The sequence below is a fragment of the Oncorhynchus masou genome, chromosome 31, assembly GCF_036934945.1.
Source record: "Oncorhynchus masou masou isolate Uvic2021 chromosome 31, UVic_Omas_1.1, whole genome shotgun sequence".
Taxonomy (NCBI): domain Eukaryota; kingdom Metazoa; phylum Chordata; class Actinopteri; order Salmoniformes; family Salmonidae; genus Oncorhynchus; species Oncorhynchus masou.
In genome coordinates, this window is record NC_088242.1 from 33,319,712 (window position 1) to 33,391,358 (window position 71,647).

General features: G+C 41.6%; 4 protein-coding genes across 8 annotated transcripts in view; 2 read left to right on the forward strand and 2 right to left on the reverse strand.

Moving 5' to 3' along the window:
- Positions 1–6,283: 6,283 nt before the first annotated feature.
- LOC135523832 (APOBEC1 complementation factor-like) lies at positions 6,284–15,743 on the forward strand. 4 transcript variants are annotated; one of them, XM_064950774.1, is made up of 12 exons: positions 6,284–6,397; positions 8,938–9,081; positions 9,582–9,716; positions 9,808–9,938; positions 10,157–10,395; positions 10,630–10,794; positions 10,914–11,011; positions 11,269–11,548; positions 12,267–12,484; positions 12,678–12,814; positions 13,738–13,874; positions 14,398–15,743. In XM_064950774.1, exons 2-12 carry the CDS (start codon positions 8,983–8,985, stop codon positions 14,547–14,549), a joined length of 1,791 nt encoding a protein of 596 aa, XP_064806846.1. In that variant the 5' UTR covers positions 6,284–6,397; positions 8,938–8,982; the 3' UTR covers positions 14,550–15,743. The 4 variants fall into 4 exon arrangements, with proteins under 4 accessions (XP_064806846.1, XP_064806848.1, XP_064806849.1 ...); XM_064950776.1 differs by having other exon boundaries at positions 12,291–12,484; XM_064950775.1 differs by lacking the exon at positions 6,284–6,397 and adding an exon at positions 6,437–6,587.
- Positions 15,744–16,062: 319 nt separating this feature from the next.
- Positions 16,063–36,114, reverse strand: asah2 (N-acylsphingosine amidohydrolase 2). Of its 2 annotated transcripts, XM_064950772.1 has the most exons (21): positions 35,973–36,114; positions 35,326–35,467; positions 34,986–35,092; positions 34,521–34,664; positions 34,069–34,245; positions 31,638–31,765; positions 31,418–31,495; positions 31,118–31,238; positions 28,617–28,742; positions 28,342–28,431; positions 27,883–27,987; positions 25,587–25,668; positions 24,986–25,101; positions 24,703–24,797; positions 24,364–24,403; positions 18,270–18,368; positions 18,093–18,188; positions 17,844–17,996; positions 17,666–17,722; positions 17,470–17,558; positions 16,063–16,430 (listed from the first exon to the last, which is right to left on the reverse strand). In XM_064950772.1, the coding sequence occupies exons 2-21, from the start codon at positions 35,456–35,458 to the stop codon at positions 16,241–16,243; spliced, it is 2,226 nt and encodes a 741-aa protein (XP_064806844.1). In that variant the 5' UTR covers positions 35,459–35,467; positions 35,973–36,114; the 3' UTR covers positions 16,063–16,240. The 2 variants fall into 2 exon arrangements, with proteins under 2 accessions (XP_064806844.1, XP_064806845.1); XM_064950773.1 differs by lacking the exon at positions 17,666–17,722.
- A 251-nt stretch (positions 36,115–36,365) lies between these two features.
- On the reverse strand, positions 36,366–49,084 carry sgms1b (sphingomyelin synthase 1b). The gene is made up of 5 exons (XM_064950778.1): positions 48,257–49,084; positions 46,197–46,314; positions 39,250–39,403; positions 38,899–39,065; positions 36,366–38,768 (listed from the first exon to the last, which is right to left on the reverse strand). Exons 1-5 carry the CDS (start codon positions 48,865–48,867, stop codon positions 38,589–38,591), a joined length of 1,230 nt encoding a protein of 409 aa, XP_064806850.1. The 5' UTR covers positions 48,868–49,084; the 3' UTR covers positions 36,366–38,588.
- Positions 49,085–66,617: 17,533 nt separating this feature from the next.
- The window catches only part of LOC135523834 (multiple inositol polyphosphate phosphatase 1-like), a 6,493-nt gene continuing 1,463 nt past the window's right edge, over positions 66,618–71,647 (forward strand). The window contains exons 1-4 of the mRNA XM_064950779.1: positions 66,618–67,537; positions 69,953–70,147; positions 71,283–71,380; positions 71,502–71,632. Coding sequence (XP_064806851.1) covers positions 66,946–67,537; positions 69,953–70,147; positions 71,283–71,380; positions 71,502–71,632 — 1,016 coding nt within the window. The 5' untranslated portion in view covers positions 66,618–66,945. The remainder of the gene's footprint in view (positions 67,538–69,952; positions 70,148–71,282; positions 71,381–71,501; positions 71,633–71,647) is intronic.

The window sequence follows — 71,647 nt, forward strand, 5'->3', positions numbered from 1 at the left end:
CAGTGTTCAGTCAGGCAGAGCTCAATAATGGTGCCACCCTGTCTTGCCTTCCTATAATACACTCGCCACACATTGAGAGGAAGGGCTGGGCGGCCTGCCATGTGATCTATTCGACTACGGCCCATTCAACAGTGCTGCAGCTACATTGAAGTCATTAGGACCCTACTCAGCCTACAATTGACTTTTTGTCTGAGAAGTGCATCAAGAAAGAACAACCCCATAGTTTGTACTTTAAGGCTTTTTGAGGAGAGATGCTCAACACTTTTTCCATACTACTTATAGGCTACTACCTTGCTTTCTATATTTTTGATCATGCTGCTTTTTTCAGTCTGCTTTTGAGTCATTAGTTTTTTCGTTATTGGTTTTAACTGCACTGATAGGTCTTCAGCACAAAATGTTAGTGTTTGTAGATAATATCTTATGATTAGATAATATCTCATGTTTATGTCTGCGTAGAGCTCTCTACCAGTAGGTATGATAATATCAATAGAGTTAGACAGATTTCCAAGCACACGGTTTGTCTCACCCCTGTCAAAGAACCATTATAGGATAAGTAGCAGCCAGCCATTATGTCATGTATAATTTATTTACTTAAATGACAGCCCTTCTGGTGTGCAATGTACTCACACACTATCACCTATGACCCATTAATACTCATGTTGTTTTACTGCAGTAATTGAGAACCAGACTTCTGGTGCAATTAGCCACCATCCCCTCCTCTACCACTGCTTCAGCTGCTCACCAGTGAGATACTGCCTAAGGCAGCAAACACATTTCATCATCCTCCTATTTCACTGACTCACTCTGAGAGGCAGGCATAGGATATGAAGTTTCCTTTGGCAGATTCACCCCAATAAATCAAAAGAGTTGTTTTGTAGCTTACAGTATGCTTGTCTCCTCTTTCTCAGAGGACAGGGATGACAGAGAGAGAGAGGAGAACACATCACTACAGGGTCCTCCTCCAGTCAATAAACATCAGATAATAGACCAGCCTTCCTCTCACTGCCTTTTCAGAAGAGCACATTAATATTCAGAGATGCCTCAAGGTGCAGAAATCGAAAGATGCAGAGGAAGATCAATACAGGGAAGCTACCTCAGTGTCCCTATATTGCTGCGCACAGCGGGGGACTGATTGGTTGCTGATACTTTTAGACAAGTTGTTGTGACATTTGATGCCTTGAACCTACGCTCGAAGCACTGTACCAAGCATGGCACTCTGTTACATTTTGAATAGAATTCTAGATGTTTTGTAGGCATTATCTAGCATAAATAGGTAGCAAGATTATAACGCATGTCCGTGAGATTGAAACCTTGAAAACTGAAATAAGTGTAAGTCTTGATTACGTCTGCCCTGTACAGACACTCGCATACACACACAAACGCTAGTACACGCACGCTACACCCACGTACATTGTAATATTGTTGTATATTGACATTACACATGTTGTATTGTAGATATGTAGTGGTGTAATAATGTTATACGATGTGCTGTTTTTTGCTTTTGTTTTATGTGTGATGTACTGTAAGTACCTTAATGTGTTTGGACCCCAGGAAGAGTAGCTGCTGCCTTGGTAGCAGCTAATGGTTATCCCTAATAAATACACATTTCCTCTACCTTTGAGTTCAAACGGATGTAATTGTCTCAAACTAGCCTCATTATTTTACCAAATTACAACAAAGATGCTCCACCACATCATAACAAATGTTCATCCTGAGTTATTTAATCCCGTCGGTCTGCTTTCTGACCCAAAATCATCAGTATGTTCCACACAGCATGGGCTTGGCTTTAAAAACCTCATTTAACGAGCGGTCTTGGCCAAAGAGGATAGAGCTGACTGAGAGAATGTGGCAAATTGCTCCATTCGGCCATGGTGGATTTCTCCATGTCAGTGTTTTAGTGCGAGGTTGTCCTTCCAGCTATCACCCAGAGCAGCTGAGACCAGTCGAGGGACACCCTACAACAACCCTCTCAGACTGGACACCACAAATGGTTGACCTTGTGAATGCAAACTGTCAAAATGCATTTAACTGTCGCACAAAGTGCAACAACACAGCAGTGCTTTATGTTACGAGATAAGTGATGAATGAAAGTTAAAAATAAAAAATCTAAGGTCTGAGCACATGCTGGACGAACAAACTTTATTAAATACACCTTACCCTTGTTTGTCTCAGAGTTTCCTCTCAGGTTGATTAATGTGACCTGGGTTCCTCACGCCCTAAATCAGATAACAGTGATTAAGGGTCCATCAGATAAGTGATTGGCTATCACTGCCAGAGAGTCACACTGCAAGCCAATCCGGTTTCTTATCTATAATGTTCATATGCAGGACAACATTTTCCAAGGTAGAGACATTCTGGAATGACTGATTTGTTTCTTTAGCATTTTCCATGTGTCAGAGCCGAGATGCCCAGTAGATTTTCTTTACTGGGACATACAGACGCGAAGTGTTCTGATGTATTGTGACAGGCCAGGAGGGAACCATTATAGCCATCTGTCACACAGTACCTTAATAAACAGGAAGCTGTCATCAAACATCCTGTTGACTTCCTCCCATGCCACTTCCTTTTGATATCAGCTCTGCCCTGTGATGGATGGCTCCATTTTGGTATATATCGTTTGGTGACATCAAACAAAATATGGATGAAACACACATGGTCTTTTATTCTGAGGACTTTAACAATTACTGAATGCAGAATTCATAGTAGCTCAATGTCAATGTTTTCCTGAGTGTCTGAAATGTTGAGATGTACACCGCATTCGTGGATGTTATATGTCTAACTACACGGTTGAGTTGATAAACAACGCCTGGTCAGGGATGTCCTTGTGGTGGCTTTCTGTTTGAATGAGCATGGTGCCAGAGGAGGTCACCGAGAATAATAATACCAAAACCCTACAGAGACAAATGCTCAGTAACACCAAGTGGAAAACAACAGACACTCCAAAGAACAGATGGGATCTGGGATCTACAGAAGGGGCCGAATTTCTCGCACGGCTTCCTCATTATTACGTCATTCAGATTAATGAGGTAATGCTGAGGACATTTTTAAGGCAGTTTTCTCACTTTTTGGTTCAAGTGAGCCACCAGTAAAGGTACCTCCACTCACTACTTATGGGCGTATCTGTTCAGCCGCACGGGGGCGCTAGAGCGTCAATAAGACGTGACAGACTGCTGGAGGTCTGGACAAACAATGTGACATAACAATGTTTTTCCATGTCTACAGGATAACACTGACATGCACAATTTATTGAATGCATCAGTAATGGAATGAGTGGCACACAGCCTTGGGAGACACAAACCAATTATTTGTGCGGAAATGAAAAAATTGAAAAATGTCTGCCAGTGGAAAGAAATAGGCAAAAGCAATTATGCACAAAACATAGATCAAAGACACTGCCAATGTTTCATTATATTCACAATTGTTGAGGCCAAATATGGATACCAATGTTTGGCACAAATAATAGGTTTCTTATAATTACATATTGTTTACCAAAACCTGGGTTATGTGACATGATATTTGGGGAGACGGGTTGGTTGCAATACAATCTTTGTCAATTCCTCAGAGATTGTTTGAGCAACTTCATTCAAAATGTGATAGGAACAACTTCCATCTGTCTGCTACAAATTGGTGTTGGTATTATCACTAAATCCAACAGACAAGGTGTGACTTTGTCTCAAATGCAAGGAGAGTTCAATTGTAACAGGGCTTGGGGTGAAATGTAACGCTTTGAAAAAATGCTTGAATCATGACATGCAACAAGATATTGAAAGCCTTTATTGAGAACATAAGAACAACATTGCCATGTTAAACATTTTGTGTGGCAGAAATAATCATTTGAGCTGTTCAAACTTTAGCATTGCTAACTTACACCAAATACTGTATATCTACACAAACTGGTTATATACCTGAAATAAGTTTAGTGAATTTAACTACAAAGCAGGTGATGCCATCACACACAAAAAAGACTTTGTTACTTCAAAATGTTATTTTTGTCAATCAAATTTGCAGAGTTTATCACAGGGTATTGCTTCGTCACATGAGGGTTGCGGACTAAACTGAGCATGTGCAGTGAGTCACATGATTTTAGCTTGTTACTGACTGGAGATTTTGAGAGTGTTACAACTATCCCGTGTTACAGTCATCCCCGGTCTCACCTACCTCTTATTCATCCCAGCTAGGAGGCCAACTCTGATTAGGGGTGTGGATGTGAACACCTAGACAGAGAAACACCTGGTTAAACCCTGAGAGGGTAAAAGCGTACTACGCAGGGAGACCCTGCCTATGTAATCTAGGTGATATGTCACTCAAACAAACAAGACGAAACATCAAACATTGTGGCACGACAACACGGCAGTTCAGTAGCTTGTTTACCTGCAGTCTATCACACTACGACTTTGGTGTTATTATTGTTGCTGAATAGGACAACAGAATATATAGCTCTCGCTATCAAAGTACTACACAGTAATTTAATTTACTTTATACCCATGTAATTGTGGCCCTATCTCTTAAACAGAAAAACACATACATTACCAGTCAACAGTTTGGACACCTACTCATTCAACGGTTTTTCTTTATTAAAAAAAACTATTTTCTACATTGTAGAATATTAGTGAAGACATCAAAACTATGAAATAACAGATATTATGGAATCATGTCAGAACAAAAAAAGTTTTAAACAAATCAAAATATATTTTATATTTGAGATTCTTCAAAGTAGCCACCCTTTGCCTTGATGACAGCTTTGCACACTCTTGGCATTCTCTCAACCAGCTTCATGAGGTAGTCACCTGGAATGCATTTCAATTAACAGGTGTGCTTTGTTAAAAGCTCATTTGTGGAATGTCTTTCCTTGTTATTGCGTTTGAGCCAATAAGTTGTGCTGTGACAAGGTAAGGGTGGTATACAGAAGATAGCCCTATTTGGTAAAAGACCAAGTCGATATTATCTCAACAGCTCAAATAAGCTAAGAGAATTGACAGTCCATCATTACTTTAAAACATGGTCAGTCAATACGGGAAAAAATAACTTTGAATGTTTCTTCAAATGTAGTCACAAAACCATCAAGCGCTATGATGAAACTGGCTTTCATAAGGACCGCCACAGGAAAGGAAGACCCAAGTTCATTAGCGTGACCAGCATCAGAAATAAGTTCAAGTAACAGACACATCACAACATCAACTGTTTAGAGGAGACTGCGTGAATCAGGCCTTCATGGTTGAAATGCTGCAAAGAAACCACTACTAAAGGACACCAATAAGAAGAAGAGACTTTCTTGGGCCAAGAAACACGAGCAATGGACATTAGACCAGTGAAAATCTGTCCTTTGGTCTGATTAGTCCAAATTTGAGATTTTTGATTCCAACCGACGTGTCTTTGTGAGATCTCTGTATGTGTGGTTCCCACCATGAAGCATGGAGGAGGAGGTGTGATGGAGCTTTGCTGGTGACACTGTCAGTGATTTATTGAGAATTCAAGGCACACTTAACCAGCATGACTACCACAGCATTCTGTAATGATATACCATCCCATCTGGTTTGCACCTTTTGGGACTATCATTTGTTTTTCAACATGACAATGACCCAGCACACCTCCAGCCTATGTAAGGGCTATTTGACAAAGAAGGAGAGTGATGGAGTGCTACATCAGATGACCTGTTCTCCACAATCACCCAACTTTAACCCAATTGAGATGGTTTGGGATGAGTTGGACCGCAGAGTGAAGAAAAAGCAGCCAACAAGTGCTCAGCATATGTGGGAACTCCTTCAAGACTGTTGGAAAAGCATTCCAGGTGAAGCTGGTTGAGAGAATGCCAAGAGTGTGCAAAGTTGTCATCAAGGCAAAGGGTGACTACTTTGAAGAATCTCAAATGTAAAATATATTTGGATTTGTTTAAATGTTTTTTGGCTATTAAATGATTCCATAATATATGTTATTTCATAATTTAGATGTCTTCACTAGTATTATACAATGTAGAAAATAGTACAAATAAAATAAAACCTTTGAATGAGTAGGCGTGTCCAAACTTTTGACTGCTACTGCATTCTTGAGTCAAAAGTTATGGTTAATACCGTGATTTAATATGACTAAAAATAGTCATGTTGACTTGAGAGTATATAATGTGGTGTTTTAGTTAAGTGAGCAGTGAGTCTGTATCTGTCTGAGAGCACCATGATCTTGTTGTCCCTGGTCAAAGGGCTCCTCTCTCTGCAGGCAAAGAGGCAGAGAGAGAGATAGGGCTGGTTAAAGTTTAACCCTGCAGGCTCATAAAGCAGCTGGGGGACAGTGAACCTTTGGAGTTTGATATGATGTGATGACAGAATCACCCCAGTGACACGTTGCTAAATTCCCCAGAATGAAGGACTGAGTCTTCCGGGTGTTGATCTCTGGAAATGCTCAGGTAAGCTTAGCTCCCTAACTCTTCCTGGTTGTGTGTCTGCTGCTTTGGAGTCGTGTAAAAAAAGAAAAAGCTCCACTTGGAGATCTGCTCTCTTAGCACTGAGGATATTTTTCATGTGACAGATCTAACTGATCAACTGTGGTCAAATGTTGTGTTGGGTGACTCGTATGGTTCTGAGGACACGGTCGAGGTAAGAAAGCAGGAGGCAGGCATGGTTAGATGGTTTCATGTAGATGTTTGGAAACAACTTTGATTCAACCAGTGGGGTGTCATTTTCTGTTAATCTTATTGATGTTGAAGGTGTCACATGTGTGACATGCCTGGCGGGGAAAAGCCACGTTTGAAATAGTCATTTTAATTCAGTCGTTTATACTTTCGTAGCCGGTCTACCATTTTTATTTGTCAATTGATTCTAGGACAGGAAGGGCATAGTATTCACAGTAGGGCACATACAGTTTCAGGTGAGACAAACGGATTAACAGTAGCTCTTTCAACTGAAATGTAATCCTATTAAATACACCTACTACTTCCTACCACATGGTATGGTATGTAGGCCAGATTCCAATGAACATATGGGACCTTAGTCATAGCTCCATTTGAAATTTGACGTCCAGTAGAAACAACACATCATAACCCAGTAAACATTAAAGGAGACATTCCTCTCAAAAGGAAAGATAATTCATAAAACGTGTGACTAATGACTCCAAAAGGGAAATGAGTCTGAACTATTTGATATCATTTGTATTATAAATGTTTTTGGACTCATTTCTCCAGCAGCAACAGCGGCCAACCCAGTGGCCTTCAGCCCTGTGTGTATTTAGTCTCAGTCAACAAAGCTACTAAAAGCAGGTACTGATCACTGCCAGATAAGCCTCCGTCTAGTTATCTTGTTTACGCAAACGGTAACCAGGCTATCGTGAAGAGAGCCCCAGACAGAGTGAGAATAAGAGAGAGAGAGAGAGATTGTAATGGAGTTCTGTGGTATTATGTCCACTCAGGGCCTACCCTCATAACAACGCCTTCTCTCCAAGCCACCCAGAACAGAAATAGAACCTAAAGACCGTTTTCCTCCCCAGGTGTTTACCTAGGCTTAAAGTGGCACCCGCGTAACCCAATACCTCATATTTGACAGTAGAGATTCATTGAAGGTGTTTCTCGGTCAGGGAATAGAAGAGTGATTTTGCCATGGCTGGCTGCCTACGCTAATGTTGTGCTAGTGAATGATTAGGCAATAACTCATCTCTCTAGACACAGGCCTGGAGAGTATCATAATGGCAGCTAATACTGAATTCACAGATTAAAATAAATGACCTGGGTCCCAGTATTGTTACTGATGACAGTGTGAACAAACAATCTGAAATCTGAAATGAGAGAGTGAAACCATATCACCTCTGGCTTGACTGTCGTGAATGACTGTGCTCGACTCGAGAGCAGGTCTACTCCAGTATTTCATATTTTGCCTGGTGTCTTGACATTTACAACAAAGCCTTCCAGACAGCCGTTGAGGAGAGTGATGAGGAGTGAACTGTGAAAACAAAGACATCTGTGGGCTTGTGTGTATTGGCAGAATTCACTTTCTTAAAGGAGAGATTGGCTTGACTGTATTTGGAAACATTTCAAGGTGAAAAAGACAGTGTGTGCATGATATCATAATTTCCATCACGATTGGCACTTGAGAACGTTTGAAGATCGTTTGAGTGGCCGTCACCCCTCACGTACCCTTTGACCCCTTCTGAGTGGAGCCTTGTCGTCACTAGCAGGCCTCTCTTTGATCCATACGTGTAGAAAGAAACAGAGACAATCAGGATGGAAATGATTGCAACACTCAGAGTTGCCTGTTTACTGTATCTTCCTGATGAGTTAATCAACCTCTTACCAACAAAAGGGGATTATCTTGAAGTAGCCTATAGTGTGCTAGTGTTGGGCATCTTGTGTCTTGTGATTGGCCATTGGAAATCAAAAGGCTTGATTAAGGGACCCTTATTCAAAGCTGTTGCATAAATACTTCATGTATGTCTTATGTGACAGTATATGAGTGTGAGAGAGTGGGGTGGAATAGATTGAGACAAAAGGGGCCTCAGTGGGGTTCTGCTGTTCCTGTGTTTGGCTGAGTTTCGTTAATAATTACATAGCTGTCCTTGACAGGGAACTGAATGAAATAGGCTTCTCTCTACATGTCGTCATGACATGGAGCAATGGCATTAGTGCACAACAGCTGAGTACATGTTGGAGGTGCTATTCAGCCAAAATCATACTTGATCATTCTGTAAAGGCAATCATTCTGTAAAGGCTAAAGTGTACTTATGAGCAAATGTATCTCACAATACAGAGCACAATTGTCTTGCTATATGTGGAATACATTACCGAAGGTCTGAACCAGTTGAATAGTTTATGCCTAAAAAGTGAAAATAGTAACAAAAGAAGGCTCAGGCATGGTAACAGTGTGATTTGGTGACCTACTGAGCTCCAGTTCGGTCAGGTAACTGTATGGGTCGTTCAGCGATGTCACTGATGTGTTCTGCATTGTGATTTAATTTCAGTGAGCACCCCTAATTTTGCTGATTTATTGCTGACAATCGCTCTCAATGGAATCTAATCAAAAATCCGGGGATGGACTGACGGGCATGCAGAAAGAGGTGCCGCTGCGTGCACTCATTCAGCGCACGGGATACCAGTTATTGCAGGTAGGAACCAGACCCCAATCATTAAGGGCTTTCACCCAGTATATGACCAATGCACAGTGTTGGATACTATCATATGGCCCCCGCACAAAAGTCATCCTTCTTAATGGAGTTTGTGTGTAATGTGAGGAAGTGGGGCTCTGATCAAATCCGTCGCCTATCCATCAGCTTCAAACCTATTTTCGCTTGGCCTCGGTCATGACAAGTGATAATGGGGCACCACCCTGTGGTGGAAGAGACGAACGACTGGATCCCTTTGGCCGTTATTGCTGCAGTCTGGCCCCTGGCAATTGAATTTGATTGTTGCTTCTACAGCTCATACTTTATTGCTATGTGGATTGTCTGGGCAATTTGTGCACAACTACAAGATCATACCAAATGAAGATATCAGGGAGATTTCTATATGAATGCTCAAATCACCTGGTTTACAAAAGGGCTTGGAAGTGGTAGGAAATCCTCACAAACCCTGTGCGATTGGTTACTCATTCCAGTTGTGTCCACAGGAAAATGGTCAGAGGAGGTACGGCGGGCCCCCTCCAGGCTGGGAAGGCCCTCCCCCAGAGAGGGGCAGTGAGATCTTTGTGGGGAAGCTACCCAGGGACCTCTTCGAGGATGAGCTGGTCCCCCTGTGTGAGAAAGTAAGAGATGTTTGCCCACTTAAAACAGTTGCCAAAGTGTAACCTGTTGTATGTCCTTGTTTTAAAAAATAAATCCCCTTTCTATTCACAGTTTGGGAAGATCTATGAGGTTCGGATGATGATGGACTTCAACGGCAATAATAGGGGATATGCATTTGTTACCTTCACCACCAAAAATGAAGCCAAGACCGCCATGAAACAGCTCAATAACTATGAAATCAGGTAAGCAATCACATGACACAAGGAAATTAAATGGAGAAAAAGCCCTGTGTCGCCTAATGGTCAGCTACCAGAAACATGTGCCTGAGTCATGGAAAACTCATTGCAGGACTACGAACACTCTCTTCATCAGCATACAGCAACGATATCGGATTTCATTGTGTACATCGTTGACAAACTAAATCAATCGTCCCATTCAATTCAATCTGTTTACTCTCCAGGAACGGAAGACTCCTAGGAGTGTGTGCCAGTGTGGACAACTGTCGTCTGTTTGTGGGGGGTATCCCCAAATCCAAGAAGAGAGAGGAGATCCTGATGGAGATGAAGAAAGTGACAGATGGGGTGTTGGAGGTGATTGTTTACCCCAGTGCTGCGGACAAGACCAAGAACAGGGGCTTCGCCTTTGTGGAGTATGATAGTCACCGCGCTGCAGCCATGGCCAGAAGGAAACTATTACCAGGTACTGGACCCTTATTTCATACAATTAACAGTCATAGTACTGAGAATCAGTCAGTCTAATCGGTCAGTCAGTCTAAAAACAGCATCATTGTCACATAATCCTATGGAAGGATATAGTGTATCATATTGGATCATGTTAACTTTGAGACTTTTGACTGTGAAAACCAATTTGGGTCTTATGACTCTGGGTGGTCTGATTGGCTGAAACATTGAACTTCCTGATCTTCTTCCCCAGGGAGGATCCAGCTGTGGGGACACGCCATCGCCGTGGACTGGGCGGAGCCTGAAGTGGAAGTGGACGAGGACACCATGGCAACGGTGAAGATTCTCTATGTGAGGAACTTGATGCTGGCTACTACAGAAGAGACCATCGAGAAAGAGTTCAACAGTATCAAACCAGGCAGGTTCAGTTACAGTACAGCCGGAGAGTGTGTCACGTTTGGGTTCAACAACGAGTTTCTGTATGTGACTGTGTGTTGTAATGGGGTTGATAAGCGGATGCATGTTAACGATCCACAGGTGCTGTAGAGAGAGTGAAGAAGATCAGAGACTACGCCTTTGTCCATTTCACCCAGAGAGAGGACGCGATAAGCGCCATGGACGCAGTGAACGGAAAGGTATAATCTCTCACACTTTCTCTCTCGCGGGCCTCTCTCTCGCACTGGTCCATCCCAGGACATGTAATGTTATGACGACACGTGCTTTTATCTAAAGTGACTCCCAGTTAACCATACGTGCAATATCAATACATGCAACACATGTGGGAATCAAACTCACAAACCCAGAACCAAGCAGTAACACACAACAATGCACGATCCAGCCACACAACCGTCCTCTACACTGAACAGTTCCTAAATGTCAACTCCTCCCCTAGCTGGTGGATGGCTCTCCTGTGGAGGTGACCCTGGCCAAGCCGGTGGATAAGGACAACTACGTGCGCTACACCCGGGGTACAGGTGGCCGCGGTGGGGCCCTGCTCCAGGGGGAGTACACCTACACACTGGGCCAGGTGTATGATCCCTCAGCAGCCTACCTGGGTGCCCCAGTGTTCTACGCCCCACAGGCATATGCTGCTATTCCTAATCAGTTCCGCTTCCCCAGTGCCAAGGGGCATGTGGGTGGCCGTGGCCTGGTGCGCCCACCCTCGGTTAGAGGTGGGTACCCTCTCTCTGCTTCCTCTCCACAGACAATCAGTGAGACACAAATATATGTGGGATTTTATCTACCAATCATTGTCTTTGAGTACCTGACTTGATCAATGGTATCTGCTATAATCACTTGAGAGATCCAAATCCAACCAGCCTCGATGGGTAGATTCCAACATCAGCACTTCACTGAAAGATTCAACTGAAATGACTTTGGTCTAAATTGCAATGAATGGTTTTAATCAACAGCATGTTCTAAAATACTTCATTCAAATGTTAAACAAGGCTGGAGCCAAATACACATTTTGCAATGATACAGTATATTTTCCTTCATTTATGTCTATGTTTGATCTCCTAATAGAGATAATGCATTTAGCACTTTGCTGTACTGCTTTATTTATAGTAGTAAGAGATTTGGGATGTCTGACTGTCATTCAAAATGTGCTCTCCATGGCTGCATATTACAGTCTAGTATGACAAGTGCGATCATTCAATTAAGTTGGATTTGGGGGGAATTGAACATGTTGAAAATGGAATCATTGAAATGAATGACGACCAACCAAAAAAGAAAAAATCGAAATAACGCCACAGCTTTAAGTGGTGAAAATGAGAATCGCTGTACTGTGCCGGCCTGGATGACACCATAATCAGTGTTTACATCGTCTTGATGGCCCCCAGGTGATTTCTGGTGATTTTGATTGGATTTAATGCCTTCTTGCATTCCTAGAAATTTACATGAATGTACCTGTAGGGGCAGCGGGGGTGCGCGGAATGGGTGGTCGCGGATACCTTGCCTACGCAGGTGTAGGCCGAGGCTGTGCCACCTACCAACTAAAGACAGACAAGCACCCCGACGACAAGCTCTTTGACCTGCTGCCGGGCATGGAACTCACGCCCATGAACCCTGTGTCTATGAAGCCTCCCGGTATCAAACATGCGCCACAGGTACACACCTCCCGGACGAGGCAATGCATGAGAACTGCATGATGAGGAACAACAACTAACACACACACTTACTTATTACCCCTAAATAAGGTATTCAGAATTCTGCTCACTCAATAATTGAATGTTGCAGAAAAACAATGTCATATCATTGATTGATCTATGGATATGTGTTGATTCGTATACAATCTTCCAGATCTTGGAGGATGTGTGTCAGAAGAACAACTGGGGGCAGCCAGTTTATCAGCTTCACTCTGCCATTGGACTTGATCAAAGGCAACTGTTCCTCTACAAAGTCACCATTCCGGCTCTGGCCACCCAATACCCTAATGTGTAAGAAACACAGCCATACTTTGGAGTCTACTGTACACATCAGTTATGTTTTCAGTAGTGGCTTCCTATATCGAAGGACCCCTTTGGATTACATAACCTTATAAAGAAGTTCACTTTAAATTTTTTTTTTTTACCAAATCTGTGTTTTGGATGTAAATGGCATGTTTACAGAAGTGCCCAAACACTTTCTTTGCGATACCACTTGGTTTTGAGAAACATAATCCAACAGCAATAAAACTCTTCGTGCTCGTTAAGAAGTTGCAAGGGCACAGATAAAACATGAGCAAAGACTCCAAAAACACCCAAACATTGTCATTTTAGAAACGGCAACGCTCTCAGTATAGCGATGCAGGCCTTTAGATGTCATACACATGAAATTGTGTCATTCCCAACTTTATCCGCAATGTTATATTCCATGTCAGGCATGTGGCGCGTGCGACTCCTGCCATACTTCTTCCGTGTAGCTCGGGCATGAGCACACAGAAAGGTAGGCTCTAGCTCCTGATAGGGCAACTCCAGTCCTCCAGGGCCTGATTGGTGTCACACTTTTTCTCCATCCCTAGCAAACACAGCTGATTAATCAGATTGCATTATAATCTGAAGATTATGATTAGGTGATTATTGGAGTCAGGTGTGTTAGCTGGAGCTGGGGCAAAACTGTGACAACAAATCAGGCCCTCGAAGGACTGGAATTGCCCACCCCTGCTATAGCTCGAGTCACACAACATGTAATATAACGTTGTGGATAAAGATTGTAATGACACATCCTCTGAATAAGCATGAGGAAGTCTATCGCTAGTGGGGTCAATTTCTAAAGCCAAGTGAAATCGCAAAAAGAGCAAGTGTCTGGGCTCTTCTATTACATACCATTTACATACATACAACATCAACTTCTTTAACCTTCTCTCCCTTCTTTCCTCCAGGCATCCGTTCACCCCAGCCAAGCTGTGTACTGCTGTGGATGAGGCCAAGGTTCATGCTGCGGAGCATGCCCTGCAGACCCTGGGGCTGCAGACAGAGGGCGCTGAGGCCTCATCTGCAGCAGTAGCTGCATTCCCAGGTATGTTGTAATTTACTATTTTTTTTTACCTTTATTTAACAAGCCAAGTCAGTTAAGAACAAATTCTTATTTACAATGACAGCCTAGGAACAGTGGGATAATTGCCTTGTTCAGGGGCAGAAGGACCAATTTTTACCTTGTCAGCTCGGGGATTCCATCTAGAAACCTTTCGGTTTCGGCCCAACACTCTAACCACTAGGCTACCTGCCTCCCCCAAAGGTCAGTAAGACTAACCATCATCCAACCCTCGCTCTAGAGTAGGTTGCTAGCCTAGAACCACATAATGGTATACACTACACATACTAACCAAACCAAAAGGCTATCCGGCCTTCACTGTGGCAACCCGTGGAGACGGTTATGGAGTGTTCTAAGTTCTAGTGCCATCCTGGAACCTCATTAATAGCATATTCTGGCAAGTGATAGTTTGTGATAGGTTCTAGAAAAAAACGTATCATACAGACACAATAACAGTAAGATATGAGATTAAACCATTTAAATGTATGTCATTTCTCCTAATCTGCAGGTTACACAATAGCGAACACCTCAGCCTCAGTAGCTGCCTCCCAGCTCAAACAGGCTGTCACCCTGGGCCAGGACCTGACAGCATACGCTACCTACGAGGGCTATCCGGCCTTCGCCGTGGCAACCCGTGGGGACGGTTATGGAGTGTTCTAAATTCTTAGTGTATACATTCTCAGTCTGTGTAAAACTTATGTAGTATCCATTATGTCAATTTCATTTGATTGTGTTGATCTATTTAGTGGTAGAGGACCAGAATTAGATGTTGTAGAGTTAGCAAATTGTCAGAAGTAGATTGTTTATGATGCATTTTATCATTATTTTGACAGCCAATTCTTTTTTCCCAAATCACCTTTTATATGACACAGTTGCTGGTTCATAGTGACGGACTAGTGACTTCCTTTGACCCAATAGAGGTTGTAGGGTCCCTTTCAAGTTTGTTCAATTGTCCCTAAAGTCTTTATATTTCCTCATAAAATCATTGATGGAAGTAGAGTTTGCAAATGTCAGGGATACCATTTCTGCCATAGTTTCAATGGTGACCTTTACTTTCTAGCTAAATCTCCTGCAGGTGCCTTTTAATGTTGTTGCACAGTTGTACATTGTTAGACTAAAAACACTGGTGTAGTTCAGCCACTTTTGATGGTGAGATGTGTGAAAAAGGGGTTTTTCTTTCCTGCTATTCGTGTCTCAGTATTTACAAATGCATACACAGAATGTGTTTCCCTCTCTTTTCCGATGTTATAGTGTGCAGAAAGCGAAAACCATCCACAAGCTGTGAAGCTGAACTACCTATTTTAATATTTGAAGGTTTTGTTGTCTATGGAAGTCTGTGCAAACGTGTCTGTTTTATCCATGGGATATTTATTGTCAAAATGTCTGATTTCACATTGGAGTGTTAGCTATGGACGATCATCTTGAATAGAGATCGACGTCATTCTGTTTTGCTTATTTCCCTTATTACCTTACACCCAACCTAGGCTTGTGAACATGGACGTTGGAAGTGTTAACACACTTATCAGGGCACGAAACGACACTGATAAATATGATAATGCCTAAGCAGTGACAGTATTAAAGTGTGTATAGCACTTAGAACGTATTTTTATACCAGAAATCCAACACTATTTGTATAGTTATATTGTTTTTGGATATTTCAAAATTCTCTGTGCCTCAATAATTTATCTGAAATCCCATAAAAGCAAATGATAAAGGATTGAAATAAATGCAAATCTGAAATTTAAGGAGAAATGGGTAAATTTTTGCGAAACTACATGTGGTACTGCTTGGGTAATTAGAAAGTGTCATGAACTGCAATTGCCCATGATGAATAAACCAACTGCATTTTGAGAACTGCTTTCTTCACTTTACTACAACCTTTTCTCTCTACATATGACTAAGAAATGCGTCACAATACTTCAAATCCTTTAAGTCTATTAAAGAATCAGGACTGCACATAATGACATACTAAAAACATGTGAATAAACGGATCATAGACAAATTATCTTAAACTTCCATGGGAGATGAAATATAGACGAGCACTGAAGCTGCTCTCATTCAAAGCCACACGTATTTTCCCCTCACACCTTGTAGAGTGTAGTCCCCGTTTGGCACATGGGCTATTTGCACGTCAACCCAAAGGCCGGTTTTGTTTTGAAGCATGGGTCTCGTGTAATGCTTTAGCATGGGTCTTGTTTAATTAAAGCTTTAGTACTGTACATGCATTGTGTTACATTGAAATAGAGAACATACAATATTTATCATATCAGGGCCACTAGAAGTGTACACTATCGTCTGGATTATTTCCACTGCTGGTCTAGTCATATTCAAATGATCAGTGGTTAGTAATTCTACTTTAATTTGGAGACTCTGAAGACATCCGACACACCCTCATACGCCATGATCACAGTCTCTAGGAATCCCTTCCGCTGTTTGTAGTGTCCAAAGTGTCGGATCCTGTAGGAGCCAGCCTGGGCTGACAGAGGGATGTGCCACTCAATGGTAGCATTGCTCTCCGCTCCATTCTTCACCCAGTGAAACCTATTGGGAAAGGAGACAAGAGGAGAGGAGAGGAGACGAGACGAGACAAGAGAAAACAAGAAAACAAGAACACAGGGGACATGAGGGGTCAGTGTCACCCTCCATTCACACCCTCCATTCGAACCCCCCCCCCCACCTCCACCCCAGATGTCGTCCGGATTATGTTGTCTGAGCTGCTCAAAGAGACTGTGACCTCGTTACTGTCACACAAATATATATCAGGCTTTAGACTCATCATGACCACACCATGGAGGTCAGTGTAGCAATGCGGACCCCATTAAACTAGGGTTGAATCTAACCCTAATTGGGCTATACCACCTCTAAAGACCACCCACAAGCAATCATCCTGCCCAACCTGCCAATGCTCCTCTCAAAATACCTGTTATGCTTGCAATTAACGTCACAGCCGAACTCTGCCAATGAACGACCAACTCGGCCATCAACAATCAAAATACACTACATCCTTATGATTTCTTTAGACACATCTTGTGCGTCATTGTGAACCTGGATTTGAGCCTGTGTTTAAAGGGATACTGACTGTGAGATTACCCAGAGTCAGATGAACTGGTGGATACCATTTTTATGTCTCTGAGTGCAGTATGAAGGAAGATAGTGGTAGTTTTGCGAGACAACTAAGCCAACGTTAACTAGCATTAGCACAATGACTGGAAGTCTACAGGTACAGTAGCAGTGCCAGCGTATCAGTAGACTTCCAGTCGTTGCGCTAACACTAGTTAGCATTGGCTCGGAAACTACCGCCAACTTCCTTCATACAGCTCGAGTTCATCTGACTGGGTAAGTAGAATAGCCTGTGTGTTAAGCTGTGGTGATAATCAGATACAAGGTGCTGACTCAGCACAACATTATCAACGAGTGGTCCTTGAAAGATAAGGCCCGATATGAATAATGCCCAAGATAAAATAATCAAATCGAACAGATAGTTTTCCAGGTGCCGTTAATTATTACAGAGGCCATTAAAAATGGATTGGGTCTGATAGAGTGTTTATGAAATAAGGAATTTGAATGAACAGTGCTCTACCTTGTCTCCCAAGAGGCATCTGTGTGAACGACGTCCCAGTGTGCTGTGCTGTTATGATACTTTTCCACGGTAACAAAAGTCTTATCCCTCTGAAATGACATGGTATCAGTGATGTGCTACACACTATACAACCAAGGTATCTAAAGAAGCATAATGCCATCAATGATACTAGTTTAGTGTAAGATTGCGGCCTCACAATGTCTCCTGAGTGTCTTGGATTCCCTGCAACAAATGTGACAGAAGCAACATCGCCCTACAGGAATACATTAACATCACTTGAACTGCATTCATATGCTGAGGAGATTCAGTATTGATCTTGTAAACACATTTTTTTTAAACATCAGCTCATAGCATTTTGACCAAGTCAGACTTACAACCGTGTACTCTGGGTCCACTCGCTCTAAAACCTCTCCAAACGTGGTGTTGATTGGCTTTTTGTCTACAGCCGCAGCAGGAAGCAAGCTGAACAGCTGACTGTCCTTGAAGAAAGGGGGCTCGGGACCCTTGGGCAGCTCCTGCTCTTTATCCTGTGAGCATAGGAGAAGTTGAAATACAGTAGGCTGGAATAGGACATTCACTCTAATAGGAGCCGGTACGTGTACTGTACAGTATGTGGTCCTCACCTCTGCAATGGCCTTGGCCAGGCCCCTAAACTTCTGAATGTATGCAGAAAGTGTATGAGGCCCGTAGATGGTGGAAGCTCCTTCATAACGCTGGATCTGTAGAAAAAAATACTGTGTCTATGGGCCCTTTTGTGATTAGTGATTTGATACCGCTCAAAATCGCTTGTTCTCTCATACCTGGTACTCCTCATAGGTGGTGATGTAATGAGTGTAGATGTTGCACAGGCCAGCGACGACCACCTCAGCGTTACTGAATGTTCCCTGGGCCTCCAATTCCTGATCAACAGACACATACACAAGCATCATGTAGTTCACAACGATGGGGCTGAAGTGGAGCAGGTCGAGAGCTTCAAGTTCCTCGGTGTCCACATCACTAAGGATTTAACATGGTCCAAACACACCAACACAATTGTGACGAGGGTACGACAACTCCTCTCCCCCTCAGGAGGCTGAAAATATTTGTCAAGGGCCCTCCGATCTTTAGGACCTCTATACCAGGCGGTGTCAGAGTATGGCCCTAAAAATTGTCAAAGACTCCAGCCATCCAAGTCATAGACTGTTCTGTCTGCTATCGCATGGCAAGCAGTACCAACAGGACCCTGAACAGCTTCTACCCCCTAGCCATAAGACGGTTAAATAGTCAGTTACAGTGCCTTGCAAAAGTATTCGCCCCCCTTGAACTTTGCGACCTTTTGCCACATTTCAGGCTTCAAACATAAAGATATAAAACTGTATTTTTTTGTGAAGAATCAACAACAAGTGGGACACAATCATGAAGTGGAACGACAGTTATTGGATATTTCAAACTTTTTTAACAAATCAAAAACTGAAAAATTGGGCGTGCAAAATTATTCAGCCCCCTTAAGTTAATACTTTGTAGCGTCACCTTTTGCTGCGATTACAGCTGTAAGTCGCTTGGGGTATGTCTCTATCAGTTTTGCACATCGAGAGACTGAAATATTTTCCCATTCCTCCTTGCAAAACAGCTCGAGCCTCAGTGAGGTTGGATGGAGAGCATTTGTGAACAGCAGTTTTCAGTTCTTTCCACAGATTTTCGATTGGATTCAGGTCTGGACTTTGACTTGGCCATTCTAACACCTGGATATGTTTATTTTTGAACCATTCCATTGTAGATTTTGCTTTATGTTTTGGATCATTGTCTTGTTGGAAGACATATCTCCGTCCCAGTCTCAGGTCTTTTGCAGACTCCATCAGGTTTTCTTCCAGAATGGTCCTGTACTTGGCTCCATCCATCTTCCCATCAATTTTAACCATCTTCCCTGCCCCTACTGAAGAAAAGCAGGCCCAAACCATGATGCTGCCACCACCATGTTTGACAGTGGGGATGGTGTGTTGTGGTTAATGAGCTGTGTTGGTTTTACGCCAAACATAACGTTTTGCATTGTTGCCAAAAAGTTCAATTTTGGTTTCATCTGACCAGAGCACCTTCTTCCACATGTTTGGTGTGTCTCCCAGGTGGCTTGTGGCAAACTTTAAACGACACTTTGTATGGATATCTTTAAGAAATGGCTTTCTTCTTGCCACTCTTCCATAAAGGTCAGATTTGTGCAATATACGACTGATTGTTGTCCTATGGACAGAGTCTCCCACCTCAGCTGTAGATCTCTGCAGTTCATCCAGAGTGATCATGGGCCTCTTGGCTGCATCTCTGATCAGTCTTCTCCTTGTATGAGCTGAATGTTTAGAGGGACGGTCAGGTCTTGGTAGATTTGCAGTGGTCTGATACTCTTTCCATTTCAATATTATCGCTTGCACAGTGCTCCTTGGGATGTTTAAAGCTTGGGCAATCTTTTTGTATCCAAATCCGGCTTTAAACTTCTTCACAACAGTATCTCGGACCTGCCTGGCGTGTTCCTTGTTCTTCATGATGCTCTCTGCGCTTTTAACGGACCTCTGAGACTATCACAGTGCAGGTGCATTTATACGGAGACTTGATTACACACAGGTGGATTGTATTTATCATAATTAGTCATTTAGGTCAACATTGGATCATTCAGAGATCCTCACTGAACTTCTGGGAGAGAGTTTGCTGCACTGAAAGTAAAGGGGCTGAATAATTTTGCACGCCCAATTTTTCAGTTTTTGATTTGTTAAAAAAGTTTGAAATATCCAATAAATGTTGTTCCACTTCATGATTGTGTCCCACTTGTTGTTGATTCTTCACAAAAAAATACAGTTTTATATCTTTATGTTTGAAGCCTGAAATGTGGCAAAAGGTCGCAAAGTCCAAGGGGGCCGAATACTTTCGCAAGGCACTGTAAATAGTTAACCAAATAGATACTTGGACTACCTGCATTGATCCTTTTTGCACCAACTTTTTGGACTCATCAGTGTCACATACACTGCTGCTACTGTTTACCAGTGGAGGCTCCTCAGAGGAGCAAGGGGAGGACCATCCTCTTCTGTGATTTTAATACAAATTAAAATTATTAAAAACATTTTAAAAAGTTATCCTTTTTAGATAAAACTATAGTAAATACATTCATGTCACCAAATAATTTATTAAAACACACTGTTTTGCAATGGCATACAGTAGCCTCAACAGCACTCTGTAGCGAAGCACCATGGTGTAGCCAGAGGACAGCTAGCTTCCGTCCTCCTCTGGCTACATTGGCTTCAATACGAAACCTAGGAGACACATTGTTCTCATCCCATTCCATAGACTTACACAGTAATTATGACAACTTCCAGAGGACGTCCTCCAACCTATCAGAGCTCTTGCAGCATGAACTGACATGTTGTACACCCAATCAAAGTATAAGAAAATGAATCTAGTACAGAAAGAATAAGCTACAGCCAGTAGCTGTAGCTAAAAGCTTTAATAAATAATTCTCTCTACTATTATTCTGACATTTGAAGTCGGAAGTTTACATACACCTTAGCCAAGTACATTTAAACTTTTCACAATTCCTGACATTTAATCAGAGTAAAAATTCCCTGTAATAGGTTAGTTAGGATCACCACTTTATTTAAAAATGTTCAACTTCAGAATAATAGTAGAGAATGATTTATTTCAGCTTTTATTTCTTTCATCACATTCCCAGTGGGTCAGAAGTATACATACATTCAATTAGTAGTTTGGTAGTTGGGTACATTTTGGCCCATTCCTCCTGACAGAGCCGGTGTAACTGAGTCAGGTTGTAGGCCTCCTTGCTCGCACATGCTTTTTCAGTTCTGCCCACACATTTTCTATAGGATTGAGGTCAGGGCTTTGTGATGGCCACTCCAATACCTTGACTTTGTTGTCCTTAAGCCATTTTGCCACAACTTTGGAAGTATGCTTGGGGTCATTGTCCGTTTGGAAGACCCATTTGTGACCAAGCTTTAACTTCCTGACTGATGTCTTGAGATGTGCTTCAATATATCCATATAATTTACTTCCTCATGAAGCCATCTTTGTGAAGTGCACCTCCTGCAGCAAAGCACCCCCACAACATGATGCTGCCAACCCCGTGCTTCTCGGTTGGGATGGTGTTCTTCGGCTTGCAAGCGTCCCCCTTTTTCCTCCAAACATAACAATGGTCATTATGACCAAACTGTTCTATTTTTGTTTCATGAGACAGAGGACATTTCTCCAAAAAGTACGGCCTTTGTCCCCATGTGCAGTTGCAAACCATAGTCTGGCTTTTTTATGGCGGTTTTGGGGCAGTGGCTTCTTCCTTGCTGAGAGGCCTTTCAGGTTATGTTGATATAGGACTCGTTTTACTGTGGATATAGATACTTTTGTACCTGTTTCCTCCATCATCTTCACAAGGTCCTTTGCTGTTGTTCTGGGATTGATTTGCACTTTTCGCACAAAAGTACGTTCATCTCTAGGAGACAGAAATACATCCACACCTCCAATTGACATGTCAATTAGCCTATCAGAAGCTTCTACAGCCATGACATCATTTTCTGGAATTTTCCAAGCTGTTTAAAGGCACAATCAACTTAGTGTATGTAAACTTCTGACCCACTGGAATTGTGATACAGTGAATTATAAGTTAAATAATCTTTCTGTAAACAATTGTTGGAAAAAGGATGTGTGTCATGAACAAAGTAGATGTCCTAACCGACTTGCCAAAAGTATAGTTTGTTAACAAGAAATTTGTGGAGTGGTTGAAAAACGAGTTTTAATGACTCCAACCTAAGTGTTTGTAAACTTCCGACTTCAACTGTATGTTGCAAACTTTCATGCTTATGCTAGGTTGTAGAAACCTCATGATGGGTATCGGGAACATTAGAGTATCATGGAGTAGCCGAAACCTATCGATGTTCCATTGAGCTGGGTGAATAGAATATGAATGATAGTCATCCAATATGCTGCAATAGAATAAAAAAAATATTGGCCTCCCTAATCTTGAACGGCACCGTCCACCCATGCTGTTTACTATCCTAGTTACAGTGCATTCTGAAAGTACTTAGACCCCTTGACTTCTTCCACTTTGTTACTTACTCTAAAATGGATTAAATTTCCCAACCCCTCATCAATCTACACAAAATACCCCATAATGACAAAGCAAAAAAATGAAATATAATATTTACATAAGTATTCAGACCCTTTACTCAGTACTTTATTGAAGCACCTTTGGAAGCAATTACAGCCTTGAGTCTTTTCGGGATGATGCTACAAGCTTGGCACACTTGTATTTGGAGAGTTTCTCCCATGCTTTTCTGCAGATCTTCTCAAGCTCTGTCAGGTTGGATGGAGAGTGTCACTGCACAGCTATTTCCAGTGATGTTCAATCGGGTTCAAGTCCGGGCTCTGGCTGGGCCACTCAAAGACATTCAGAGACTTGTCCTGAAGCCACTCCTGCGTTGTCATGGCTGTGTGCTTAGTGTCGTTATCCTGTTAGAAGATGAACCGTTACCCCAGTCTGAGGTCCTGAGAGCTCTGGAGCAGGTTTCATCAAGGACCTCTCTGTACTTTGCTCCCTCGATCCTGACTTGTCTCCCAGTCCCTGCCGCTGAAAAACATCCCCACAGCATGATGCTGCCACCACCATGCTTCATCGAGGGATGGTGCCAGGTTTCCCCCAGATGTGACACTTGGCATTCAGGCCAAAGAGTTCAATCTTGGTTTCATCAGACCAGGGAATATTTTTTTCTCATGGTCTGAGAGTGTTTTTGGCTAACTCCAAGTGGGCTGTCATGTGCCTTTTACTGAGGAGTGGCTTCCGTCTGGCCACTCTACCATAAAAGCCTGATTGGTGGAGTGTTGCAGAGATGGTTGTCCTTCTGGAGGTTATCCCATCTCCACAGAGGAACTCTGGAGCTCTGTCAGAGTGACCATTGAGTTCTTGGTCACCTCCCTGACCAAGGCCGTTCTCCCCCGATTACTCAGTTTTTCCGGGCGGCCAACTTTTTCCATTTAAGAATGATGGAGTCCAGTATGTCCTTGGGGACCTTCAATGCTGCAGACATTTTTTGGTACGCTTCCCCAGATCTGTGCCTTGACACAATCCTGTCTTGGAGTTCTACAGACAACTCCTTTGACTTCCTTGCTTGGTTTTTGCTCTTACATGCACTGTCAACTGTGGGACCTTATATATAGACGGGTGTGTGCCTTTCCAAATCATGTCCAACCATTTGAATTCCCCACAGGTGGACTCCAATCAAGTTGTAGAAACTTCAAGGATGATCAATGGAAACAGGATGCACCTGAGACTCAATTCCGAAGTCTCATAGCTAAGGGTCTGAATACAGTATTTATGTTTTAAGGTAAGGTATTTCTGTTTTTTATTTTTAATGCATTTGCAAAAACCTGTTATCCCTTTGCCAGTGTGTAGACTGATGAAGGAAAAAAACATTTTAGAATAAGGCTGTAACGTAAAAAAAAATGTGGAAAAGGTCAAGGGGTCTGAATACTTTCCGAATGCACTGTATATGTACACATCCACCTCAATTACCCCGTACCCCTGCACATGGACCCGGTACTGGTACCCCTTGTATAGCCAAGTTATTGTCACTCAGTGTGTATCTATTATTACATTTTTTACTTTTCTATTATTTCTCTATTTTCTTTCTCTCTGCATTGTTGGGGAGGGCCTTAATTAAGTAAGCAATTCACTGTCAGTCCAAACCTGTTGTATACGAAGCATTTGATTTGATAAAATGTGATTTGTATGACATACATTCATATTTAAAAAAATAAAGAATGCTAACAGAATATTTGCCTTAATGAGTGAGTGTGCATGCATGTGGTGTGTGTGTGCACGTGCATGTGTGTGTGTGTGCCTACATTTGTATGTGTGTGATATTTGATTCTCACCTGCTTGACTGCCTCTCTTATCCTCCTTCCTGACATCGTGCTGCAACACAACGGGTCAACAGAATTCAATCAATGTCTTCTACACGTCAGCTAAACAAACACTTGGACTGTCTGTTTTGTGTTGTGTGTTCTCTCTAAAGGTTGACTTGCATTGTTCTTTCAATGTGCGCCTGAATGCGTGACCAGCAACCACAGAGTCTCAACCTGTTCCATCTCAAGTCCAACTCTAACTCATTGTTGCTTAATCACATTTTCCATGGCAGCATTGTGAGGAGAATGTAATTAGGCTCTATTAGGGTAAAACAAAACAAAAAACTACAGACTGTAGTGGAAACTCACGTCATTTCTCCAGGGATAGCCACAATGGCCACAGGTCCTATGGTGATGATCTGAACGTCCACAATGCTTGGATGCCAGGGGAGGGGCCAGGTCATCTAAGGCAGAGAACAACACGGTTACCGTCACATCTCACCGATGGTGACATCATGTACCGTACACTGACACACAGCTCTGGCTATGGAAACCCAATTTCCCTACTGTAACGCCACAGTTCAAGCCCATGGAAAGTCTCTGGCTGCACTTGGACCGCAATGGAAAAAGGCAGAAAGAGAACAGTGCCCACCTCTCCAGTGCTAAAGAGAATAGGTTTGGGTTGGTGGCAGTCCTGTGTCTCATTGGAGGGAGCTCCAAGCAGTGCATCTCTAATTCCGTCCCAAAATGGGTCACCCTCAACAGCCCCTGGATACATACATTTCAGAACAATTCAGTACATTGAGGGGTGATTATCTAAGTGACAATTATCTTAATATAGTACAATAATATACATTGATTGTTCAAAACATTAGGAACACCTTCCAAAAATTGAGTTGCACCTCAATAACGTCGGGGCATTCCACAGGGATGCTGGCCCATGATGACTCCAATGCCACAGTCGTGTCAAGTTGGCTGGATGTCCTTTGGGTGGTGGACCATTCTTGATACACACGGGAAACTGTTGAGCGTGAAAAACCCAGTAGCGTTGCAGTTCTTGACACTCAAACTGCACTTAAATACCAATACCAAATGCCAATATCAAATACCAATCTACACTGATTGAAGTGGATTTAACAAGTGACATCAATAAAGGATCATAGCTTTCACCTGGATTGGGAGGCGCATGTGTTACTAATGTTTTGTACACTCTGTGTATAATGGACAATAAAAGGCAGAGAAGGGTTTCTAACCTTGTGTGAAATTGAGGTCGCCTCCTCCGTCTGTAGTCCCTGCGGCGAAGCTGTGGCCCAGGGCTGGTTTACAGGTTCTGCCCTGATTGTGAGAGACAAGCGTGGTCAGAATCACAAAATTCAATACATATTGTGTCAAAATGAACTGGGTCAAACTTCTGTAGTTCTAATAATTAGAATAATAATATTAAGGTGGGTGCTTATATTTGTCCTATTTCATACATGTACAAGAGTGTATTAATACGCATGTGTGAATTGAAAATGTGTTTTTTTGCACATCCCAACTCTTCCTGAGACACCCTTAGAGAGTGGGATCACGGCCAGCGTCTGCCATAATCGACGGCGACCCTGGAGCAATTAGGATTAAGTGTCTTGCTCAAGGGCACATTGGCAGATCTTTCAGTTATACAGTGCCTTGCGAAAGTATTCGGCCCCCTTGAACTTTGCGACCTTTTGCCACATTTCAGGCTTCAAACATAAAGATATAAAACTGTATTTTTTTGTGAATAATCAACAAGTGGGACACAATCATGAAGTGGAACGACATTTATTGGATATTTCAAACTTTTTTAACAAATCAAAAACTGAAAAATTGGGCGTGCAAAACTATTCAGCCCCTTTACTTTCAGTGCAGCAAACTCTCTCCAGAAGTTCAGTGAGGATCTCTGAATGATCCAATGTTGACCTAAATGACTAATGATGATAAATACAATCCACCTGTGTGTAATCAAGTCTCCGTATAAATGCACCTGCACTGTGATAGTCTCAGAGGTCCGTTAAAAGCGCAGAGAGCATCAGGAAGAACAAGGAACACACCAGGCAGGTCCGAGATACTGTTGTGAAGAAGTTTAAAGCCGGATTTGGATACAAAAAGATTTCCCAAGCTTTAAACATCCCAAGGAACACTGTGCAAGTGATAATATTGAAATGGAAGGAGTATCAGACCACTGCAAATCTACCAAGACCTGGCCGTCCCTCTAAACGTTCAGCTCATACAATGAGAAGACTGATCAGAGATGCAGCCAAGAGGCCCATGATCACTCTGGATTAACTACAGAGATCTACAGCTGAGGTGGGAGACTCTGTCCATAGGACAACAATCAGTCGTATATTGCACAAATCTGGCCTTTATGGAAGAGTGGCAAGAAGAAAGCCATTTCTTAAAGATATCCATAAAAAGTGTTGTTTAAAGTTTGCCACAAGCCACCTGGGAGACACACCAAACATGTGGAAGAAGGTGCTCTGGTCAGATGAAACCAAAATTGAACTTTTTGGCAACAATGCAAAACGTTATGTTTGGCGTAAAAGCAACACAGCTCATCACCCTGAACACACCATACCCACTGTCAAACATGGTGGTGGCAGCATCATGGTTTGGGCCTGCTTTTCTTCAGTAGGGACTGGGAAGATGGTTAAAATTGATGGGAAGATGGATGGAGCCAAATACAGGACCATTCTGGAAGAAAACCTGATGGAGTCTGCAAAAGACCTGAGACTGGGACGGAGATTTGTCTTCCAACAAGACAATGATCCAAAACATAAAGCAAAATCTACAATGGAATGGTTCAAAAATAAACATATCCAGGTGTTAGAATGGCCAAGTCAAAGTACAGACCTGAATCCAATCGAGAATCTGTGGAAAGAACTGAAAACTGCTGTTCACAAATGCTCTCCATCCAACCTCACTGAGCTCGAGCTGTTTTGCAAGGAGGAATGGGAAAAAATTTCAGTCTCTCGATGTGCAACACTGATAGAGACATACCCCAAGCAACTTACAGCTGTAATCGCAGCAAAAGGTGGCGCTACAAAGTATTAACTTAAGGGGGCTGAATAATTTTGCACGCCCAATTTTTCAGTTTTTGATTTGTTAAAAAAGTTTGAAATATCCAAAAAATGTCTTTCCACTTCATGATTGTGTCCCACTTGTTGTTGATTCTTCACAAAAAAATACAGTTTTATATCTTCATGTTTGAAGCCTGAAATGTGGCAAAAGGTCGCAAAGTTCAAGGGGGCCGAATACTTTCGCAAGGCACTGTATCACACTGCAGTCGACATCATGGAATTATATTATCCTTGAAAGTACTTCCAGCATTATCTCTGATGTTGATAAAACAAGGCACCATAAAAGTCAATACCTAGAACATCCTCTTAGTGTTTCAAGATAAAGAGTGAGGCAGAGGTGAGAAGTTGAATCGAGGGCATTCTTTGTTACTTGCGACACTCTTTTTGGTTTGGCTCCCTGTGTGCTCTTACAGGTTTAGAGGTTAGGTTTAGAGTTAAGGTTAGGGTTTCTCACTGTGTGTGTAGAGTTTAGCTGGACGGTCACGTCAGTCATATTCACCCACTGATGGGCTGCATGGAGGGGACCACGAACCTCCTGTCTGGCCTTACCATACAGATCCTTTAGGGGGCAGACAACAATATAACAGGCATTTACAGTTTAGTCATTTAGCAGACACTCTTATCCAGAGCTAATTAGTGCTAACTTAATTAGCATTAAGTGCCTTGCTCAAGGGCACATCGGCAGATGTTTCGCCTAGTCTGCTCAGGGATTCGAACCAGCAACCTTTCGGGTTACTGGCCAACGTTCTTGACCCTTAGATTACCTAGATATGAATCACCAACTCTACTAATCTCTTGATGGAGAAGATAAACATCTATCCATGTAATTGGTTTCTCAGCAAGGCAAAGTTGTTTCACAGATCATGGACTTAAAATAGGCATATCACTCATAGTGACCGGTAAGATGTCTTACCTTTGCCCTTTTGAAAATGTTCTCTCCTATGATCTTGGTGTTGTTGAACATGTCAGATCCTGCCGGACCCAGCGCAACACACATTTTTAGCTGGAAAACATCACACAAGAGGTGGTGTACACAGGTTGGAGCGGTAGTGTTTTTTTTTGCTATGGATTCTATGCAAACCTAAACTCTGGATTTGCACTGAACAAAAACATGCTGATGCTGTTCAGTAATCGTCTGCTACAGTATTCCATGGAGTACTCCTATTGTTTTGTGTCTGCCGTACACACCCCTCCGATGGGACAGGAGCTGTTGAGGTAATCACAGGGGAGTCCAGTGTTGGCACAGAATGGCCCTCTGATGTTTGGGCTGGCGTCTCCCAGGTTAGAAGAGGCAAAGGCTGCCACAAACGGCCCCTGGAACAAGACACAGTGTCACACATACAAATGGAGTAAGGCGTCCTTCACATCCAGTACCAGTCAAAAGTTTGGACACACCTACTCATTCAAGGTTTTTTAATAAATAAAAAAAACATTGTAGAATATTAGTGAAGACATCAAAACTATGAAATAATCACATATGGAATCATGTAGTAACCAAAAAAGTGTTAAACAAATCAAAATATATTTTAGATTTTTCAAAGTAGCCACCCTTTGTCTTGATGACAGCTTTGCACACTTTTGACATTCTCTAAATCAGCTTCACCTGAAATGCTTTTCCAACAGTCTTGAAGGAGTTCCCACATATGCTGAGCACTTGTTGGCTGCTTTTCCTTTCACTCTGCGGTCCAACTCATCCCAAACCATCTCAATTGGGTTTAGGTCAGGTGATTGTGGAGTCCAGGTCATCTGACACAGCACTCCATCACTCTCCGTCTTGGTCAAATAGCCCTTACACAGCCTGGAAGTGTGTTGGGTCAATTTCCTGTTGCACCCCCACATTGTCACACCTCCTCCTCCATGCTTCACATTGGGAACCACACATGCAGAGATCTTCTGTTCACCTACTCTGCATCTCACAACGACACTGCAGTTGGAACCAAAATTCTCCAATTTGGACTCTAGACCAAAGGACACACTTCCACTGGTCTAATGTCCATTGCTCCTGTTTCTTGACCGAAGCAAGTCTCTTTTTCTTATTGGTGTCATTTAGTAGTGGTTTCTTTGCAGCAATTCGACCATGAAGGCCTGATTCATGCAGTCTCCTCTGAACAGTTGATGTTGAGATGTTACTGTTACTTGAACTTGAAGCATTTATTTGGGCTGCATTTTCTGAGGCCGGTAACTCTAATGAACATATCCTCTGCAGCAGAGGTGACTTTGGGTCTTCCTTTCCTGTGGCGGGCCTCATGAGAGCCAGTTTCATCATAGCGCTTGATGGTTTTTGCGACTGCACTTGAAAAAACTTTCAAAGTTCTCGAAATTTTCCAGATTGACTGACCTTCATTCATCTTAAAGTAATGATGGACTGTCGTTTCTCTTTGCTTATTTGAGCTGTTCTTGCCATAATATCGACTTGGTCTTTTAACAAATTAGGCTATCTTCTGTATACCACCCTTACATTGTCAAAACACAACTGATTGTTTCAAATGCATTATGGAAAGAAATTCCACAAATTAGCAAGACACACCTGTTAATTGAAATGCATTCCAGGTGACTATCTCATGAAGCTGGTTGAAAGTATGCCACGAGTGTGCAAAGCTGTCATCAAGACAAATGGTGGCTACTTTGAAGTATCTAAAATCTAAAATATATTTGGATTTGTTTAACACGTTTTTGGTTACTACATGATTCCATAATATTTGTTATTTCATAGTGTTGATGTCTTCACTATTATTTTTCAATGTAGAAAATAGTCCAAATAAATGAGTGGGTGTGTCCAAACTTTTGCCTGGTACTCTATATATTCCATATATTACACAATGTGTCACATCCTGACCTTAGTTTATTTTTTATGTCTCTATTTTAGTTTGGTCAGGGTGTGAGTTGGGGTGGGCATTCTATGTTTTGTTCTGTGTTTATATTTCTATGTGTTTGGCCTGGTATGGTTCCCAATATGAGGCAGCTGTCAAATTTAGTCTCTGATTGAGAACCATACTTAGGTAGCCTGTTTTCCCACTTTTGTTTGTGGGTGGTTATTTTCTGTTTAGTGTGTGTTGCACCTGACGGAGCTGTTTCGGTTGTTCTCTTTTGTTACTTTGTATTTAGTGTTCAGTTTATTAAAATGATGAACACTTACCACGCTGCACCTTGGTCCTCACCTTCTTCTCCCGACGACAATCGTTACACAATGTAATATATTTCATATACATATTTATTTTGTTTTCCTGTCCCATGAATGTAAGTTTCCAACATCACTTTATTAATCAATACTTGAAATGTTCTCAGCTCTAATGAACTCATACCCCAATTTAGCTTATCAAAGCCAAGTTTTGCATATGTAAACAGTCTGAAAGTTTTGATTTTGTTAAAGTAAGAAAGAAATCAAAGCTCAGCTCTCGGATGATTGTGGAGAGCTAGGTTTAATCAACTTGCTTAACGGAGAACTGCATTAACATGATTTAATTACAGAAGTTAAGTTTATTACACATTCAGCCCAAAAGTGCAGAAAAATAACATTTAGATTAGCTCTGTTTATTTGTTCCACACAGGCTCTCAACAGACTCAAGTCACTCTCCCAACACACACATTCAATCATTCTGTAGTTGCAATGGGGAAACGGCCAACAGCCACCACGTCTCTATTATACTAAATATGAAAATGTTAACTGGACAAGGATAATGAAACCTCACCTCTCCAGGCAAGAAGCCAATGTTTTTCTCCTGCTCCAGTAGGTAAGAGGCATAGCCCATGTTATCACTGCTGACCATCTGATTGGTGTAGTTCATACTGACAGCATGGACAGCGAACCAGCTGAAAGTGACAGTGCCATATGTCAATGGGTCTGATAAATGTGAACCAGCGGGTCAGAGGGCCTCAAAGACATCTCACTGACATTCTCATAAGTCATTAAAGCCAGATTTTGACACCAACAGGCCACAGGTTGGGTTTGTATGATGCACATAAGAGGTGGAAACGTGTTTCTTTTTTACCTGAGCATGCCCATACCATCTCCATCCAGGTCTGTGAACTTCAGAAGTGTGACCTGCTTGTCTGTGTTGGATTTATACCTGTAAAAGGTTGTATGATTGAGAGTATACATTACAAATCAATTTCTAAAACATTCATTAATATGAACAAGCCTGGTCTACAAGCTATATCCTGTATTTATACTTTGTGAGCTACTGTATGAAAAAAATGGTACAAACATACTTGTTCCTCTCCTCTGCAGGGTTGTTGAGGTAGGAGTGAGGACTTCTGTTTAGGTTGCTCTCCTCAAGCTCTCCTTTGCTCATGTAGATTCTCCCAGGTTTTATACTCCTGTGTGCTATATCAATGCTCTAAGTGGACACATAAGGTTTTATTGTCAAACCGCAAACTCCAACAGCATTTTCACTAGTTCATCCATTTTATTGTATTAGATACCATACAGTGGGGCAAAAAAGTATTTAGTCAGCCACCAATTGTGCAAGTTCTCCCACTTAAAAAGATGAGAGGCCTGTAATTTTCATCATAGGTACACTTCAACTATGACAGACAAAATGAGAAGAAAGAAAATCCAGAAAATCACATTGTAGGATTTTTTAATGAATTTATTTGCAAATTATGGTGGAAAATAAGTATTTGGTCAATAACAAAAGTTTATCACAATACCCTTTGTTGGCAATGACAGAGGTCAAACGTTTTCTGTAAGTCTTCACAAGGTTTTCACACACTGTTGCTGGTATTTTGGCCCATTCCTCCATGCAGATCTCCACTAGAGCAGTGATGTTTTGGGGCTGTTGCTGGGCAACGCAGACTTTCAACTCCCTCCAAAGACTTTCTATGGGGTTGAGATCTGGAGACTGGCTAGGCCACTCCAGGACCTTGAAATGCTTCTTACAAAGACACTCCTTCGTTGCCCGGGCGGTGTGTTTGGGATCATTGTCATGCTGAAAGACCCAGCCACGTTTCATCTTCATGGCCCCATTCATTCTTTCCTTTACACGGATCAGTCGTCCTGGTCCCTTTGCAGAAAAACAGCCCCAAAGCATGATGTTTCCACCCCCATGCTTCACAGTAGGTATGGTGTTCTTTGGATGCAACTCAGCATTCTTTGTCCTCCAAACACAACGAGTTGAGTTTTAACCAAAAAGTTATATTTTGGTTTCATCTGACCATATGACATTCTCCCATTCTTCTTCTGGATCATCCAAATGCTCTCTAGTAAACTTCAGATGGGCCTGGACATGTACTGGCTTAAGCAGGGGGACACGTCTTGCACTGCAGGATTTGAGTCCCTGGCGGCGTAGTGTGTTACTGATGGTAGGCTTTGTTACTTTGGTCCCAGCTCTCTGCGGGCTCACCGTTCTTGTGATCATTTTGACCCCACGGGGTGAGATCTTGCGTGGAGCCCCAGATCGAGGGAGATTATCAGTGGTCTTGTATGTCTTCCATTTCCTAATAATTACTCCCAAGTTGATTTCTTCAAACCAAGCTGCTTCCCTATTGCAGATTCAGTCTTCCCAGCCTGGTGCAGGTCTACAATTTTGTTTCTGGTGTCCTTTGACAGCTCTTAGTTCTTGGCCATAGTGGAGTTTGGAGTGTGACTATTTGAGGTTGTGGACAGGTGTGTTTTATACTGATAAGTTCAAACAGGTGCCATTAATACAGGTAACAAGTGGAGGGCAGAGGAGCCTCTTAAAGAAGGTCTGTGAGAGCTAGAAATCTTGCTTGTTTGTAGGTGACCAAATACTTATTTTCCACCATAATTTGCAAATAAATGCATTAAAAATCCTACAATGTGGTGTTTGATGGATCGCGGGAAAATAGCAGGAATAGGCTTATGTAGGCTACAGTCCAAACTGTGTCTTCCAATAGTGCGAATACTGTTGGCATCCAAAGATTATTCAACTTGAATTAACGCTTGGAGATGACTGCTCTCTGTAGGTTTTGGTGGCTGAAGTCTTTCACTGCTAGTGAGGATGACCACACTACTTCAGTCCGCCAGTGTCTATCAGGCCACAAGCATCGGGCCAACTGCATACTGTTGGCTATCCTGCCCCGACCTTAGCAGAGCGCCCAGGGCTATCCCATCTGCACCAGCATCTGCTGGTCCGTATCCACAGAGTTAGTCTCCCCCACTAAGCCCTGTGGGTAGGGCAACAAGAGAAGGCAGGATGACATTGATGAAGAGAAGCAGCAGACCTGGGTTGAGGCCCTCACTCAGGAGCTAGTGGAGGATGAGGACACTTTTGTTGATCCTGACTATGAGGTGGGTTCTCTTGCTATGGGTTGCTTGCCTGGGCCCAACCCTTCTCTTCTCACATTGGTAGTGTAAATGCATGCAATAAACCAATTTCTTCACACACACAAAAAAAAAAAATCCTACAATGTGATTTTCTGGATTTTTTTCTTCTCATTTTGTCTATCAAGGTTGAAGTGTACCTATGATGAAAATTACAGGCCTCTCTCATCTTTTTAAGTGGGAGAACTTGCACAATTGGTGGCTGACTAAATACTGTTCTGGCCCACTGTATATAGTGAAGTAATGCAACTCAAGTACTGTAATGCATAAAGCGTGATCAATATAGTCAACTTGAGGCAGTAAGATAAATGGATTTATACAGTATATTGCAGTCAGGAGTGACATAGGGACAGGCACCTTGACAATTCCATTGACGATGGCTTTGATGGAGGGTTTGATGTAACCTTTACTAGTGATCATGAAGAGGGTATATTGGAAGTACCCACCCAGACCAGAGTGTGTGTGGGTGCCGCTCAGAATCACGTTGTCCTGTCTGTACAGGTTACCATATTTCACCTCAAGTTCCTTCAGCACCTAAAACGCATTGCATTGGATGAGACAACACTGACTACTAATTCAAACGTATGCATATTTTGAGTGTGTTTTATAGTGCATTTGCATTCTCCATTTCCGTCAGCCTCCTCCTTGATTCTGAAAGTTGATAGAGCTTAACGTGTGTGTGTGTGTGTGTGTGTGTGTGTGTGTGTGTGTGTGTGTGTGTGTGTGTGTGTGTGTGTGTGTGTGTGTGTGTGTGTGTGTGTGTGTGTGTGTGTGTGTGTGTGTGTGTGGCTCGGTATACTGTAGCTCACCTCCAGCCGTAGCCTCTGAGAGACCATGCCGATGTCAGCTGTCACAAACACCACCCTCTTGCTCCCATTATCCACAATAAAGGCCCTGCTAAAGAGGCGTGTGTGGATACCCGCAGCAGTCTGCTCCAAGTTCGCATAGCCCATCTGGAATGAAGATATACCATTAACTTCCCTGGTTTATGGCATTGTAAGTGCAAACTGTAAACAAATAAAAAATGAGGACTCCTTATCACAGATCTTATCTCATTGTCTCGTCATAAATGCTATCACAGATTCTTATCAGGTACTTCTCAATGTGGGTGGGTCAATCTCGGGCCACATCTCCATGACAATGATTTGTGAGCATACAAGAGATGCCACTAGTGTAATGCAAGAAGCAAGCGTGACGTTTTGTGAAATATTCAAGAAAATACAAAAATAAATAAAACTTCAGTTTCGGAGTCCTGAAGGACCGCTGCCACTCACCAGGGGGACATCCCCAGGGGGTCCTGTGCAGTCTGCTCTGCCCACCCCTATGAGGTATGGGTTCTCATGTGGTCCTGCAGTAGGATTTACTGTAGGCTCTGGTTCCTCTGTAGTCAAAAAACATTACACATCAGTTGTTCATACCATCAAAAATAAACACGTTTCTGAATTAGACTTTTAGAAATAAAATGAATTAAGATTTCAATTTTTGACAGTCATGTGGTCAAGGAATGTTTACTCATATTCGTAAATAAACAACATGATAAACCCCTGCTATCTCACACTGAAATAACAAACTGCCCACATGAGCAAAAGCAGACAAGCGGACATGAACTCTTACGCAATCGGTCTTCCCAGTGGACGGCCATGACTGAGATGAGCCCCACAGACACTGCGGTCATGACCACAAACAGGACCATGAGGGTGACTTCGAGGGTGCTCAGGCCACAGCACACTATTTTCCCCCGAGCCATGGCCCAACGCTAAGCATAACAGACATGGTGGTAAGAATGTTAATAGAGGCACTTCTTAAAAATGTGAGAAGTGTTTCATGAAAGAAAGTCATTCAGCTTAAATCTTGATATAAGCACACTAATGATACGAAATGTATTAGAAAATGATTGCAAATAGAAGAATGAAACGGTTATTGAAAAACTTAATAAAATCTGTTTATGCTGCATCGTTTCATTCCGTTTTTTGCATGGATTTCTTTTGCAACTAGACAGAAAAGTCTAACCTGTCTAAGTTGACTATATTCCACAAGCAATCACAACTGTTGAAGCTCCAATTCTTTCTAATATTGAATGACATTCCAAGATAACAACGGTCAATAGCAGAATCATTTCTAGTTCACTGCAGAATGACACGTCATAGCACACCACGAGAGCATAACGGGTGTTTGTCATGGAGTAGAAAATGCCATTACCCAGACATAAGAATTCCATTTCAACGTAGCAAAGCAACAAGGTAAAAGCATGTCATACTCACGTATTGTTTACACGCTCCTTGAGCGACAGATCAATATCTTCAGGAGAAAAAGCCAACACGGATGGAATTGTGTCTAATAGACCGACAAGGTTATAGTGTACAGTCCTGAAACAGAGGTAATATGACTTGACTGATATTTTTTTTTTTTTACAGCCTGTATTGAAAACAACCCAACAGTACAATAAAATAACTCTCCGCCTTGTCCAAAGGTGGCTTTTGTTACATTAACTATTAGATTTCACATAAGAGGTTTTTTTCACTCCAAAAGGTCATAGATGTGGTTGATTACAGAGTGATATAATATTATACACGTGAACAAACTGAGCAGAGAAAGATCACTTCTTCCGTACATAAATACAACAATCACAGATTAAGTGTGCTAAATATGATTTATTTCCTATCGATACATTTTTCCCATGGTTACACCACAATCAGCTCTTCCCATTGGGTGGTTCACAGGACAGTTCTGAGGTATACATTTCATTTGAGGAGAGGGGCATTTGGTTCAGCCTTCATCAGTAAGCAGAGACATTGTCATGACCCCTCAATAAAACTTCACTGTGTTAACCTCTCTCCATCACACTGACCTACAATTTGGTCAAGGGACAGTCCACACAATGCAACTATTTGGCATAATAGGCAAGAAATTACATGACATAGTCTAATATTCCCCTAACAGAGAAAAACAAGAGCAATAATCAATGTAATAAATAAATCAATAGAAAATAAGAAGTGAGTCAGGATTTATTTTTTCAAACATGATTGCCTTGGAAAGACACTGACAGGATTCAAATAATTACATGAATCTTTACATTCAGAAACAAGGTGAAAAATGTAATGGAGTCTTAATTGTTCAAGTGTGTGTGTGCTATATCGGTGATCAGCGTCAGGATCATTCAAGCATCGTCCTACCTGTTCCAGTCTAAATACTGATGTATAACTTTAAAACGGTCATTCAATTCAACATGAATACATTAGTGAGGACACTGCTATACTTACTATACAATCATAACAAGAAAGGCACTGAGGAACATTGTTCCTAAATCTTATCTCCTTTTCACTTTCTTTTGTCTCCCAACTGTAGCAATCTAAAGCATTAATTTGAAAAATAAATCTGTTATATTAGACTAGTCTCAGACTAGACGTGACATAGTAAATGTAAATCTGGGACACTGAAATTAGTGGTTGCTGAACATCTAGCATTACGTGTTTTATTTAGTCTCATCACAGACAACTTTAGCATTCTAGTTAATTAGCAACTTTGCAAGTACTTACTACTTTTTAGCTACTTTGCATGTTAGCTAACCTTTCCCCTAACCCTTTAACCTAACTCTTAACCCTATCCCAAACCTTAACCTCTAGCTTAGCTAACGTTAGCCAGCTAGCTAACTGTAGCGTTAGCAACCTTGCCACCTAGCTAACGTTATCCACAACTAATTGGAATTCGTAACATATCATTGTGTAGCGACCCGCACAGACAGCTGTGTGTTATGTCTTAGGCTAGGATGTGGTTGTGTTGTACTGACCAGTACCCGGTGTTCGCGGGGTCCGACATGTCAGTCAACCTGCTATCTGCCAATCACGGGAATGCCTGGAATGTTCTGATGCCGGGCATCCTGGTGGTTGGCGGAGTGGCGTGGAGGGGGGTTGGGCAGGGGGGTGAGCATTGGAAGACCAGGTTCAACCTTTATTCTCTCTCTTACGTCTGGGCTGCCCAAGAGAAGGTCACGATTGGCTTATGGGTTATCTGTTATCTTTTTGGCGTGTGCTACGGCCCTAACAGTAGCCTGTGTAAAGTTGGTTTAATAAACCGTCAATTCGCAAACTCAAGCCTCTGTCTGGACAATTGTTCCTTTATGATCTAGTCAGGTCATTACAATATATTTAGCAAATTCATAACATATTATACAAATTTAAATTCGTAAGATATTATACGAATTATAATTTGTAACATATCATACGAAATGTAATTTCTAGCATCTCATACAAATTGTAATTCATAACATAATACGAAATGGATGACGAACATCCACAAAAGAATGCATACCATATGAAACGTAAAATAGCATACTAAATGGAGTGTCTTGGACTTACGTACAGAATAATACGAAATGTTCTGAGACCACGTTGTTCATATACTTAGAAAATGGTTTGCACTACAAAAAGCGCCTCTTGCTTCATGGCCGGCCAGTTCTCAACGCTACAGCACGTCTTTGAACCAAAACCTGGTAAAACATTTGAGCATGAAAGACTAAACATTTGGGTCAGCCCAAATGCCGTGACAAACATGATTGTTTCGTTCAATTTCAGCAACAGAGTATCTGTAACAATTACAGAGAGAGATATTGGCGTTGACCAACAGTTACATGTGCTATTGTTAACTGAACTAGATCTGGACCTGCCAATGAAAATGCTTGCGATCCACTCACTGGAAACCCTTGTGAAATGTTTTGGCTGAAACGATGGTTGGTCACAGTGCTAGCCAGTTGGACTGGAGTGGGCGTTACAGGAGAAAAGGGAAATGGAACAGCTACGGAGTTTGACTGATATAGCATCTTCTTGTGATTAGATATGGCACTTTCAGGAGTGTAGGGGGGGGGGGGTCAGTTCCTCCTGTCATGGGCACGCAGTGTCGATCCGGCTGTACTTCACTTGACTCCACTGGGCCGGTCGCCATGACAGCGGCATCTGGTAGTTCCGAGGGACAATGCCTGTGACATTCTGTTCAAGGTACTGGAAAAATTGGTACCACCACACCCTTGAGAAAAAGTTGATCTGCGATGATTCCTTTAGCTTCTGTGAAACAAATAAAAATGTTCATGAATAACACCATTCCATAATTGTTGAACATACAAGTAATATTAGTCCATTATAGGGTAATCACATTGGTTATTCCACTAGTAAGTGTGACCAAATATAGACTTACTTGCTGGTTGGCCATGGTGTGGTACCACCAGAATAGGCGTGTGGTGATGAAGTAAGCCACCGCCACGTCTATAGAGTAGTGGTCATGAGCCAGGAGAATGCAGAAGAGTCCCACAGCACAGAGCAGCCAGCAGATCCAGTGGTACCACCATAACTTTTTGGGGGAATCTGTGAGAAACAGAAAATACCTTTTATTTCATGCGACCAATCAAACGTGTTTTTTCAACAGTCAGATATCAGATTGAATCGTTCTTACAATATACCACCAGGTGTCTCCATTGCTCCAAAATCAACATTATAGACAGGTTTTTACTAAGAGAGGCTATGCAGTAGTTTTGTGTAGCCTACTTACACTCTTTAATGAAGAGATAGATGAGAGTCAGCATGACTGTGTGGCCACTGTAAAGGTAGTCCCCACACATGTGGTGGGAGCCAGTGATGGTCAGGCCTCCTCCTGCAATCATCTTCATCACTCGGCTCATTTGGGATGCCCAGTCACCAAACAGCTACAACAGGAAGGAAACATCACAAAAGTATGTGAAGATAGTGTGCTCCAGAAAGGCATAAGCACATGAACTTAGACTTACTCAACAACAATACAGTAACATTTGTATCTGTGTAAGGGGCCAAAGGGGAAGTGTTTAGCCTACTATTTAGGAGTGTGAACTGAACTAATTATGTTAAACCTGTTCTGATGATTAGAAGCTGATCATATATGATGAGACTAAGTTAAAAGAAGGCCTCCAGTCAGTGACGCTGGCCCCTAGCCAAACGGTTTCAACAGTATCGCTAATTATAGTTAGATTCACAGGAAATTATAGTTAGACTCACCCCCTACCATGTTCACTAGGCTTATACTGTATGACTCACACTAACTTTAGGGGGGGGGGGAACTCTCATGAGGAACACACTGATTCACCACTGCTTCGTGATATCACTGAACAAACGTGCTAACGGTCGGGAGCATTGAGGTTTGCCACAGTAGGCGAAGTCATCATGTGCAGTCCCCCCAAAATTTTCAGCCGTTGAGTCTCGAAACCGTTCCAAACATTGACTGCAGATATATTGACGTCTTAATGGGAGGGCATACAGTAGATCAGCTTTTACTACAGCATGGCTGAGGCGAAACTGCTGAAGAAATGGGTCTACAGTCATATTGACAAATGCCGTCCACTATCCATTAAAATGTGACCAACGTTGCCACAAACAAAAATAAAACCCTCCAAAGAGGTATACATTGTCTGTTTTCGTTTAATGTGAGAACATCTCCAGTTCTTTTTTAACCGACACTAGCTATTAACTTGTCCAGTGAATTTGTTGTCGACATTTAGAAAGTTTGCATGGAAAATAAACGCGACAATTGCATGCCACCGTGCATTTCCATTTAACTAGCTTTTGTCGATAAAAATGGTTAGATGTAACAAAAGAAACAAACAATTGAACCTAGTGTCTAATAAAAAAAAAGTGGTTGAAGTGTTCCCAATACCCATTTAGGCAAATTGCGCATGAGGCCTAATAAAAGGGCGACAGCCTGAAGCCTATGCCATCCCACCTATTTGTTTCATGTCTCAGGTAGTTTGCGAAGGCCAGCATGGATAGAATGCAATAATTGACTAATATTTGCCATATTCTAATAATTATCATGTGTCAACATATCGCTACAGTCGTGCCATGGTGAAACTTGCTCTCCTATTGATCTAAAATAATTGGATGGTGAAACTTGACAGCCAACCAGAAAAGCAAGGTGAAGCCATTATTGAAAGTCAGGACAATCCTTGTCCTACAAAAAACATACTTTTTTATAGTTGGAAAAAAACAACATATTTTCCAAGCAGTAGTCACTTAGAATGATTCTATGGTATATTGGCATTCGCACAATTTAGTGTGCAGCCCGCCACCTACTATGTTGGATGTACAAAAGAAAAAAGAAAATAAACCAAACAACTGTTCCGTTAAAAATCTAAATAGATCTGATCCCTACACAGACTCAAGAAGAGCCTGGGAGGGCAGGCCATCTTCCGGCTCTAGTACCGCTTGCACATCTTCAGATGCAAAATCCTTGAGTCCCCCCAAAAAAATTCTGCTGGAGCCACAATAATGTTTCTTTGACTTCTTTGAGACGTAAAGTTTATAAATCCACTCTTTTAACACAGAGTATCTTTTGACTGGCAGCAGACATCTACTACAGGCTGTGGTGAATCCACTACTATATCTTAATTAGCATCACTTGCTTTCTCAACTCCTTTAAATCACCTCCGCGAAGGTGATTTGAATGACCAATAACTTTGCTCTAAACTTGTTTCTGAACAATTCACCATGCAGCCAACATGACCGAGTGGCGCAGATTACTGTTCAATTTGAGAAGGGCAGTCCTCCCTCACCTCTTTTTCCACCATTCACGTCACGGCAGAGGTGGAAAAGGTACCCAACTGTCATACTTGAGTAAAAGTAAAGATACCTTCATAGAAAATGACTCAAGTAAAAGTCAACCAGTAAAATTCTACTTGAATAAAAGTCTAAAAGTATTTGGTTTAAAATATACTTAAGTATCAAAAGTATAAATAATGTCTAATTCCTTATATTAAGCACCATTTCTTTTTTTTTCTTTTTTCGGGAAAGCAAGGGACATACTCCAACACTCAGACATAATTTACAAACAAAGCATTTGAGGTTAGTGAGTCCGCCCTATCAGAGGCAGTAGGGATGACCAGGGATGTTCGGTTGATAAGTGCGTGTTTTTGACTATTTTCCTGTCCTGCTAAGCGTTCAAAATGTAACAGGTACTTTTGGGTGTCGAGAATAATGTATGGAGTAAAAAGTACAATATTTTCTTAAGGAATGGAGTGAAGTAAAAGTAGTCAAAAATATAAATAACAAAGTGAAGTACAGAGACTGAAAAAAAACTACTTAAGTAGTACTTTAAAGTATTTTTATTTACAGTTGAAGTCGGAAGTTTACATAGACCTTAGCCAAAAACATTTAAATTGAGTTTTTCACAATTCCTGACATTTAATCCTAGTAAAAATTCCCTGTCTTAGGTCGGTTAGGATCACCACTTTATTTTAAGAATGTGAAATGTCAGAATAATAGTAGAGAGAATTATTTATTTCAGCTTTTATTTCTTTCAGAAGTTTACATACACTCAGTTAGTATTTGGTAGCATTGCCTTTAAATTGTTTAACTTGGTTCAAACATTTAGGGTAGCCTTCCAAAAGCATCCCACAATAAGTTGGGTGGATTTCGGCCCATTCCTCCTGACAGAGCTGGTGTAACTGAGTCAGGTTTGTAGGCCTCCTTGCTCGCACACGCTTTTTCAGTTCTGCCCACACATTGTCTACAGGATCCAGGTCAGGGCTTGGTGATGGCCACTCCAATACCTTGACATTGTTGTCCTTAAGCCATTTTGCCACAACTTTGGAAGTATGCTTGGGGTCATTGTCCATTTGGAAGACTCAGTTGCGACCAAGCTTTTAACTTCCTGACTGATTTTGATATGTTGCTTCAATATATCCACAAAATGTTCCTCCTCCCTCCTGCAGCAAAGCACCCCCACAACATGATGCTGCCACCCCCGTGCTTCACGGATGGTGTTCTTCGGCTTGGAAGCATCCCCCTTTTTCCTCCAAACATAACGATGGTCATTATATCCAAAGAGTTATATTTTTGTTTCATCAGACCAGAGGACATTTCTCCAAAAAGTACAATCTTTGTCCCCATGTGCAGTTGCAAACCATAGTCTGTCTTTTTTTATGACAGTTTTGGAGCAGTGGCTTCTTCCTTGCTGAGCGGCCTTTCAGGTTATGTCGATAAAGGACTCGTTTTACTGTGAATAGAGATACTTTTGTACCTGTTTCCTCCAGCATCTTCACAAGCTCCTTTGCTGTTGTTCTGGGATTGATTTGCACTTTTCGCACCAAAGTACGTTCATCTCTAGGAGACAGAACGCGTCTCCTTCCTGAGTGGTATGACGGCTGCGTGGTCCCATGGTGTTTATACTTGCGTGCTATTGTTTGTACAGATGAGCGCGGTACCTTCAGGCGCTTGGGAATTGCTCCCAAGGATGAACCAGACTTGTGGAGGTCTACACAAATTTTTTCTGAGGTCTTGGCTGATTTATTTTGATTTCCCCATGATGTCAAGCAAAGAGGCACTGAGTTTGAAGGGAGACCTTGAAATACATCCACAAATACACCTCCAATTGACTCAAATGATATCAATTAGTCTATCAGAAGCTTCTAAAGCCATGACATAATTTTCTGGAATTTTCCAAGCTGTTTAAAGGCACAGTCAACTTAGTGTATGTAGACTTCTGACCCACTGGAGTTGTGATACAGTGAATTATAAGTGAAATAATCTGTCTGTAAACCATTTTTGTAAAAATTACTTGTGTCATGCACCAAGTAGATGACTTGCCAAAACTATAGTTTTTGTGGAGCGGTTGAAATACGGTATAGTTGTGTGGAGCGGTTGAAAAACAGTATAGTTTGTGTGGAGCGCTTGAAAAACAGTATAGTTTGTGTGGAGCGGTTGAAAAACAGTATAGTTTGTGTGGAGCGGTTGAAAAACAGTATAGTTTGTGTGGAGCGGTTGAAAAACAGTATAGTTTGTGTGGAGCGGTTGAAAAACAGTATAGTTTGTGTGGAGCGGTTGAAAAACAGTATAGTTTGTGTGGAGCGGTTGAAAAACAGTATAGTTTGTGTGGAGCGCTTGAAAAACGGTAGTTTGTGTGGAGCGCTTGAAAAACAGTATAGTTTGTGTGGAGCGGTTGAAAAACAGTATAGTTTGTGTGGAGCGGTTGAAAAACAGTATAGTTTGTGTGGAGCGGTTGAAAAACAGTATAGTTTGTGTGGAGCGGTTGAAAAACAGTATAGTTTGTGTGGAGCGCTTGAAAAACAGTATAGTTTGTGTGGAGCGGTTGAAAAACAGTATAGTTTGTGTGGAGCGGTTGAAAAACAGTATAGTTTGTGTGGAGCGGTTGAAAAACAGTATAGTTTGTGTGGAGCGCTTGAAAAACAGTATAGTTTGTGTGGAGCGGTTGAAAAACAGTATAGTTTGTGTGGAGCGCTTGAAAAACGTGTTTTAATGACTCCAACCTTAGTGTATGGAAATTTCTGACTTCAACCAGTCATGGGCCATAGAACGGTCCCAGCATGATCGAATCCGCCCTTTGAATGGGGCTCCGGTGTATAACGACCAGTGGTGGTGAGTATAACCAGATATTGGAATATAATGACTTAGGTTTTAGAATTAGGTTTCTCCCTACAAAAGGGCTTTATTACAGACAGAAATACTCCTGAGCACCCCAGTCCAACTAGGGCAAAATGAAATAATGGCTGCAGGTATGGTAGTAGCCAACTAATATCTGAGTCTGACTAATAAAGTGAACAAGAATCAAGAACTGTAATGGCATTGCCAGCCTGAATCTAATCCAATCTGGAGCTACAGTCAGTCTAATGCATCTGTAAAGCATAAAATTAGGGTTTCCATTAGTTACCACAGTTAAAAAGTAAAAAATGTTTTGAAACAAAAATGTGCTTTTTGGTCTTAATTTAAGGTTAGGCATAAGATTAGCGGTGTGGTTAAGGGTTAGGGTTTAACACATTTTAAGAAGAAACATTTTAGAAATAGGGGGCCTGTATTACTTTGTAGCTTGACCCGAGTTACTTCATTGATGACACAGACAGCTTCATCAAAAGTAATGAGAGTTCCGTGAAAAGTAAAAAAAATACCCGGTTTGATAAATTAATTTCCCAGCCAAGCAGATACATGTAGTAATCATTTTGGATGTGAATTGGATTATCAAAAAGCTTTGTCCTTTCTTATAACAAAATGCTATTTACCACACCACCTCATAAGATGAGGAAGTACATTGTTTGTAAGGATTGCCTGCTGTAATTGTTTCGGAGATATCCAGTTTGCAGCCTAACATGCAACATAGAGAAGACCAGCAAGAGGACCCTCAGCATCACGCAGACATGCCCTCTCTGTGAGCATTCCTATAAATGGAACAGGGAGGACACTTGAATCAGGTTGGTGACATTTGACCTAGTCAAAGGTCAAAACAGTTTTGAGTTTTGTCCCAATTCACCTTCATGACCTAGCCTGGTGGAACCAGCCTGATCGACATTCTATTTCAATTCACATATCATGATATCTGAAGTGAAATAGAAAGGTGAATTCAGAGATCAGGTTGGTTCCACCATGCTAATCATAACCACCATTGATAACGTACTCAATGCTGTGTGTGTGTGACTGACCAGTGTCTTTGATGAGGGGCCAGGAGCTGACCTACGCTGTCATGGGCCTGGAGCTGATCTATACTGTCATGGGCCAGGAGCTGATCTACGCTGTCATGCCCATTAATGGGGCGCCAGAATTAGGTAGGTTAAGTCTGACCTGTTCAAATTACAACATAGTATATGTTTGTTTGTCAGATATCACCTATCCTAACTGCCATTGGTTATAGAACAGTGACTATGTGTGTATGTGTTCACAGATGCATCTATGGAGCCAGCACATGGAGACTTGCAAGATGATGTGATCAAGTCCAGACTGACAGAATGGCTTGATACGGATGTCTCTGAATGGAGAGCCCTGGTACTCAGCATAAGATTTTACTAGACAACTTTCACTTGTATTGTCTTTTTATTATTGAATTGATGATATCAGCCAAGGTGGGGAAGGAAAAACCTTGGGTATTCTGTACCAGGATCAGGGAACTCCTGTTGTATACGGGACACCACACAGAAAGATATGACCACTCTAACATGTTTGCCAAGGTAGCTCCATTACCACCAGACAAAATGCCAATAGGCACAGTATCTGTATCAGCTGGGAATGACAATGAAAGGCGCACATTGATATATTATCAAAACACTGCTTCTACAGTATTACTACATTTGAAAGTTATCAAAACACTTAGTTTAGAACATCTACATAAATTCAGCAAGTCACCATACATCTACCTGTAGTTATTGAACTCAAACTGCAGGAGATTAGTTTGTTGTGATTGAGTGGGGGAAAACAGATACGGGCAAGGTTCTGACATATGGGTGTGTCTTGGTGGTGGCAAGGACACACCCAAGAAACACCCACATCAAACCACATCCTCAACACAACACGCGTTTGGCTTCTGTCACTTCTGCAAGCATTTCCTGAGGAGCAAGTCAAAGAAATGAGGCAGTTCCTCTCTCTAAGACATAAGACACAGTCGTGTAACTTAGTATGCTATGTTTTTGCATAATAGAAAAATGCAACAAATATGGCATGTTTCTGAGCCCAGGGAGGGGTGGTAAGTACCTTAGGAGAGCACTTGAAATGCATCCCTGGCACGGGGAGTGTGGTGATGTACATGGTGATACACCTGTAGAGGTAGAGTGTGCCAATGATGAAAAAGAACCGCCGACCAACGATGGACCTGAGGATGAGAACGTTGCACATAAAGAATCAAGACTGGAGTGCTTAACCAGCACACTACTAGGGGCTGTTGCGGTGAACGTATTACCGCCACACCGGCAGTCGAGAGTCATGACCGCAGTAAAATTCCACATGACCGTTGAGTCATGGCAACATCCTATTATGCTCTCTGGACATGCGTTTGTACTACCCAAATGTAACTCAGTGCTCTGTTGTCCCTCTAACCACTCTGAAATCAAAAATTGCATCAAACACTTACAATCAAAACAGTATTGTGATTTTAAAACACACTTCACAATGATTAATCAATTTGAAGAAGTTCAACTACAGGTTGGAACTGAGTAGAAAACGTGATTGTTGTGTATGTTGTTTTAAAGCCTAACACAACTAAATTCGAAGGTGAATGCTTATGAAGGTATAACTTGTGAATATGCTTAGACCTATATGAGCCCAAGCCTGAAAACCCCCGGAATAATTCAAATGATGATCGTGCCGTTATACAATACATAGCCTAATATCCTACTGCATACTTAAGATGTCTTTGGTACATAATTGGTCTAGTCTATAGTCCAAAATATTCTTCTTTGAGTGTGGACTGTATTATTATGCATACTGGATGGTCTGGTTACCTTATGCTACACTCAAAACATTCTATCCATAAGTCTGGGAGATTACATATAGGCCTAGGCGATAATGTTGGTTCATTGATTGTGCAGGGCGGCTTACAGAGTGAGCCTACAATTACAGTGAATGTGTATTTGATTTTGAATAGCCTAGTAATAGGCTGCTGACATTACCTTTAGCTACAGAATCTCACCACCATGCATTTCCATCTCATTTCTCGAGCGCACAGAGAGTTGAAGTTAATGTTTAGTTTTTACCACTAAAAAGAGGAGGATCCCAGCTGCTACTATATATATATATATATATATATATATATATATATTTCTGCTAATATTAAGCACATTCTCCATGCTCCCCTATAAAACCAGAAGCGCCTACCCGGCATGATTGAAAAACGAACTGCGGGAAAGCTGCCTCCATTCGCTATTCGAGTGCATACAGATGATATGTCTTTTTTCCCCTGACCTGAACTAATTTTACATATTAGTAAAGACAAGATTAAATTGAGAATAGTATGATGGGTGAAAATATGATCACTTGATGAGAGAACAGCGTGTGCAGCCTGAGGCAAGCTTTTGTTGCAACTTTCTCATATCATCAATAGCCTAAAGTCACATTACGCAGCCCATATATGTATGATTTCTAAGACATTGTAAGGTTTGTCTCATTCACAAGTTGCCAAATAACTCAAAATCAAGCATATAGGACCTGTTTCAAATGATCACTTAAACGCTCAACATAGGAACTTCATATGCGCACTCGATCCAGAACGGGATAAATATAATTTCTATTTTATTCAGCTAAGTTCAAATATATTCTCCTTTCTATAAAATCACATCATGTAAAATAATGGCACGGGACTTATAAGCATATCTTGTCTGCTAAATGAACTAGCTTAAAGCCTACGGCATGACGCATAGCCAGATAACATAGTAGGCCATCTCATATTCTGTTTTTCTGGAGAGAAACAAATCTTCATATAATGTTTCTTTAGACCTGCCTAAAATAAATAATGGATTTATTGTGATGGTGTATATTAAATTGATGTATTATACTTTTTAGAAATGTAGATGTTCCAAAGGCAAGCTTGTATGAGGCTTGTAGGCCTATGTGTGGATGCCTGGAGATGCTAAACGTGTTGATGTTAATTAACAGATAATTACTATGAGACCGGCAGTCATTTGCATGGCCAAATGTAATGACCGCCACAGCCTTAAACATTACAGAACATCCTTTAACATGGAGTGGATCATTCAATAAGTTATGGATGTTATAATTCAAGTCGTTATGAATTACTGTAGCATATCTTGGTCATTTACCTATATTTTAACATTGCCCACTGTAGAAGCCACAGGACGATCAGTATCAAGCCGTTGATTTCGCATATAGAAAAAGCCCAGTCTACTCGCCCGAAAAAGTCAAAGAACTTGTCTGGTAGGGGTGGTGTGGCCTCCTTGGCAGGCACACGTTCGTGGACCACGGAGATCATAATGGTGGTGAAGATGAAGCAGACCGTGGCGTAGACAAAAGCCACGCCCGTCTTCCCCCACTCCTCAGGAAACGGAGAGTGGGTGATCTCAGGCATGGGGATCTGGATCCACTCCTTGTGGAACTCATTGACCACACCATTCCTCTTGGGCTTGTTCCCATTAACCTCACTGTTGACAGCCAAGATGGCGTGTCCGTTGGCATGCCTGTTTTTATGCGTTTCAATGTGGTGCTCTATCCTGAGAGTCTCCATCTTGTCCAGGAGCTGTCTGCCTCCGTCCAAGGTGACAAGGGCCAGAGGAGCCGTCTGGAAGTCCGCTTTAGAGAGCTGCATGAGGCCCTTGCCGTTCAGGTGACGTAAGGCCTCGGAGTATTCCTGCATTCCCACATCAGTCAGCCACAGGAGCACGTCCTTCGTTGACCAATGGACCACTTTCTTCATGTCAGACCCTGTGGCGTACGCATTGCAAACAGAAGGAGAAACAATGGAGGGAGAGTCCAGAGGTGTTTACACTAACAAATCCTGAGCCCTCCTGAAGTCACACATCATGTGGTAAGCACATTTGGTGCTGCCGACAAATGGAGTATCCAGTCAGGTTTATCTAGAGGTTAACCCACCAAGGTGGGATTGCATTTTCAGCTGTTCGATGAAGTGACTTTTTGTAGTAAAATGGGAGAAAAACAACAACAACATTTTAATAAATATTCAAAATAAATTTGCATCACTTTGACATATTAGGCTTTATGTTCCCCTCAACCAATCACGCCTATCCTAGACTGTATGTAAATCTATTAAATAGTGTGATGACTCAAAGAAGAAAATAATTGTAACTATACAAAATGTATAGTATTATAATATTCTTACATAAAAAACGTTATAATGGTAAAAGTAAAATACTCAATGAGCGGACTAAAATTCGTCACCCATTCAACATATTTCGAAATGTATGCACACAAGCCACAAGTATCCGTTAAAGGTCATTCCGGCGAGGAAGTAGCCCACAGCTACGTACAAGAGTTATTTCATAAACACACCACGTCAAAGCCACAGTTATCCGTTAAAATGCCCGTTAAAGGGCATTCGGGTGAGGAAGAAGCCCACAGCTACGTACAAGTTATTTCATAAACACACCACGTCAAAGCCACAGTTATCCGTTAAAATATCCGTTAAAGGGCATTCAGGTGAGGAAGAAGCCCACAGCTACGTACAACAGTTATTTCATAAACACACCGCGTCAACGACTAACTACTTCAACCATGTCTGATATTGTTCTTGTATCAATACAGTATTAGCAGAGAAAGCAAATTACGTTGTGAGAGTCAAATAGGTTTAAAATGTTTCACGCTCTGTGGAATAATTTTAAACAGATAACTTTTTACCTTGTTGCTACTGTGTCTATTTTGCCGAATGAACCCTGATACGAAAATAGTTACGCTACACTATTCCTCGTAAGAAATGAACAAACAGGCAAATTGAGGCAACTTTGTGTTAAGCGCGGGAGAGGTAACTTCCATGCAAGACATTCGAAGAATACGGGAGGGTAAGTTTACAGGGTGTGGCTCTCTCTTTCACCTCATGTGCTTTACATTAGCAAAGGGATCCATCGGCGCCACTTCTTCAGATAAAATAAGTGCGTCTTTTGACGTAATTCTAGTTACTGATACCCGGAATCCTTGGGACGTCCCCAACCTAAGTGGCGCAGCGGTCTAAGGCACTGCATCTCAGTGCTACTAGAGGCGTCACTACAGAACCTGATTGAGAGTCCCATGGGGTGAGCACAATTGGCCCAGCGTCATCCGGGTTAAGGTTTGGCCGGGTTAGGCCGTTATTGATATAATAATTCGTTTTTAACTGACTTGCCTAATTAGATTAAGGTTAGGTTTAGGATAAACTAAAATTGTCCCCGACGCGAGTCGAGCATATCTAGCTACAACCAGGCGTTCCCTGGGAACAGTCTTCGTTTCTACGAAGGCGACTCAAGCGCGTTACCACAGGAAACAATGATATTTCAAATGTGAGCAGCTCTCTTGTGGTTAGAGTTAGTGGTGCACGATTTCGTGGCGAGTCGACTCTGACTCCTGTGATTGGAATCGAAAGGAGTCTACTCAGACTCCTGTGGTTTGTCGTAGGAGTGCTCTCTTGCTCGACTCCCAAAACGGATGCGCACACACATACACACCTCATGAAACATTATATTTAATTAGGCAAGTCAGTTAAGAACAAAGACTTATTTTACAATGACGGCCTACCCATTATTGGAAGATTACATTTGCATTCTAGAGGACTGACATGAGCATAATGCTGCTCATTTGCCTATAAAAGGCCTATTTTGTTTGAATATAGAAGGTGATGTGTAGTAACTATAATATTTCAGTGATATTTCTGCTGTGTGCAGCCTTGACGAATCCCATGGGATGACGCGGTGCACTCTATGCTGATAAGCCTATTCTTTTCCATGTTATAGCCTTATTCGGATGGGTATTACTAGAGATGATGGTTTTGACATTATTATCCAAGCATGTGCGATATCCCAGAGGAAGATTCACAAAGGATTGCTTTTTCCAAAATGCCTCCTCTAATTCACCTTTTTAATCATAACAGCACAATTAATAGGCCTATGCTACAAATTCAACACAGTTTTTTTTTTACATCTGGTTAGTAGGCTATATAAAATCAGTTCAATGTCAATAACATAGCCTAATATTTTAAATCAGATTACATTGAAAAAATCCCCAATGCCCTGGACATTCTGCCGCCCTAGGTGAGACAAAAATAATTATATCTTAGACATCCTTATGAATCTAAGCATGGCACTTTCAAAGGTTACCTTTCCACCCAGACAGAGGCTCTACTGACACAGAAAACTGTAAGCTTCAACTGCTTACTCCGTTGTATAACCCAACAACAGAAGTGCTTCCCTTTTTTTAATCTCCTCGAATATAATAGGCTGCAGTTTAGCTTCAGTTTGACATAAAGAGGAATCAATATATCCCCATATGCATCCGAGTCACGTCTTTCGCGGGCATTTTAAAGCTTCTACCATAAGGCATCACTGAGTTGAGCATTGTTATAGAACGCTTGATATAATCTGGATAAATTTTAAGTATTTGTTTTTAAAAAATAAAGCAAAAAATAGATATCCTTTTAGCCCTTTTCTTTAACTTCTACAGGATCGGTGGGTCCCCTGCAGGACGTTGAGCTAACATAGGCTAATTGCATTAGCCTGAGGTTGTAAGTAACAAGAACATTTCCCAGGACATAGACATATCTGATATTGGCAGAACGCTTACATTCTTGTTAATCTAACAGCACTATCCAATTTACAGTAGCTATTACAGTGAAATAATACCATGCTATTGTTGAGGAGAGTGCACAGTTTTGAACATGAAAAGTTATTAAGAAACAAATTAGGCACATTTGGGGAGTCTTGATACAACATTTTGAACAGAAATTCAATGGTTCATTGGATCAGTCTAAAACTTTGCACATACACTGCTGCCATCTAGTGGCCAAAATCTAAATTGACCTGGGCTGGAATAATACATTATGGCATTTCTCTTGCATTTCAAATATTGTTCTTTGTACTAACTTTTTTTTTACCATCTTTTATCAGATCTAATGTGTTATATTATCCTACATTCCTTTCACATTTCCACAAACGTCAAAGTGTTTCCTTTGATGGTACCAAGAATATGCATATCCTTGCTTCAGGGCCTGAGCTACAGGCAGTTAGATTTGGGTATGTCATTTTAGGCGAACATTGAAAAAAAGGGGAGTATCCATTATTGCTGCACTCTGATACATTTCACCAGTGAATTTCTTTGGTTTAGAGATTGTGCCTCTTTTTTCATTGTTTTTTTTAAATATTTGCTTCCTGATTGTTTCAAATCTAAGAGACAAAAACTATTTGCTACCATGTCTCTATAGATCACTTTTAGTTAAAATGATATCCACTAGTAGTAGCTGGCTAACTTTAACAGGCTAGGTTAGGCTACTGCCGTATTCACAAATCGTTTTAGTCACAAACATTTAAAAAAAATACAATCATTTAATTGGCAGATTCATTTTTATTAATGTTTCACAATTGGATAATCCCATATAAAACACACACATCACCATAGCTACAAATGATAGTGGGAGTGAATTTGGGGAGAAGCGGGAATGGGGTGGGGGCGGGAACTGCAGCAACGCTATAAGCTGTGGCTGGGGTACCGCGGGCGGTATAGTAGCCAATCAGGGGCACCAGCTAATTGTCAAAATGCTGCCCCAAATTCAAGTGCCGCCATTGGCGGCGGCCAAATCATGCCTAATGGAAGGGCCGACCCTGCTCATGACGGGAGCCTGGAGGTTTTTATTGTAGGCGTGAATATACTATATTTCAACGTCATATCTAGACGATAATAGGCTACACTGATAACTCGTGATTGGCTGCCAAATGTATAGGTCTCCCCATAATATTTAAATTGATGAAGTGTGAACCTAATCATTATTTTAGCGATCCATCCATGGTAGACGTCCTTCCTAATAACAATGCCCCACATCCTGCTGATTTGAGCTGCTTAACCGTATTTGCACTTGACTGTGTTTATGGATGAGAAAGTGAACTTGCCATTTCCAAAACGTTTAGCGGGGATGGTGCTTTGCAATGTATTGTCTAGGACAGGGCTCTCCCTGATTTAGCGCATCTGATTCCATAATTAGCTGGTTGATAAACTGAAACAGGTTAGTTACAACTGGGGTTAGAGTGAAACCCTACTGGAAGGTAGCTCTCCGGGAATAAGGTTGGAGAGCCCTGACCTAGGACATCAACAGCCTACCAGGGGTTTGTTAAATAAGTTATAGACAATACTTTTTTTATTGCACATTTAGTCCTAATTAAACTGATGCATTTGGCAATGTTCAACGTCAATTCACTGGCACTATGAAGAATAGCTTAGCCATACTCATTGATAGCATAATATATACTGTCACGCCCTGACCTGAGAGCCTTTTTATGTCTCTATTTTGGTTTGGGTGGGCATTCTATGTTTTGTTTTCTATGTTTCTTTATTTCTATGTTTTGGCCGGGTATGGTTCTCAATCAGGGACAGCTGTCTATCGTTGTCTCTGATTGGGAATCATACTTAGGTAGCCCTTTTCCCTCCTTCAGGGTCGGTAGTTAACTTTGTTAGAGGCATTCATAGCCCTGTTAAGCGTCCCGGTCGGTTTGTATTGGTTTTGTTGGCGGCATTTCTAATAAAGAGGAATATGTACGATCACCACGCTGCACCATGGTCTGTTTCTTATGACGCCCGTGACATATACTTTATTATAAACTGGGTGGTTCGAGCCCTAAATGCTGATTGGCTGACAGCTGTGGTATATCAGACTGTATGACAAAACATTTCTTGCATGTAGGACCTGCCTTGTTGATAGTGTTGTTAAGAATGCAGAGCAGAGCTTTATTATGGACATACTTCTCCCCATCTTAGCTACTGTTGTTTCAATATGTTTTGCCATGATAGTTTACAATCCAGGGCTACTCCAAGCAGTTTAGTCATTTCAACTTGCTCAATTTCCACATTATTTATTAGATGATTTGGTTGAGGTTTAGGGTTTAGTGAATGATTTGTCCCAAATACAATGCTTATAGTTTTAGAAATATTTAGGGCTAACTTATTCCTTGCCACCCAACTTGAAACTATCTGCAACTCTTTGTTAAGTGTTGCAGTCGCTGTACATCATGTATAGTGTCGAGTCATCCGCATACATAGACACTCTGGCTTTACTCAAAGCATGTCGTTAGTAAAGATTGAAAAAAGCAAGTGGCCTAAACAGCTACCCTGGGGAATTCCTGATTCTACCTGGATTATGTTTGAGAGGCTTCCATTAAAGAATACCCTCTAAGTTCTGTTACACAAGTAAATCTTTATCCACATTATAGCAGGGGGTGTAAAGCCATAACACATACGTTTTTCCAGCAACAGACTATGATCAATAATGTCAAAAGCTGCACGGAAGTCTAACAAGATAGCCCCCACAATCATTTTATCATCAATTTCTCTCAGCCAATCATTTGTGTAAGGGCTGTCCTTGTTGAGTGTCCTTCCCTATAAGTGTGCTGAAAGTCTGTTTGAAATTCAATGTTTTTACTGTGAATTAGCATTGTATCTGGTCAAACACAATCTATTCAAGAAGTTTACTAAGGGTTGGTAACAGGCTGATTGGTCGGCTATTTGAGCTAGTAAAGGGGACTTTACTATTGTTAGTTAGCGGAATTACTTTTGCTTCCTTCCAGGCCTAAGGGCACACACTTTCTAGTAGGCATCAATTGAAGATATGGCAAATAGGAGTAGCAATATTGTCTGCTATTATCCTCAATAATTTTCCATCCAGATTGTCATTGTTGATAGACAACACAATTATTTTGATCTCTTCCACACTGACTTTATGGAATTCCAAATTCCAATACTTGTCTTTCATAATTTGGTCTGATATACTTGGATGTGTACTGTCAGCATTTGTTGCTTGAATGTCATCCCAAAGTTTGCTCATCTTGCCAATGAAAAAGTAATTGAACTAATTGGCAATATCAGTGGGCTTTGTGATGAATGAGCCATCTGATTCAATGATTGATGGAGCCGAGTTATTTTTTTTCTCCCAAAAATGAAATTTAAGGTGCCCCAAAGCTTTTTACTATCATTCATCTTTGTTTCATAGTATAGCTGCTTTTTATTTTTATCTAGTTTAGTGACATGATTTCTTAATTTGCAGTACGTTTGCCAATCAGTTGGGCTGCCCGACTTACTTGCCATACCTTTTGTCTCATTCCTCTCAACCATACCGTTTTTCAATTCCTCCTCAAACCACAGGGATTTAACAGTTTTTACATTAATTTCATTAATGGGTGCATGCATATTAATAACTGGAATAAGCAATTTCATAAAAGTGCAGCGTATGGTTGCTCCTCATTACACACCAGCAAATATTCTTTACATCAACATATGAATCATTACAAAAAGTATTGTATGACCTCTTATACACTATATTAGGTCAAAAATAACCTCACATTCAACGTCAACAAAACTAAGGAGATGATTGTGGACTTCAGGAAACAGCAGAGGGAGCACCCCCCTATCCACATCGATGGGACAGTAGTAGAGAGGGTAGTAAGTTTAAGTTCCTCGGCGTACACATCACAGACAAACTGAATTGGTCCACCCACACAGACAGCATCGTGAAGAAGGCGCAGCAGGGGCAACAACCACCCGAGCCACTGCATGTTCACCCCGCTATCATCCAGAAGGCGAGGTCAGTACAGGTGCATCAAAGCAGGGACCGAGAGACTGAAAAACAGCTTCTATCTCAAGGCCATCAGACTGTTAAACAGCCACCACTAACATTGAGTGGCTGCTGCCAACACACTGACTCAACTCCAGCCACTTTAATAATGGGAATTGATGTAAAATATATCACTAGCCACTTTAAACAAGGCTACTTAATATAATGTTCACATACCCTACATTATTCATCTTATATGTATATACTGTACTCTATATCATCTACTGCATCTTTATGTAATACATGTATCACTAGCCACTTTAATCTATGCCACTTTTTTTTATTTGAGTCTTTGGAACTTTGGTTTTCCTAGACATAGCTATTATATTGTGATCACTACATCCTATAGATTTGGATACTGCATTATAGAACATTTCTGCAGCATTGGTAAAGATGTAAATCAATACATGTTGATTATTTAATTCTTGTGCTGTTTGTAACTACCCTGGTAGGTTGACTGACAACCTGAACCAGGTTGCAGGCATTGGTTACAGTTTGAGTGGGCAGCTTGATGAGGGCCAGTTAATATTTAAATCACCCAGAAAAGAAAAGATACCTCTATTGATATCACATCAAGCATTTCACACATATTATCCAGATACTAACACATGGTGGACTATAGCAGCTTCCCACAAGAATGGGCTTTAGGTGAGGCAGATAAACCTGGAGCCATATTACTTCAACAGTATTTAACCAATGGTGGGCCGTCAGGGCCAGCAAGGCCTTCTCTGCTGGCCTAAACATCATCAGAATATAATTTTTTTTAAATATATTTTCCCACAAATATGTATTAAATTATTCCCCAGAGTAAGAGTTATACTCTTCATTTCATAGCTTTCCTCTTGGTTGCACTGCTTCCAGCCCCAGGTTGAGATTTGGAGGGCTGGTCCTTATGTTAGATCTTTTATCCAATCATATTCAGCAATCATGTGTTGCCAGGGGTCTAAAATCTGCCCTCAGGCCTTCAGAATCAACAGTGCGGGCGCTTGTAGCTTAAAGTGAATGGAAATGAAAATTTAGTGTCAACCAATCAGCTTTAGAGTTGGCTATTGTATGCCTGCTGGCTGGCTCCAGTGTTACACAGGAGCCAGCTAGCAGGCGTAGTGCGTGCATGTCTTTTGATTGGATTACCAATATTGAGAGGCAGGTCCTATATGGGCAGGTATTTGCAAACCTCAGAACTAGGAAACTGAATTTGATAAACTAATTAATTTGCATACTACTAAGCTGTTTTTTTAAGCCACAATGGCGGAAGGAGGAGAAGATATCGATTTGGTCGAGGATATAATTATAACGCCATTCTCAAGACAAACTTTTCAAGAAAAGTAAGACATTGTCAGGAGAGTTCGCCCGACGCCGACGCTACAAAGCCTGTCACAGGCGGGAAAGGGGTTTGTTCCACACTTTCAAAGTTCCAACTACGAGTGCTATCAATGGCTCATAGGCTCCGAGAAGCACTGCAAACTGTACTGCTGGGAATGCCTATTATTTGCAAGTGATAGATTTGGTGTTTGGAGCCACACTGGCTTTGCAAACTTGAGTTGTCTAACCAAGGCAGCAATGAGACACGGCTGGGCACTTACAAGCAATGGTGCTTTTGAAAACTTTTGGGGACACCCGAGTGGATCTACAGCTCAACGAACAAGCGCACAGGGCAATGGGAGCTGCACAATGAAAAGGTATTGTACTGCAATTCTATGAATAAAAATGTCAATTTCAAAGTGACGCAACGCCTGGTTTTATAGTGCGTTTCTGTCTGAATGTATAGTGTCTAGAGCCATGGCATCATAATGATGGTAATGAGGTGGATTAATTTGGGTGGGACTGTGTAGGACCTCACTGAAGGCCCAGCCCCCAGGACCACGGCACGCCACTGTATTTAACATTAGATCGTCTCTAAGCTTTACAGGAATATGGTTCTGAATATAGACCGCAACACCGCCTCCGTTGGAATTTCTGTATTTTCGGAAGATGTTATAACCATCTATTGCTACCACTGTATCATCAAAGGTATTATCTAAGTGAGTTTCAGAGATAGTCAGAATATGAATGTCATCTGTTACAAGCAAGTTATTGACTTCATGGACCTTGTTTCTCAGGCAGCATATGTTAATATGAGCTATTATTTAGCACTTTTATGGGTTGCTTGATTGTTTTTAATGCTTTACTGGGAAGCTTATCAGAAGTAGACTTGCTCATGTGAGTGAGCTGCACAAAGTGGTCTTCCTACTAGGTCACACCGCCTCAGTGCTAACAGTGTAACTCTGGTTCATAGGCTCATGATTACTGCATACACAAGCTGTAGGATAAACAGAGGTATTCAGTGCAATTAGGGGGACATAAATTAAGTTACTTACATTGTGTTTGCCAATGCCCCTAGGATCATGTACATTTGATGCAGTATTATTTGACCCCACATGGACTACAACAGAGACAGCTCCCGGCATCTGTCATAGAACAGTCGGAAGCAGCCTTGTGATGTCACGTACTCGTGCTCCTGGGTAGCACAGGGTTTTTGCCTTGAGAATCAAGATGTTTCTCACCATAGAGCTGCCTATGATGACAGCTGGTGATGTTGAATGGGCCGGTCTCTCAGGCAGCCTTCCGGTCTGATGAGGGTGGGAGCTCCAATAATTTGAACCCGAGGTAGAAACCACCAGAGAGGACGAAGACGCAGGTACCTCCGGATCCAATCTTGAATGGGAAGCCCTCAAGAAAGAATGTGCCAGAACCTCTGGATCTAAGGCGGCAAAGCTGTTTCTGGTCTGTGTCAAATCCGGGCTCAACATCTCCTTGGAGACCCCCGTTGCAAGAGGACGCTTTCTTCGACTTCTTTCGGCGAGTGATGTACTGGTTAGTTGGGTCGAGAACAGCTCTGTTCTCCAGGGAAGGGGAGACCCCTTCAGGGATGGAACCCTGCTGAGCACCGGCCAGTCGGCTGTGGAGAGCTGGCATGCTAGCAAAACTTCCACCAGAACAGAGCGGTGTCCGGTTACTGGGGTGGAAGAAAAAGAAAAAGTAGGCTGGCGTGGATTCCCCAGTAGCTTGTGTAGGTTTGCTACTTGCTTGCTAAGAGTAGCCACTTCGCTCCTGTAGCAAGCCATTACTACATTGAAAGTCAGCGCGGTCCACATTGTCCTGGAACAAAGCAAAGTCAACACAGCTCCTGCAGCACTGGAAACGTTCAATAGCGACCTCCATTTGAGACCGCCGAGCCAGCTAGGCTAGCTGGGCTTTAGTGTCTCTCCCCCTATGCGGAATCTGGCAGGATCCCAGGACAGACAGCAGTGCTCACAGCAACTAAGCCAAACAGAGCTGCCGGATCTGTTATAAGTATATAAAAACACTGTCAACTTTTAAACAGAGGCCTCTAGTTCAGGTTTCAGCGCTCAACAGCATTCAACAACAAACATACGTCAAACATTGATTCTCAATTGCGATCCAGTTCTAGAAAGAAAGCCATTTACTTTCATATCAAATCAAAATAATTTCACAAATGAAAAATGGTACATTTACTGTATACACTGTTATAACTGGCTTTGTCACAGTTGCAGCCGAAAGCATTTGACAGTTACGATGTGATTCTGGCGGCCTTCTTCCATTATATATAGGTGTTTGGAGCATGCTAGATAGCTAATTAGCACAGGTGGTTGCCTCGGTTTTCCATCTAACTTTCGTAAACATGCGCTGTAACATGGAAAAATGGCCGTGTGGGAACACTAACACCAACCCTATAAAAGGCATTGTAATGTAACCCCCCCCCCCCTCGCTGATATGAAAGATACCTTACTTATGTTTCCAAAGCCGTACCACAAGCAATGAGTGTTCACGTTCAGACCGAACATCGGAGCTCTTAAAGTCCCCCGGGAAGAAGAGTAGCCAAGAGCATGAATCAACAAAATGAGTCTAATTTAGAACATCATTATAAAGCAGAATATAAATTGTGGGCCTATTGTGACCATGACGTGGCCTATTCAAAATTGTACGTGCCACAACGTAGAAGTGCTCTCAAATCAGTGTGAATGACAGAGCCACAGAGAGGAACCGTGGGAAAGAAACCTGAATGCCAAAAGAGTCTGACTTAGCGATTGTCACCACCATTGAAATTATTAATAACATATAGGCCTACAACAGGGAAAGTAGTTATCTTTCTAAACATTAGGGGTGGCCCAAGTGTCCTGTCATCCATTGACAGATTTTAAGTCTTCAACCCTGTAGGTCGCATAGGCCAGTGCATTGGACCGTACAACAAATGAGGATATCAAAGAACGAAGTCACACCCCTTGTTGAATAGTTATGTGAGTGATTGATTTGGGATATCTTGGAGGCTAATTCTTGCAATTTAGTGATTACAGTATCAGTCTGAGCCACAGTCTATATTGAACATCTAAAAGATTTAACACGGTCAAGCAGTTTCACAACATCATTCAAGATAACAGTCAAAAATCACATGATGAGCACTGATTGTGTCATATGATGAATCAGTCGTTACAGGAAGCCTAAGCCTAATGTTACAGACACACTGAGGAATTTGACTACCGATAGGTACTTAGCACAGTAAGAGGCCGTTCCTTCTCTTGCTAGAACAAAATATGTCCCTACTGTGAACCAACCTGGTACCGACAAACCTGTAGTTTGTATTGTAGAATCGCAATGCTCATCAGTGGCCGAGAACTTGACTTTGAGACAATCAGAGTTAGATTCAGTTTGCTTGCTAGCTATCGTTAGCAAAACGGTTAGCGTCGCCATTTAGGACAACATAGCTACCCACTGGGCACAGATGTCAATTCAACATCAATTGCACGTTGGTTCAATGTCATTTCATTAAAAACAACATTGATTCAACCAGTGTGTGCCCAGTGGGTAGCTAGCTAATCCACGACTCTTGATAGGTAACATGCAGCTGCTTCATTCAAAAACAAATCCATTGTGATGTAATTATGTTGCTAGTTATCTAGTTGTGGCCATCTGGTTATTATCTAGCTAGCTAGCAACAACATTAGCACAGCTTCCTAGTTGGCTTACATAAGCTACAGTAGGCTCAAGCCAAAAGAAAAATCTACTGCCACCTTGTGGCCTGGAGTATTTAAATGAATCAGATTCTTTGTGAACAACAAAACGTTAACTGCCGACACTGTGCAGAGGTGCAAAGTAGTCTACCTATCGGCAGTCAGATTTCTCAGTGTGTCTGACCCATAAAACTAAAAACTAGCCTCAGAACAAAGTTAAAGTACTAACCCCTACAAACGTCAGTTTATTTCCTACTCAGGTCTCTTCAAACCATAATAGAAACACTGAACGTGTATTGCATACAGAGTATTCTCAGTAACCTCACATGGCCAGACAACTATTGATGACAGAGTGGAAAATCAGTGAGGAATCCATCATTCGTACTAAAACAGGTGTGTGTGTGTAATAAAAACACTACTTGTGATATCCAGGGTTTGCTCTGCCTGCCATGGTCTTTGATGCCTTTCACTTATATTTAGCCAATATTGATCAGAGTTACCTTGTCCTATGGATATCTACACAGTTATAAAATTGGCAAGGTGGTGTAAGCCTACACGAAACACAGACCTTATTTTAAGTGAATCTAAAAATATCCTATGGAATAAATTAATGAAGGATTCATCAACATTCATCACAGGCAACTTAAACTATATTTGTACTCAAACAGTTGAGAGTATTTGTCTCCTAAGCAGACTCTCCAGTAACATTGTCACTTCAGAGCTGTGTGTGTGTTTTACAGATGGCAGAGAAAAGCAGAGCAGTGTGGGACTATTACATGGAATTGGCACCAGGGGTCAGCAACGGCATGGGGTCAGCAACGGCTAAATCAGAACATACCATCAACCTGTGGAATCACCTTAAGAACACCCATCCAAAAGCCCATATGTATTATATTAAGTTAAAATAAAAGTGTTCATTCAGTATTGTTGCAATTGTCATTATTACAAAAATGTGTATATAAAATCAATATATATATATATATATATATATATATATATATATACACATATACACACACACATTTTACAAATCGGGCCGATTAATCGGTATCGGCTTTTTTTGTCCTCCAATAATCGGTATCGGCGTTGAAAAATCATAATCGGTCGACCTCTAATTTCAACCCTCCTCTCTATTCACATTCAATGGAAATAGGCCTATGTGCATTCAAAGCATCTGCATCCAGCCACCTAACAGGTGACATTTACTCACTTAGACCAAATCAATTTTGGAGGAAAAAGTCAGACTACAGAGTCCACAGAGAGACAGCACGTTACTTTAGAGAATGAGTCATTTTCTCCTCGAAATGTGATGCGAAGTTTCCACTGTGGTGTCTATTGGAGCAGCACATTCTATTTCACGGCAGCTTCTGGTGACTCAACTCAATCTAGACATACTAAAATCATTGAGGCAGGAGCGTTAGACCATTTTGCGCCAATTCAAAAACTCAGCTTTTCATCAAGAAACTGCCTTCTTCAACTACCCTCAATGCTTTGCATTTATTACGTTAACTATGACACAGTGGGGCAAAAAAGTATTTAGTCAGCCACCAATTGTGCAAGTTCTCCCACTTAGAAAGATGAGAGAGGCCTGTAATTTTCATCATAGGTACACTTCAACTATGACAGACAAAATGAGCGAAAATAATCCAGAAAATTACATTGTAGGATTTTTAATGAATTTATTTGCAAATTATGGTGGAAAATAAGTATTTGGTCAATAACAAAAGTTTATCTCAATACTTTGTTATATACCCTTTGTTGGCAATGACAGTGGTCAAACGTTTTCTGTAAGTCTTCACAAGGTTTTCACACACTGTTGCTGGTATTTTAGCCCATTCCTCCATGCAGATCTCCACTAGAGCAGTGATGTTTTGGGGCTGTTGCTGGGCTACACGGACTTTCAACTCCCTCCAAAGATTTTCTATGGGGTTGAGATCTGGAGACTGGCTAGGCCACTCCAGGACCTTGAAATGCTTCTTACGAAGCCACTCCTTCGTTGCCTGGGCGGTGTGTTTGGGATCATTGTCATGCTGAAAGACCCAGCCACGTTTCATCTTCAATGCCCTTGCTGATGGAAGGAGGTTTTCACTCAAAATCTCACGATACATGGCCCCATTCATTCTTTCCTTTACACGGATCAGTCGTCCTGGTCCCTTTGCAGAAAAACACCCCCATGCTTCACAGTAGGTATGGTGTTCTTTGGATGCAACTCAGCATTCTTTGTCCTCCAAACACGACGAGTTGAGTTTTTACCAAAAAGTTCTATTTTGGTTTCATCTGACCACATGACATTCTCCCAATCTTCTTCTGGATCATCCAAATGCTCTCTAGCAAACTTCACACGGGCCTGGACATGTACTGGCTTAAGCAGGGGGGCACGTCTGGCACTGCAGGATTTGAGTCCCTGGCGGCGTAGTGTGTTACTGATGGTAGGCTTTGTTACTTTGGTCCCAGCTCTCTGCAGGTCATTCACTAGGTCCCCCCATGTGGTTCTGGGATTTTTGCTCACCGTTCTTGTGATCATTTTGACCTAACGGGGTGAGATCTTGCGTGGAGCCCCAGATCGAGGGAGATTATCAGTGGTCTTGTATGTCTTCCATTTCCTAATAATTGCTCCCACAGTTGATTTCTTCAAACCAAGCTGCTTACCTATTGCAGATTCAGTATTCCCAGCCTGGTGCAGGTCTACAATTTTGTTTCTGGTGTCCTTTGACAGCTCTTTGGTCTTGGCCATAGTGGAGTTTGGAGTGTGACTGTTTGAGGTTGTGGACAGGTGTCTTTTATACTGATAACAAGTTCAAACAGGTGCCATTAATACAGGTGTGGAGGACAGAGGAGCCTCTTAAAGAAGTTGTTACAGGTCTGTGAGAGCCAGAAATCTTGCTTGTTTGTAGGTGACCAAATACTTATTTTCCACCATCATTTGCAAATAAATTCATAAAAAATCCTACAATGTGATTTTCTGGATTTTTTTTTTCTCATTTTGTCTGTCATAGTTGAAGTGTACCTATGATGAAAACTACAGGCCTCTCTCATCTTTCTAAGTGGGAGAACTTGCACAATTGGTGGCTGACTAAATACTTTTTTGCCCCACTGTGTCATAGTTAACGTAATAAATGCAAAGCATTGAATATTTGCATACATGCAATTTTGTAATTTTTCCCCAGAAGCATTTATATTTTTTATTTCTTTATTTAACTAGGCAAGTCAGTTAAGAACAAATTCTTATTTTTAATGACAGCCTAGGAACGGTGGGTTAACTGCCTGTTCAGGGGCAGAACGACAGATTTGTACCTTGTCAGCTCGGGGATTCAAAATTTCAACCTTTCGGTTACTAGTCCAACGCTCTAACCACTAGGCCACCGTGCCGCCTCATTTAACTGAAGGTCACTCACACATCATATGGAGGAATGTCCCTACCTGATTTAGGGGGCAGAGTGAACAGTTGGGAGTTAGGGCCAATCTCATCGAAAAATGTTTCCTTGGTATAAAATATAGTCTGTGAACAAACTTCAAATGTATAAATTGATGGATTGGATTTCAGGATGCTAAGGTCATATTTTTCCATACTCTGTTCCAGTTAAAGGGTTGTTCAGATTCAATTAGATCTGTGGACCACACCTTTTTAATGGCTAGCTTAGCATATGAGCTTTCCAAAAGTTGTTTATATATTATAGAGATTAGTTCAAACTTGTCTTGACTTCGGTCCACACTCGTCTCCGGTCCACACTCGTCTCCGGTCCACACTCGTCTCCGGTCCACACTGGTCTCCGGTCCACACTCGTCTTCGGTCCACACTCGTCTCCGGTCCACACTCGTCTCCGGTCCACACTCGTCTCCGGTCCACACTCGTCTCCGGTCCACACTCGTCTCCGGTCCACACTGGTCTCCGGTCCACACTCGTATCCGGTCCACATTGGTCTCCGGTCCACACTCGTATCCGGTCCACATTGGTCTCCGGTCCACACTCGTCTCCGGTCCACACTCGTCTCCGGTCCACACTCGTCTCCGGTCGACACTCGTCTCAGTTTTGACCCCTGGTTTCAGGCCACAAATGAGTCATGACATTATTGCAATACAAATTGGTGAATTAAAACTTTTCTTAAATTTCTTCAACAAACCGTGGTGGTTTAGGCGCTACTGTTGCACAGATGGAAATTTTAAAAATGACTCAACTGGACCAAGATCGACTTAAATATAAATATATTTGTTTTGTGTGTCAAACAGGACAGATCCTGCTGAGAAACTCCTTCGCCCATGAGTGCAGTCTACTCAACCCAACACAGGGATAAATTACCACAATTTATAACCTCTCTCTCAAAAGTGGCACTGAGGTTTTCCTAATGAGGCCAGTGATTAATTCAGGAACACAACAGGAACTTCTGCCAGACACAGACACCACCTCTATTTACAGATAGTCGGTACCCAACCAGGGACATCGAGTTCAACCTTCACTGTCATGCAGGTCTTGTGTTTATCCATCAGTCAAGCATAAGAGACCCAATGGTACGTGTTATTGGCACAATAGAAATACAATAGGCTGTTTACGTATGCAGGTATCATTTACCCATTCAAACTGGGTTTAACCACCAAGAGAAAGAAAAAAATATATATGGTTAGGCCTAAACCTACCAAGTACAGGACAACAGCCTACCTGGCCTACCAGCTGTGTCCTTTTGAACAACGTCCAAGGTAAAAATAAATTCCATCCAAGGTGTCAGACTCTGGTGGCTTGTCATTGTTGATAGACAAAAAAAAAATGTTTCACCTCTTCCACACTAACTTTAAGATGTAAAAATACAGAAAGAGGACTTTAATCATCGACATGAATTGTTCACGAATTCCCATACGCCATAGATTAGGCTATAAATATTTCCCCCCTAGGCAGTTAAAAGCTTTTTCTTAAAAACAAGTTTTGAATTGTAAAGAATTTGAAAGGCAATGTGTAACAGTATAATTTTAAACCGCCCCTCGCCCATTCCCGGGCGCGAACCAGGGACGATCTGCACACATCAACAGTCACCCTCGAAGCGTCGTTACCCATCGCTCCACAAAAGCCGCGGCACTTGCAGAGCAAGGGGAACCACTACTTCAAGGTCTCAGAGCAAGTGACGTCACCGATTAAAACGCTGTTTAGCGCACACCGCTAACTAAGCTAGCCGTTTCACATCCGTTACAAATGCAAGTAATGTATATCTAGGGTTACACTATACACCTTTACTATTAAATCATATATATATCATGTGATATGCATATCTTTGCATGATTCATTCTTTATAAAACAAGAACAATATAGAAGTGCAAGCTTCCATTAGAATGTTTCACTGCACCTGTGCAATTTATCTCTGGAGATGGACACAGCTGCACCGGGGATTTTTATAGCCTAAAAATGAAGGTAAGGAGTGGTTGATGAAAGGTGTCCTCTCTATTAAGTACACCTGGGAGATTTCTAATGAGCTATGGATAGCCACAGGCTCCTGCATAATGATAGCGTATTCAAATAGACAGTAAATGTACTTAAACATTACAACATCTATTAACGAAGCAGTCTGCACGCAACACAGATTTGGAATTTAGCTTGAAACTGAGCAGTCAAACAGACCAAGAAATCGCGTGTGTGGCGTCCGATATGGAAGTCTTTGCCTCCGAAAGATGGAATGTGCACGGCACCTGAAATTCTTTCAGCAATTTCACTAATACAAAGCCCATTTCTCATTTTCTTACTGCTCTGCTGATGAATAGCTACGGTGCTATACAATCCTGGCATTTCGCAAATCTCGGGAAATAAGAGAAAATATGTCTCGTGCTCAGCAGTCGCCCTCTGTTGGGGAGAAGTGGTATTTTTCTGATAGAAACCAAATGATGTTGAATCCACTGGGTCTAGCTGCGTTTGCGATATTTGATTGATTTTGATATCCCACAGCTCTGAACACTGTTTGTTTCATTATCTTGATTTATGTCCAATTTCGACACAGATTATAACTAAGTCATGCAGTTTAGTGTGGGTCCCTTGCCACACGAAAACGCAGGGATTTAATACGGTTGGCCTGCTTGTGGAGCTCTACTTTTTTTGGCCAAGTTCAAAGTTCGCAGCGAAACAACAACAAACAAAGCAGACAGCAATGTACTAGCTAACTTAGTTTAGTAGTTTGTAAGTATCAATTGCTTCTACCTCTACTAATTTGACGAAATGACATCAGCGTTATCTAAACAAACGTTGTTGTTCACGACATTTAGTCTAGCTTTGACCCGGGTTTCATACTGCTCCGTTGCAAATGCTAACGTTAATTCAAGCATACCTGCGATTGCAAATTATTTCGGAACGAAAGGCAGATATGAGGAAGTAAACCCCTATCTCATTAATGACATCCTCTCTGTAAACAAATCCCTTTTAAAACCGGGATGTACCGATTGCAATGCTGTTCATGTGACCGCCATAATTCGGCATGGAACACGATATCCAACGACCAAAAATGTCAAAAGGATGCAACGGCTTTACGACCTTGTTCTAAACGAAGCAATGAACACCGATAAATGGCTGACTGAAATAAAAACCAAGTGGGAAATGTGGTACACTGAAGACATGGATGGTAAGCTTGTGGAAAAGGGGCGAGATGACCATAGGCATCTGGCTGTCAGGTTGGCAACATTCTTTCCATCTTTGATGTCAGAGGAAAACCTCAGGAGCCATCGTATCCGTTTCATCACTAGCTCCAAACACAGATGCGTGGACAGCATTGTCGCTTTCCAAGAAGGCCTACTCAACCTTTGGAAAGTAACAGGTAAGTTTGTAGAGTAAACCTAGTTTAGTCTTTTTCTTATTATCTGAATTATAAATAGGCCTGGGGGTATCACACTCAGTCACAAACACGGATCACCAGTGCTTTTTATTTTCTCCCGCTCCCAGAAAGACGTTAATGTAAAAGCGCGGTGAGCCTTTAGCGTATTCATCCTATCCTGCCACACTGATTCTAAATCTAATTTTATTGGTCACGTACACACATTTAGCAGACGTAATTTCGCATGCTTGTGATAAATAATCCACACAAAAAAACAAATACTTAAAAGGTTGCTTATGAGCTAGAAGCAGAGCTGCCATGTCTGTCGGCGCCATAAACTTGAGCTGTGTTCGAAAACTACCATTTGTGATGTACATTTAGTATGTAGTATGCTTATTGGTCATTTAAGTAATAATGCCCGAGAAGCTGGTGTTTGGTGGGTATATTGGCAAAGGTGTTGTTAAGCCCCTGTAAATGTTAGTCTAAAAGAAATGTGAGAATGTCTAGATGTTTTTAATAGTTACGTTTATAAATTGCCTGGCTGAGCTGATGAGGCAGATGGAACAGAGTAAATAGGCATTTTTGTCATAGCAGGTGGTAACTTGTGGAATAGACACTGTCTGGAATGCAGTTTTAACCAATCAGCATTCAGGATTATACCCAACCATTGTATAAAGTTAGTATGCCAAAAGCTCCTGGATGTCTTACTACAGTCGGCAAAATTCGAAGTATACAACAGTGGACACTTTCTGTGCTTTTAGGGTCCATAATGCAATTCTTCAGAAATTAGCGTGGCTTCACAACATTTTCAGATTTTAAGAAAATGGTGGAAAATATGCAGCCAAAGTCTGACGAGAGCAGATACAAATATAAGTACAACAAGTTCATAAGTTAAATTAGTTAACTAATTATGATAAAGGTTGAGCAATGTAATAATTTTTTAAAATTACTTTTCAAATAAGTTACGTTACAGGTGATGTTGGCTGACAATTTAGCCTTACGAACCGCATAGCATATCATTACAGCAGTTGCTTGTATTTACCGGTATGTTAGCTAGCTACCTAATGTTACTTGGCAACTAATAAATCGACAGTTTATTTACAGTTTATTAACTATATGCTATCTTAACTAACTACCCAACGTTTATTGAATTGATTATTCACGTCATGCTTAGCTAAGTGGTATCGTCGTTGTTCGTTCTCAATGGACATTGTTAATGAAGTCGTAAGATGTCTCGCTAGTAATTTGTTATGCTAACATGGTGGCAAGAAGTTGCATAGCAACAGCATCAACTTCCGGTAGACAGGCGGAGCGTAAGTACACTTAACTGAAAGGATGCCGTTAGTTTACAGTATACTAAAATTAACTTATACTACTTACTTAATGAGTATATACTACAAACTTTGTTAGTATGGTTATTCAAACACAGCTCTGCTCTCTTATTTGTACATAGGTTATGGGGAGGGCCGGTAGGGTAAGTAACTGATCTTGACACAGATCTTGGTAGTGGTGGTCAGCTAGTGAAGAGTTCCCTACGTAATTACATCACATAGCCAAGGCTAGTCATCTCCCTACTGAATTTGAAATGTGGGAAAGGCAAAACAGTTTAAATGGATAAGTAAAGGCAAATCGAGTTTGAGGACATTTTTCAAGTCCAGAAATCTAGAGAAAGATGGTGAATCGAACCCAGAACCAGCCAGAGGACTATCAGTGTCGGAGGAGAGGAGTGAGGGGCAAACTGTTCCTGATGGCGATGCCTTAGCTCGCAGCACTGCTAATCCTGCAGTGCATCCACTGACAAAGTGCTCGGAGCAGGTGCAATTTGGAGTTCAAGAACACACAAACGTATAACCTGCTGTAGCCTACATTGATTTATTTTATTTGAAGTTATATTCTGATATTATGATATTTGATCTACTGCTACATTGATGTCTTGAAAATTATATGAAATTGGGGTCTTGCAAGCCCCACAGCTGGGTATGTGTGCTCATGCATATGGCGGGTGTTCTACAGTGACGTCAAAAATGTTGCTGTACATTGTCTACAAAATTAGGCTATAAGAAATTCGGACTTGTAGAAGCCCCGCAGCTTTACTCGAGTATGTGGCCATAAAAATGCGTTGAATTAATCAGCACCTTGGAGAGTGCTGTCCATTTCACCAACATGTAACAGTAGCCTGCTATATGTTTGCTCTGTCTGCTGCGCTGCTACATTGTGTTTGAAACTTTTTCTCTCAATGGAATCCAGCACCTCAGAGCCCCTCACATAACTCCCCCTCTCTCACACTGTGTTCCGGGACCTATCGATTTACAAATGAAGCACTTCTGATCACCATTAGTACAGTCTGGTGGGGCCGAGATCAGCAACAATAATACACAATGTTTGGACTTATTGTATTCTCTTTTTGTCTTGTTACAGAAGTTGGACCCAGCCACGAAATTAATGATGAGTTGATGAGATTCTTTGACCAGTGCAAAAAATTTGTTGACGATGTGGAGAACAACAAAACTGCCCTCGAAGAGGTCCACCTCTTCAAGGCCTCAGCAGAGATGAAAATAGTGCAGATGAAGATGGCTGCCCAACTGCAAGTTCCATACAATCACATCACACCAGGTTTTTATTTTTTATTATACCTTTATTTCACCAGGTAGGCCAGTTGAGAACAAGTTCTCATTTACAACTGCGAACTGGCCAAGATAAAGCACCTTATACCACCCACCACTGCGACTTGTATGCTCTAGTCGGCTGGCCCTCGCTACATATTCGTCGCCAGACCCACTGGCTCCAGGTCATCTACAAATCCATGCTAGGTAAAGCTCCGCCTTATCTCAGTTCACTGGTCACGATGGCAACACCCATCCGTAGCACGCGCTCCAGCAGGTGTATCTCACTGATCATCCCTAAAGCCAACACCTCATTTGGCCGCCTTTCGTTCCAGTACTCTGCTGCCTGTGACTGGAACGAATTGCAAAAATCCCTGAAGTTGGAGACTTTTATCTCCCTCACTAACTTCAAACATGTGCTATCTGAGCAGCTAACCGATCGCTGCAGCTGTACATAGTCTATTGGTAAATAACCCACCCATTTTCACCTACCTCATCCCCACACTGTTTTTATTTATTTACTTTTCTGCTCTTTTGCACACCAGTATCTCTACCTGTACATGACCATCTGATCATTTATCACTCCAGTGCTAATCTGCAAAATTTTAATTATTTGCCTACCTCCTCATGCCTTTTGCACACAATGTATATAGACTCGCCTTTTTTGTACTGTGTTATTGACTTGTTAATTGTTTACTCCATGTGTAACTCTGTGTTGTCTGTTCACACTGCTAAGCTTTATCTTGGCCAGGTCGCAGTTGCAAATGAGAACTTGTTCTCAACTAGCCTACCTGGTTAAATAAAGGTTAAATAAAAAAATATATATTTAAAAAAAAAAGCAGTGCGACACAAACAACAACAGAGTTACACAAGGAATAAACAAACATACAGTCAATAACACAATAGAAAAAGTCTATAGTGTGTGCAAATGGCATAAGGAGGTAAGGCAGTAAATAGGCCAATAGTAGCGAAGAAATTATAATTGAGCAAATGAACACTGGGGTGATAGATGTGCAACTGGACTTGTTGCTTGGTTCCAAATCGTAGCCACTTTGTGTAGTTTAGGGAGTTCATAATGTTACGGTTGAAACTTTCCTCTTAGGTCAGTTGAATTCATTCAATAATTCTCCCCTCTTTCTCACCAGATCTGGTGGAGGCTGCATTCTTCCTGTGCTCATACGAGTTTGCCATCAAATCTTTGAACTCCCCCTGGTGCAACCTGTTTGATGAGACTGACGCCCAAGTATGTACACAGCGGGAAAGCTATTGCCTCTGCCTCATAAACAAGGAAGAACCCAGTTCAGTCGTACAGTTCAAACCGGTCTTTCACATTTTCATTAACACAATCACCTGGGCCTTTTCAGGTGCTGGAGTACAAAAATGACCTGAAACAGTACTGGAAGAGGGGCTATGGTCATGACATCAACCGCAAGTCCAGTTGCGCTCTTTTTCATGACCTGTTCAATCGCCTTGATAAGGCTGCTCATGAGCTCAGGTGAGTTGGTTGTAA

What these genes read in the sequence shown, in the direction of transcription:
- LOC135523832 (XM_064950774.1), top strand. Translation starts at nt 8,983, where the DNA reads ATGGAATCTAATCAAAAATCCGGGGATGGACTGACGGGCATGCAGAAA. An exon ending in TGGACGCAGTGAACGGAAAG is followed by an intron (nt 11,012 to 11,268) that starts GTATAATCTCTC and finishes CTCCTCCCCTAG; the next exon opens with CTGGTGGATGGCTCTCCTGT. An exon ending in GTATCAAACATGCGCCACAG is followed by an intron (nt 12,485 to 12,677) that starts GTACACACCTCC and finishes ACAATCTTCCAG; the next exon opens with ATCTTGGAGGATGTGTGTCA.
- asah2 (XM_064950772.1), bottom strand. Translation starts at nt 35,458, where the DNA reads ATGGCTCGGGGGAAAATAGTGTGCTGTGGCCTGAGCACCCTCGAAGTC. An exon ending in TTCTCTTTAGCACTGGAGAG is followed by an intron (nt 24,798 to 24,985) that starts GTGGGCACTGTT and finishes TCTCTGCCTTAG; the next exon opens with ATGACCTGGCCCCTCCCCTG. An exon ending in TGGACCCAGAGTACACGGTT is followed by an intron (nt 17,723 to 17,843) that starts GTAAGTCTGACT and finishes GTATTCCTGTAG; the next exon opens with GGCGATGTTGCTTCTGTCAC.
- sgms1b (XM_064950778.1), bottom strand. Translation starts at nt 48,867, where the DNA reads ATGAAGAAAGTGGTCCATTGGTCAACGAAGGACGTGCTCCTGTGGCTG. An exon ending in ATTTCAAGTGCTCTCCTAAG is followed by an intron (nt 39,404 to 46,196) that starts GTACTTACCACC and finishes TTCCTGTTGTAG; the next exon opens with CTGTTTGGTGACTGGGCATC. An exon ending in ACACCATGGCCAACCAGCAA is followed by an intron (nt 38,769 to 38,898) that starts GTAAGTCTATAT and finishes TTTGTTTCACAG; the next exon opens with AAGCTAAAGGAATCATCGCA.